We start from the raw sequence: 57,772 nt of genomic DNA, 5'->3' as shown, positions 1-57,772 counted from the left end.
CTAATACGTCGATACCAGTCTGTAGGTGATCTATTCGATTGATTTCAGCTGGATGAAGTGAAAGCATCTGCAAGACTAACCTCTGTAAGGTATTTTGTATAAATGTCTTGTATAAATGTATGTTGAATATAACTCAATATCCAGCGTGGTATAAGCCTGAGAAATAGTGGTTTTCCGATTTACATTTACCAGAACCTACTGTAAAGGCAAGTTGGGTGAGTGAATATTTCAAGATTTTATTTCGAAATATATATTTTCTTCTATATATGGAGTGATTCTCGTAAGTCTCGAGGAGTATCGTCTAAAAAAAGTCGGCTGTATCCGTTTGGGCCACCCTGTAAATAAGAGTAGGCGCTTTCTTGGCATTCGGTGGCAGATGTGGAGGAATCTTCCATTTACGATGGGTGTTTCCACACGTGTGTGCGCGTATTTGCACACACGTGGCCGCCGAGGAAGAGGGTGGAGAGGTGCAGCCTTTTTTCGGTATTGTTTAATGCGGCCATTGCCCATGTGTATTAGGATGGGCATTAGAGGGCATTATGCAAGATAACTGACCCCTTTCGCCGGTAATTGAGGACCGCCAGCGCTATTTAGACTCTGATGTACGGGGTGATTCGACAACAATGAATAGGTGTCTCGGAAACTCCTCCGATTACAACAAAAGCGCATCTAATTTATGATGCATCATTTCCTTTTTAGGGCAGTAACAATACCATTAATATGTTCTTTTTCACTTGCTAATATCGAATATATTGGAATAAGTAAAAATCAGGATCAAAGAAAATGTTAGTCATATGGAATACCCTGCACTGGACAATTATTTTCACTGAACAATTTACAAAACTGTAACATGAATTGCATTATATAATATCAGTTGTGTTTATTTCAACAACACATCAACATAAATTAGCAGCATGATTCATAGACCTATTTGTGTCCCGATGTCCGCAGGGATTTCCAATAACGAACTGAATTTGATTAACAATCATTTTAGGTACACTCAATGAGAAATATACAATATAATTCTAATGTTCATAATTACATCTTAAATATCAATATGAAATTTAGTGACTAGATTTATTTCGAAATTTCTGTAGCAAAATATACTCCGGTTTGATGTCAAGGAGGAGGGTTATAAAAAAAACTGAATTGATGAAACAAATTGCAGCAAATAACTTCAACCAGAACATGACTCATCAGACCATTAACAAAAATTATTCAAACAGGCCATAAACCAAGGTTAGGTTAGGTTACTAAGTGGAATATTACTTGCCACTAAGATTTAGCCAAAGCCTCGGTAGATAATAACATTATCCTGAGGTGGATTGAAGGGCACGACAGGAGTGAAGGTAATCGGATTGCTAACTTTTTAGCCAAGGGAGCGGCTGGACTAAGAATTTTAGGACTCAGTGGCACCTTCAGCCCGACGATTTCGACAATTGCGGAATCAGCCAAATGTTACACCCATGCTCAATCCCTAAAGAGGTGGAATGGAATCAAAGGATGCAATTTTGCCAGGATCACCCTGGGCGACTTCGGGAAGCTGGCGCCGAAGAAATATCTGGCGATGACCAGGAAAAATCTACGCTCAACAGTAGGATTTCTGACTGGCCACTGTCAACTAAGGAAACACCTCCATTATATGGGGCTAGTGGACTTACCTCTATGCAGGATGTATGAACAGGAAGATGAGACTGTCCTATGCGAGTGTCCGGAGTTATCGTCAATAAGAGAGTGTGTGTTCGGCGAGTCTTGGCCTACACCTGCCGATATAAAGGAGATGTCTTCCAGTGACCTGTCCACCTTCCTGGAAATCACAGGATGGACGATGACCTAGGAGGACAACTCCTCGGGAGGATGTACAATGAGTCACATGTGGCCTAAGTGCTGTGGGCCTAGACTCACCCTGTACAGATACAGATATCTTGTCATAGAAGCAGGCTGTATGGGTAGATAGGTCCAAAGTGAGTGGGTCTATTCGACCCTCCACCGCAACCCATAAGGGTTTATTGTGGCTCACACCTATTCACACTCGGACAAATAAACCCAGCTTCTTAACGAAGCCGATTAGTTTGTATGGTGAGTGGTCTTTCAGATCAGATGGGGAGAGTACGGATCTGCCGAATTCAAAGAACCTGATTCGGTTCCCAGCGGGGCAGGCACAAAGTATATGCTCTGCAATTTCATTGTTGATGAGATAGTCGGATAGTCAAGGTGTCAAGGCTGTATGAGTAGCAAACCTTCTATACTTCAAGGGTTATTATATTTCAAGGGTTATTATCAAAGTGCACTAAGTTTGATCCGTTGAAACATGTGCAAATCCATAATTCTCGAAATTTTACTGAGTAAATGACTAAAATGTATAATAATTTGTTAAACTCCCGAGATCGTGAATTGAGGTATTCCATCTCAAATCTTAATTCATGAAATCATTTGTTTTTTTTTGCATTATGCGATTATACACATTTTGATCGACTGAGCTTGGTGTAGTAGATTATTTCCTCAAGTAAAAAAAACAAATTGCAACTTGTAGGATTTGTTTGAAATATGAGCAATGACTTTCATTTCAATTGGTTACACATAAATAAATAATATCATAGAAAACATTTTGGTAAGCACTGGTTTTTACATGAAGCAAACCCAGCAAAGAATTACAGGTAAATACAGAACAGATGTGTACATTCGGGCCAACAGTAGCGCACCTTTCACATTAAAATATATGAAATATTACCCTCATCGGGAATGGACAAGGTGCTATTTTCGAAAATCACACTTCAAAATATCGACGATTATCATTATAGGTAGGTACCTACCGGAGAAATCAGAAATTGATGTATAGTGAAAAATATCTGCTTTGGATAGATACTTTATCAAGAAAGTGCAGTCTGTTTCAATCAAAAAAGAATGAAACAATATAATTGGATCTAGTAAGTACTAGAGAATTCCTGCAACTGTGATGAACACAAAATAATGAAAAATACTAGAATCAATTAGAGAGAATAAAATCCGGGCTGGTACTGGTACTATTACTACATGGGCTGAGAAGTCTCGGGCGTAACACATAGATGGGGCTAGTATGATTGCATTCACCGCTTTTTCAGTTAGTACTAAACTTCAAAAGAAAGCTGTTGAAATTTCATGATATTATACTCATAATTTATTGTGCTAAGAGTGATACTACTTCTGTTATTTTCAAAACAATGGATCAAAAGTAATTTCGGAGAACTTTATACAGGCGTAGGAAAGGTAAACTTTTGTTCTTTCCGATAAGTTACTGCGCCAATTCAATATATTTTTCTCAAGAAAAGTGTTTTATTTATCAGTAACTGGTCGTATTTAATATTTTGCCCAAAAAAAGATCTTAGAATTTTCTAGAGCCTGTCTTCAGCAATAAAAATCAGCTATATTTCACAGTTCTCCTGTGAAAAATTTGATTGAAATTGATTTGCCTTCTCACAGAGACGGCAAATCAATTTCAATCTAATTGTAACTACAAACATTTTTATCAATAGTTTGAATATTATTGTGATGGAAATAGTTTGATTATCATCACAACTATTTTTTCTTCATTACGTTGACAAACTATCCATTATTCAGATACATATAAAGACGATTTCAGAACTGAAAAAAATATTTTCCCACAAAACGAAGAACTACTAAAATCGCAAGACTATTTTGTTAGTTCTTTAGAAATCCGATTTATTGTAAAATTTTTATTGTACAGGATCTCGAAATAATAATAATGTTTTTATTATAGTTTTATTCAATGGAATACCAGTACAAATATCAAACTGTTATCGCAACAGACAAAAAATACATTAGTAAAACTTTAGATTTCTTTAATTCAGAAACCTACGATATTCTGAAAGATAATCCTACAACTCTGTACCAGATAGGCCTGAAGGAAGTCAATAGAGATGGTTATGGATGGAAGTTTCAAACGCACGGCGGTGATCATGAACCACAACCACCCAAACTCTATTCCCTCATTGAAATAGATAAAACCAATTTCTCAATTACACCTATAGCATCCATTACTCTCCCAGATAACGCTAAATTTATATTGTTTGCTATCCAAAATGTATTTCCCAGTGTCTCGACAATTAAAACAAATAAGCTGGCCGAGCCCATCCTAGACAGAAACCATGTTAATCATGTGAAGCAAGAAATTCTGGAATGGTCATGCATAATTCTTCGACACACCCCTATTAGCAAAAAGTGGCAGCATTCAGTAGTATCCTTCATATTCTATTAATCCACTGTCAGTGATTTTCAGTCGAACAAATTGTTATTAACAACGGTAACAAGCTAGATACTATTGAATCAATTTTCTTAAAAAAAAACTAAGCATACAATCATTTACAGATGTATTCCACTTCAGGAAACGACGATAATCGTTATAGAACATAGAACAACTTGAGTTTTGGATAGATCATGAGTATATAAGTATATATGAGTATGATGGTTCTTGCCCAAAACTTTATATTGGCCAAACGGGAAGGACCTTTTCCCGAAGAATAAAGGATCATGAGAGTAGTTTTTTGAATGTGATGACCCGTTCCACATTTACAAACCATCTTTTGGCAGAGGAGCATGAGTTCAAAGACTAATATGATGTATTACATTTTGAGGAAAAAGGTAAGAAAGGCAGCCTTTTGGAATGCTCAGAAATTGATAGAACTGAGACTCCAGAAAACTTACTTAATGACCAAGTAGAATTGAATTATTCGCCTCTGTTGAATCTGGTTTTCAATGTGGAAATTAATCAGTTTATTACATGCTCATTTAATGAGTTGGTAAAATTTCTTTACTGATGTTTAAATTTGTGATTAGTTTATACCTGAATATTATTGGAGTTTTATTCCAACACCAATCCGTTATTTCAACACCTCGACACGTGTTTCGATCACCAATTGATCGTTAACTTTTTAAATAGTTTATATTGGTCAATATTTTTCATTATTTAGATGTAAGGTATATGATTCAAATTGATACATTATATAATTGGGAAGATTTCAGTAAAGTGTTACAAGTATTGCGAGGTCAAGTCGGAGAACAGTTTATTTTTATTGTCTTTATGAATATAAACTGAACTTTTTTTATTTCCCTGTAATAAAAATGTTATTGTATAAACTTTACTATTAGCTTACTATTGAAGATAATTAAGACGAATTATTATTATTATTATCATTATTATTATTAGTTCTCCAAGTTTATTTGCTTAAAATGTGTGCAAATCAAACATTTTCGAAATTTTGCTAAGACGTTTGGGGGGGGATTTTATCTTAAATTATTATAAAGGAAAACGTTCGTTAGAAGCAAAATTTTTTTGTCGGCAGTTCAAAATGATAGAACCAATTAAGCAAATATAATATAAAAAATGATAATTAGTAGTTTTTTCTATAATTTTTCAAGTTTTTTAATTTACTGAAGTTGATAAAGAAATATATTTTTGTAAAAAGGTAAAAAACTTGACATTTCTGCATCTGCATAAATGTTTACTTTTTTTCACTGTGAAAAAAGTATTTTTTTCAGGAAATTTTTCATATGTTTCCTCTAATACTGAATTGGATTTGGCCGGTAACATATTAGAATACGATTTTACTGAAAACATTAAATAATATTCTCAAGACAACAGTCGTTTTAAAAGCGATAACTTATCGGGTTAAAAAAAACACGTCAAGATGTATTGAAAGTATTTATTTTTAATATATTCCAAACGATGTTCACATCCACGGTTTACTGAAAATTTTATACTTCGCGTATAAAATTCGTTTTTTTATGGCACATGTGCCAGTAAAAAAGGTCCAAAAAAGGTGCAATGTATAAAAATATAAATATAAACTCCCTTACGATGAAAATTATCAATTTTAGCCAAGCAAAATGTACATAAATAGATTTGCAATATTTTTATTTACTAAATTTCGTACAAGTGAAAGTGACTAAACTGTTTCAGTAGATATAGGTCCAGATGAAATGAAAATTACTTATTTCAGTTAAGCTAAATGGTAATTAAAACATAATTGAGAGTAAACTTTATAATTACATGACATTCTTGGTTGAAGAGTGGTTGGATGACAGTTACTTTTGTAATGATTGTATTTATTCATTATTATAATCTTAGTTTTTGTCATACGGATTGTACTCGTACATTTTGTATAGATTTCAGAGAAATCTCTAATTATCATTTTTGAAAAAGTGTTGCTTGGCAACACCTTACGGTATCAGGTACCGCAATGTTCGATTTTCCGGACACAAATGAGTAAAGGATGACTTGATTTACTGGACAGAATGAAATAAATGATCCGTACGTGTCAAAAATATTGCTGTTAACACTTGGCACAAAGACCGACTTATTTATGTTCATTTGAATCGGTTGAGAATAGTTGTTCCACGAAAAATATTTTTATCAAACTGACAAAGGAGCCGAAAAAAACATCAAACAGTGCTTTACGTCAGACTTTAGAAGATAAAGTCAGTTGTCATCAGTGTATTGACATTAAACCCCAAATCAAGCAGTGTCATTTATATATGACCTTTCGATAAAACATTGTTTGATATAGGTAAGTTTTCATTTTCAAATAATTCGATGACGTTTCTTCATCGTTATCGTGTTTAAATTGGATCTGCTTCGGTTTGCTGTAGCGTCTGGAGAAGATAGGGAGAAAGCCATATTGGGGATGGCACTTATAAATAGATAATTCTCTCTCTAAATATAGATAAGCGCGAGGGTAGGCAAGTGTGCGACGAGATAACCTTCTTGAGGACTCGCGGTGGATGGATATCGGTGTTCGATATTGTTTATTTTGGTGAATCACTAATGTCTTTACCACAGGGTGTTTACTAAAAAAAAAACTCTAAACACAACTGATATTTTTGTATTTTGAACGAACGAAAAATACTAGTATTTTTCGTTCGTTATTGTTTTAAGCTTATTTAAAAAAATATTTTTAACTTTTCAGTTCGATGTTCTTTAAAAGCGTGTTTTTTAGTTTTTCAAACTATATTCATTTCAATATTGTTTTAATTCTCCAAGTAACATGAGTAACGAAATCTGGGATCTTGAGTAGTAGCTCAAACATAGATTTTTTTCCTCGTTTTTTGAATTTTCATTTCTGTTTGTTTTTGTGTTTCTTTTTTTTGTTTTATGCATTTTCGTTTCCTTAATTTATTTATTTTTTTGTTATTCTTTTATGGTTTCATATGGATTTTTTCCTTTTTCAATTCATCTGTACATAATATGATTCAATTTCCGTTTACATTTGGTATATTGTTAATAGTACTATAACTATATTTACAATCAATCATTCATACTTTAATTTTGCATGTTATTAGATAATTGTATAATAATTTGTATATATTTCTGTTGTTTAAGGTTAACATACAGTTTAAGTTTATTGGAAAAGAGATATTATAAAATTTCACTTCAAAGTAAAAATTATTTATACTGTGGATGTGGAGCGAACACTCCAATATGATGTGATTGAGATCGCCATACCGTCCACATGAGCATAGAGGATTATCTGGTAATCCAATTTTAAAAACATTATTTTCAACTTCTTAGTTCGATATTCTTCAAAAGCGTGTTTTTTAGTTTTTTAAACAATATTTATTTAAAACTTAATACCTGAATAGAATTTGAAGATGTATTTTTTGAGCTGGATAAATTTGGTTTTCAGTCTCCGGAAGTTTAAACTTCAGAGAAATTGGAAGGAATTGAAAATATTCATCCTTATATCAAATGGAATGAATCATGTCTGGAGGTATCACTGAATTTTTTAATATTTTATTCAATGTTACAAAGTATATCTAAGTTTTAGCATTTTAATTTTTCTAACGACGATGAGTCGTATTTAAATCCAAGTGTATTACTCCTAAATAATACACTACAATTCTTCATTGTTTTTTATTATTGAAAGAAAGCTCTTTTTTGTGGAGGAACTCGTGTAGTGAAAGGTGAAAATACCCCAAAAAAGGTTGTTTTTCATTATTATTCGCAGTTGCAATACATATCAATTTGAAATCTAAAAAAGTTTATATCAGTGCAATTTCTTGTACCTACTTGTAAAATCTTTCCCTGAAGTAACTGTATAATTTTTTATTTCCTCTGAAAGGAAGTAAAACATCGAAAGGTGCGATATCGGTGTAAATGCCGTCCGAGAATAAACTTCTATTATTTGTTCTTAATAGACAGATGTATTGATTCCTGACAGCTGTTCAAGGAATCCATAGGTGAAACGTAAACTCGGGAACATAGCTCCCTTTCAATTCGAATCGATTCTTGCTAGAAGCCATTACAGGTGTCTATTTACACAATATTGTTACAGAGAATTTTGTTATTTCTTTTTCGTATCGTGACACCTGAATTTTCAGACGGCGTTCTGTTGCAATTCCCGAAAACGTCGCATTAAATTATTTTGTTCTGTCGAACGTAATAAAACAACACCTCAAAGTTTTATCGATATTTTTTTGTATTTTCAATGAAAATTTTGTTGTTTAACAATAACATAAGATCAACCGGCATGGTATAACAAAAAGCCCGTAGAACGAGTGGTTGTATATATTGTTAGTTGTTGGATTAGTTATGCTCAAAAATAGCATAGTTTGAGTTTGAATAAAATGGACATTTATCTGAGAAAATTTTCAGGGCGAATGGTATTCGTAAAGATTATTTCATGAACTATTCTCAGCCGAATGCATTGATATACAATTATTGAAGACACAATGTTCAAATATATGAAAAAGTTAGGTTAGATTAAGTCCAAAGTGAGTGGGTATATTCGATTCTCCACCGCAACCCGCTAGAGTTTATTGTGGCTCACACCTATTCACACTCGACCAAATAAACCCAGCTTCTTAACGAAGCCGATTACTTTGTATGGTAAGTGGTCTTTCAGGTCAGATGGTAAGAGTACGGCTCTGCCGAACTCTAAAAACCTCAGGCACAAAGTATGTGCTCTGCTGTTTCATTATTTTCCAAACAGAGGCGACACACACTGACTTTCGACAGTCCGAGTCTCTGTATATAATGATTCAAAGGACAGTGACCTGTAAGAAGGTAGTTCATCCCTACTGTAGTCCAACAACTGTTTGGTATCAAGCTTCGAAGGGTGAATAAACGCCTTGGAGTGAGCCAATCCTGTAAAATTCTGCCAGAAGTCCATGAATCTTCTTGCTATCCAGGTGTTCAATTTTTGTTTGGTACAGACCAAAGCGATGACAATGACAGGTTCTGGACTGATGAAGCTGCTTGCAGCACCCTCCTTTGCAAAGGAATCAGCAGCTTCATTCCCTTACAGGCCAGTATGGCCAGGAATACAGACCAGATACAATCTGTTAAGTCTTTCTATCGAGGAAAGTCGTTTCTGACAATTCGCTACCAATTTAGACGTTGCTCGGTAGGAACCAAGAACTTCCAACGCCGCTTGAGTGTCCGAGAATATTTTCACTGACTTGTGTATGAAGTTGGATTCTTCCAATGTCTCCGCACACACAATCCAATAGCTTAAATTTCCCCTTGAAATACAGTCGCATAGGTTCCCAGGCAGGTTGATATCTCTGTCCTGGGTCTGCGACTGAAAATACATACACCGGAACCGGAAGGTGTTTTTGATCCATCTGTGAACCAACAACTATCTACTCTTGATATTTCTTTCTCCCGGAGCATCCAGTCCTCTCTACTCGGGAACAGTACTTTATAAGGCAATTCGTAGTTGACAGTTGGAAGCATAAAGTCAGAGGTCATTTCCAGAATGATGTGACTTCCAGTGTCAACCAACAGTCTGTTGCACTCTGCATTCAATTGATTTGTGCAATTGACAATCAATGTACACAAGTCTATATGCAGTCCATCTAGCTTTTCTCTCCAGAAAAATGTGGAGAGGAGATAGATCTAAAAGGATCTCAATGACCGCTGACGGTGTGGTACTGATGGCACCACTGGTGGCCAGACAAGCCTGTCTCTGTAAGCCAGATAGCTTCGCCTTGGACGTTTTCTGTAAAGCCTTCGGCCATCAGGCAATTGCACCATAAGTGATCATTGGTCTAACAATCATCACATAAATCCAATGGATTGAAAAGAGTACTTGAATGACGTATTTTTCAACAAAAGTATTTCATCTACCGTGTCTTGACCGCAAAGCCGGCACCCGAGTCGCCCGACTTTCTCAACGCCGCTAGATGTATTGACTGTACGTCGCGTATACTTTTCGATATCAAGAAATAACTACTATTCAGAACAATGGTATTCAAGGCGAATTTGACCGATGGCATAGTTATGTTGGCTTTGAGGACCGCTGTGGCTTATGGCTCATTCGCATACACCTGCGACTTGAGAAAACCCCATAATGAAAAGTCTAACGGGATCAAATCGCACGATGTCGGTGGCCAGTTCACATCACCTCCACGTGACATGACCATGCCCCCAAATCGCTCCTACAGATTATACAATGTCGCATGAGCTATGTGGCACGTAGCGTCGTCCTGTTGAAACCAAATGTCGTTGGTGTTTAATTCATCCAATTCAGGCCATAATCCAATTCAGGACACATAAAGTTAGTAATCATCGATCTATAGTGCTCGCCATTGATAGTGACGGGCTGGCCAACGTCGTTTTCGGGATGCATTGGACGCTCTTGGATCTCATGTGGATTAGTATCGTCCCAAAGTCGACAATTTTGTTTGTTCACGTATCCATTCATACAGAAATGAATCATCGATGAAGATGATTGTTTGAAGAAAATTAGGGTCAGTTGCCAACTGCTCCAGAGCCAGTTCAGCGAACACATGTCGTTGTCTATGGTCTTTTACCTTCAGTTCCTGAGTCAGTTGAAATTTTGTACGGGTGCAGCCCCAAGTCACGATGCAAAACTCGCCAATTTGTGGTCTGCGAAAGGCCGAGTTCCTGTGAGCGATGCGAAATCGACTGCCTCGGATTCTCCTGCACATTCTCACAGACAGCGGCGATGTTTTCGGCATATCTTGCCTTTCGTCGACATATGACTGTTAGTCGATCGTTTACAGGACGATTATGGCGATCGTAAAATTAACGTAGCTCGCGGTACATTGCTCGAACAAAACGCCCATTTTGATAAAACAATTTTTTTATTTGCACGTGTTGTTGACTGCTATATGCGTTCATGGTGATTTGTCAAAATAGACTAAATAAATGACAACTAATTTGAGACATGTAGCTTCAACAAGATGGCTATCATCAATTGTTGAGAAGCCCCTGTTGGAAGACTCATTAGTTGTTATGAGAGAACTTTTTTTGAATGAAAGGGTTCATCATGTCTGGGAAGAGTGTTTTTAAATTCAATTGCTTTTTTCCTTCCTTTGGAAGTTTTTTTACAATTCTTATATAAATATGGAGTAGAAAGCCAAAAAGGTGTTTCCCCAAAAACAAATATCTCCTAAAAAATATAACCCCTCGATTATATAAAATAATCTTCAAAGAAATATACGAAATGAATAATTCATTATAACATTAAAATCAACAGTTCAAAAATAACTTTTCAGAACGCTCAAAGGTGCGAACTCGTTTCATCCTTTTCATAAAAGAGGATGTATGCATCTCCACTCACAAGCGATTTTGATGAAATTGATGACACGTGTGAATCATTGTATTCGTGCCACGTGCCAGTATAGGGATTTCTGCAGAATGTTGTATAACGGCCGCTGTAGGTAGACCCACTGTGATTCGAAAGTGCATATGGATTATAACGACAAGGAGTCGCATTGTCTGCTGCATAATTGTTCATATCTAATTCATCTAGAGAAAATTCGATGGTAATATCATTTAACTTGCATCTAAATATTTCTGTTAGAGACAATCTTTTAAAATGAATTACTAAAATACGGGGAAACTTATGGATCGATAGAGACTTTGTGCATTTTCTTCTTTCCTTGCAACTAGAACACGACTATTTTACATATCCATCCAAAGTTTCCTCACTTGTGGAGAAATCCAAACATTGTGATAAACTCAATTGGCCAGTTTTTTGTGGTATGGGGAGTGACAGACTCCAGAAAGGATCGAAAGTTACAGATGAGTGTCCACAGTGTGTGCACTCCATCCTGGATTTCAATTGACCAACGAAATTATCTACAATCTTACAGTTATATGAACTCAAATAAATCAGCCATGACTCTTGTGCTTTTCCGCTGTCGCTCAATTTTTCGTTAATCTCCGTTAAGGTCGGTTTAGGTTTCTCAATAATTCTATTAACGTCATCATGTAAACCTTCTAAAAGATAACGAAGGAACTCCTGGGCGTCTTGATGCGCATGACCCATGAATCGAGGGACAAAACTCTAAAATCTGACCTTTTAAGGAGACTGTGTTCACTGCTGTATCAGATGAATCTTCTGACCACAATTTTTTGATAACTTCTGCGAAAGATTTTATTAAAGCACCCTCCGTACTAGAAATATTAGTATTGATATCTTTCATGTACTCAACCTTTTTCAAATATTCCAGTAACCATCTCGTATTTGATAAACATTGAATTACACTGTTCATGAAACAGCCCATTAAGCCCAAGGGTTTTGACTGAGGAGTGTATCACTGATCTAATTGTGTTGTAGCTGGTGGTGATACGTTCGCCACCGCTGTTTTCTTTCCAGTAATCACGGATGCGATGATTCTCCCCATCATTGGACCAACGGAATGGGGAATCTGAAGTTAAATTGCTTGAAACTGGATTAGATATATTCATGGTGGTTTTTTGAATTTGTGAGAGAAGGATAATTCCAGAACTTGTTTATTTACCTCTGCATCTTCTGAGATAATTGGGAAATGGTCAATCTGCTTACTCCATTTTGCGTTGTTCATAGGAAATTTTGATTTAATTTGTGGGTTCAGGAATATTTCATCAAATTTTTGAGTGGACGGAAGAGTACCCAATATCGATGTGGCATTACCCCTTTGAATGGCGATTATATTGTATTGTATTATTTTTTAGATTTTTATATTTGGTTCTTCATTTTTCTATGTGATGTGTATGACTTAGCACGAATTTATTTCACAATTGGTCGGGAATGAAGAACTGACTTTAAAAAAACGTAGTTTTTGTCGGTAACAGTCCCCACAGTAATATTTATCTCAAAGAATCACTTGTTAGCTGTAACAGTTTTAAGGTTTCTAGGAAGGCACTCTCAAATGACCACCATAAGACTATCGGCATCCTGACGAGGGAAAATGGCGACAAAGCCGCCAACCTCCAGGAGAGTGCTGAGATTCTTATGGAAACTCACTTCCCAGCTTCTATCTTTCCTGGAACGGCGAACTGGACGGATGTACCAATAACACCCTCACAATATGACTGGCAATATGCTAGTACAGTAATTGATGAGGACAAAATAAGATGGACTATATCGGGCTTTTCCCTTCAAGTCACCAGGGCCTGACGGTATAAGACCAGCCCTACTTCAGTGGGGACTGGACACTCTTATGCCACACCTGGTTGGAATATTCAGAGCCTCTCTAGCTCTGAGGTATATTTCCAGTAAGTGGAGAGAAGTAAGAGTAGTATTTATACCCAAACCAGGTAGGATGGACTACACCCTACCAAAAGCATTCCGACCAATTAGTCTCACATCGTTTTTCTTAAAAACCATGAAGAGGCTATGTGAGTGGTATATAAGAGATGAAGTACTTGTTAACAACCCACTTCATCCAAATCAGCATGCATATACCCCGGGAAGGTCTACTGATTCGGCCCTTCAGCATGTGGTTGGCAGAATCGAGAGATCATTGGATAACAAAGAATCCACCCTAGGTATATTCATAGATATTGAGGGAGCGTTTGATAAAACAACCTTTCCAACAATTACCCAGCAACTACACTTCAGGAATGTACCTCTGGTAGTAGGAGAATGGATACTCCAGATGCTCTCTAGCAGAGCAATAAGTATTAATGTAGAAGACATCACAGTAAAAGGACTGGTCATGAGGGGATGTCCACAGGGATGTTCTGGATACCCTAATTAATCACCTTAACAAAAATGGATTCTACACAATTGCATACGCAGATGACATAGTTATCTTTGCATCCGGCAAATTTGTAAACACACTGTGCGATAGAGCGCAGGATGGGCTCAAATTGATAGAAACATGGTGTAAGGAACACTCACTGTCGATCAATCCCAAGAAGACTGAGATGGTCCTTTTCCCCAGGAAAAGAAGTTTAACGGGCTTAAAACCTCCCGAAATCTTCAAAAGCCAACTAAACTTCTCTGAAGAGGTGAAATACCTTGGTATTATCCTCGACAAGAAGCTAACATGAGTAGTTGTCTAAGGCCGCTTGAGGACCTCCCCCCACCATTTGACCTTGTCCTTGAATGACGTCATATGACCTTCAGTTACGTGTCAGATGATATGACCTTGATCATAGGTGTCGACCTTGAGATTTGAGTCTGTTCCTCGATATGTGACCTTGAAGTTTGGTCTTGAAAGATACCTCATGATCTTGCATTATGCACGTTCAATATGACCATGCGATTCGACCTTGAGATTTATCCTTGCTCAATACGTGACCTCGATGTTAAACCTTGTCACATCATATGATCTTCATTTTATCCATTATATCTGCAATACATGACTCTGAACTTGTGCTTTACCTTCAAGATCAACCTTGAGCTATGTGTATGCTATATAACTTCGAACATGAAATTTTAACTTGAGAATTCAAGCTATTCCTAATATGTGACCTTGAGGTTCAACCTTGGAGAGCATCTTACAACCTTGATATATATGCATGTCATATAACCTTGAACATGTAGTGGTGGGGGGGAATACTTTTAACGGGAGTGCGATGTGAATGTTTCACTCAGTTCGAATTCTCCTCCTAATCTTGTGGTTCATATAATTTCATACAAAATGTATATGTGCAACGAATGTGGGAAAAATTTCACACGCAGTGACAACCTGCGTCGTCATCAGCGCGATTCATGTACGTTGATGAGTTATGGAGGACCATCAACTGAGAATGATGGAGAAGCATCAACTCCGAAGAGGATGAGGTTAAACCCCCCAGCACCTCCGGTAATGCAGACATGCCAGTGCTGCAATTTGACAATTTCAAGTGATCAGATGAATGTACATCGTAGAACTTTGCACCATAGAACGAATGCATGTGTGCATTATGGGGAAGGTGTTAAAATTGTAGGCACAGCGTTCAAGTGTAGAATTGTGAGCTATAGGGTGGATAGTCAAAATCACCATATGGATTACAACACATTCTTCAATGAATTGAAGCAGAAAGTGTTGAAACTACTGGAAGAAGTGTTGGTCATTCATAAAATTGTGAAAGTGAATATGGAGGTGTTTGGGCGCTACAATCTACAAACTAAAGAGTACTGTGATGTTAAAGCATTCAATAGTTCCAATCAAGTTATTGATCAATCGAATGATTTGAATGTGGTATATAACAATTTTGCTGATAGTTTGACTGCCCAAGCGATGGAATTTCAACATCGAGATTCAGGTATGTGATCTATTCTAAACATCATCAATTGAGTGTGTCGAAAAATAATCTCTGTTTTCAGGTTGGACAATTGAGAAAATTTTGTATTTGGAGGTGAATGTTAATAAGTTTAGCCCCCTTGGTGGATCTTCTTACATCAAACTTCCCAAATTCATCGAGTCCAAGAAAAGTGTGGTGAATGTTGTGAATCAGGACCATTACTGCTTTGCATGGGCTGTGACTTCAGCTTTATATCCTGCCAGTGCGAGAGTGTGTGAACTTTCGTCATACCCGCACTTTTCAACCGTATTGAATGTAGCAGGTATGGAATTTCCAGTTAAGTTGAAAGATATCCCTAAATTTGAGGTTATGAATAATTGCTCTATCAATGTTTATGGGTTGGAGAACACTTTCAAAAATGGCAAAATCGAATATGAAGTTGTAGGCCCATTACATTATTCAAAATCTAGGCTTAACAGTCACGTGAATCTATTGAATATCACAGACGAATCTGGTAATAGTCATTATTGTTGGATAAAGGATTTATCGAGACTAGTATCATCCCAAATATCTGCACACCACCACAAAAAATATTTTTGTGATGGTTGTTTATTGTACTTTAGCGATGAGCGGGCTTTATTGCGACACCAGTTAAATGATTGTAATCACATATCAACAACAACACCGAACACTAATTTAAGAATTGACAAATTTGGTAAATGTGTACCTGAAAATATTTTGAAATTTGAAAATTTCGAAAAACAATTGAAAGTTCCATTCGTTGTGTATGCTGATTTTGAATCTATTTTGAAACCAGTGCACACAAATGAACCAAATCCTGCACACTCTTTCACAAATAAAACTTATCTTCATGAACCATATGCTTTCTCATATATCATAAAGTGTTCTTTCGATGATTCAATCTCCAAATTTGTATTATACAGAGGTGCTGATGCAGCTAAAGTATTTGTTTCAAACTTGGAGGCTGACGTAACCAATATTTATCACAAATATTTGAAAAATGTGGTTCCGATGAGTCCTTTGACTGCTGAGGAAGAGCATGACTTCAATATTGCCACCACATGTGGGATATGTGGAAATAAATTTGAAGAGGGTGATATTAAAGTACGTGATCATTGCCATCTAACGGGGAAAAAAAGAAATGGAGCTACTCATTCCATTTGTAATCTCAATTTCAAATTGCCCGAATTCATTCCAATCATTTTCCATAATCTCAGCGGGTATGACTGCCACTTATTCATAAAGGAGTTATGTACCGATAAAAATAAAGTTGATGTCATCGCTCAAACTAAAGAGAAATATGTTTCTTTCACGAAACATCTATTCATGGAAAATACATTGTATCGAAATGGTCAAATAAAAAAAAAATATTTGAAATTGAGATTTGTGGACAGCTTCAAATTTTTGGCTGCATCTCTACAAGAGTTGGGTGATAATTTGGATGAAAAACATTTTGTTGAAACTAAAAAATATTTTCCAGAAAATGATAAATTTCAGCTAATGAGGCAGAAAGGTGTTTTTCCTTATAACTTTATCGATTGTTTGGATAAATTGAATTATTCAAGTATACCATCGAAGTTGGACTTTTATGATAAACTGAATGAGAAGCATATTTCTGATGAGGATTATGATAGAGTGAAACAGGTATGGGGCATGTTCAATTGTCGGGATTTAGGTGAATATTCTGACATTTACTTGAAATCTGATGTTCTGTTGTTGTGTGATATTTTTGAAAATTTCAGAAATATGAGTTTGGGTACATACAAATTGGATCCTGCTCATTATTTCACATCTCCAGGTCTATCTTGGGATGCTATGTTGAAGTTTACAGGGGTCGAGTTAGAATTACTAACTGATATCGATATGGTGCATTTTTTCCAAAATGGTATACGCGGCGGTGTTAGCCAATGTTCGGAAAGGAAGCATATTGCAAATAATCAATTTCTTCCGAATTATAATCCCAACGAACCTTCATCCTTCATAATGTATTTGGATGCAACCAATCTATATGGCCATAGTATGTGTCAATCACTACCTGTTGACGGATTCACTTGGTTGACCGCCGATGAAATAAGTCAGCTAGATATCAATAGCATCCCAGATGATGGCTGTCAAGGATACATTCTTGAAGTAGATGTGCACTATCCTATAGAATTGCACGATTTACATTCAGATTTGCCATTTTTGGTGGAGAGCATTATACCACCTGGTTCAAAGTCTAAAATACCCAAACTCATACCGAATTTGAATGATAAAAAAAAATATATTGTTCACTATAGAAATTTGAAACAGGCGGTTCGTAATGGTTTGATGGTGATGAGAACTCATAGAATTCTCAGATTCAATCAATCACCATGGTTGAAGAAATATATTGATTTGAATACAACCCTAAGAAATAATGCCAAGAATAAGTTTGAGAAGAACTATTTCAAACTAAACGTGAATTCCATATATGGTAAAACAATGGAGAATGTTAATAATAGAAGAGACATTCGCATTGTTACACATTGGGAATCTATAAGAAGAGGTATGGGTGCCAACGCTCTTATAGCTCGTCCCAATTTCAAAACATTATCTATATTTTCGGAAGACTTTGTCGCCATTCATATGGGTAGAGTTAAGGTTTGCTACAATAAACCATTATATCTGGGATTTTGCATATTGGATATGTCGAAAACTGTTATCTACGACTTTTTCTATGACGTCATCAAAAAGCATTACGGATCTCAAGCTTCTCTTCTATATACCGATACGGATTCTTTGATATTGAAAATAATGACTGATAATTTCTATGATTTCATGAGTGAGAACATTGATAAATTTGACACTTCCAACTATGTGATGAATAATAAATTCAATGTGCCAGTAACGAAATCGATACTTGGAAAGATGAAGGATGAACTCCCGAGTGATCCCATCATTAGTTTCCACGGCACAGGTGCCAAAGCTTATCACGTTCAAAGTGTATCAGATGAAATAAAGAAGGCAAAAGGTATCAAAAAATCCGTTATAAGAAATCAAATATCAGTTGATGATTACATAAAGATTGTTGAAACAGGTGGTACAATATTGCGAAAGATGAATATATTTCGAAGTGATTTACATGAAGTATATACATTGATGTGCAATAAAGTTGCTCTATCACATAAGGATGATAAAAGGTTCATAATACCTAATACCACCAAGACATTACCTTGGGGACATAACGACATTGAGTTTTATCAAACATCCCCCAATCAGAATTTCAGAATTTTTTTGGAAGTGTTGAAAGATGAAAGCAATGTCGGCAATGGAAAATTAGATCTACTCATTAAATTATTGGAAGAGCAATTGACTAATTGAATATTAAAAATATATATACCTATTTTTTTAATGTTCAACAATAATTGGAAAATTCATACCAATTGAATATAGTTAATGAATGTTATCGTTCTCTCCCACTTCACCCCCACCACAACCCCCACACAGTGCACAACTGATGGTGGGGTTGTAGAGAGGGAAGTGGGTGGAGCTTATTCTTTTAAAATGCGAGAGGAGGCCAGAGTAAATCATTCGCTTGCAGTAGTCCTTCGAGTGAACTTACCTCCAGTGCCCAGTCGAGCCAACCTGCTTCCAGTGGAAATTTTTTCGATTCAATGTAAGTTCATAATTTCAATAACTATATATATATATTGTATTGACTTATATTTTATTTTTTTCAGAAGCATGTCTTTCTTACGAGCTGCCCTGATGGATGGAACCATTCGTACTGAAGCCCAAGAGAGGGAGATCATGCGCAGGAAGGGGTTAATGGCTGGAACCCCGCTATCTGAAGCCCAGCTAGATGAAGCCATGCGCAGGAGGGTGGTTGTCCATCAGGACGTGGTGATCCAGCCACCTAGGACCCAGATGGCAACGATGGCTCCGACGACGACGACTTCCAATGTCAAGTCCCTCTTTCGTGATTTCAACCCAGACCAGGAAGCGGAATCAATGATGGACCTATCGATCGAGGCGGTACCGTCGTCTCAGAGTTTGGAAGGGTTGTTGGAGACGTTGAATCCAAACTTGGAGGAACCACTGCCAGATCTTCTAGATCTATCGGATGTGGAAGATGTGATGTTGGCACAGCTACCTGGTGTGTTATCCCAGATCGACTCCGAGGATGAGTTTGAAAACCCGAAGAAGCGGATACGGGCCAACAACAAGGTGGTGAAGTCTGAAGAGCGGAGTTCCAAGAAGACGAAACCACCATCCGCGAAGTCGAAGTCGAAGCCATCAATCCGGAGGAAGGGCGATAAACTGAGCGTCTTCAGAAAAAGGTGTGAAAGAAACACGGCCATTAGAGCTTGGCCGGAAGCAACCCGTTCTTCGGAAATATCTAAAGCTGGACCATCCTCCCTTGTAGCACCCGTCCACCAGGTGCAAGTGGTTGTAGATGTCCATCGGGAAGCTAGCCCGTCTCCTTTACATCAGGATGGGAGATCAACCTCACCAGCCCTCCCTGAGGAAAACATTCCTTCGCCCACACGAGAGGTCGCTGCGGAAGTTCCTCTGTCACAGAGCACATGTGAGGACCAGAAAGTTGTTAATTCTTTCTCATACATGCGATCTGTGATGGATGAATTGAGCAAGAAGCGACAGCGTCGAGGTGAGTGCGATTCCCGCCGCCGAGCCATGAGTGCAAAAATTGAAGGCATTCAGGCTCAGAAGCGGGAATTAGATAAGCAGCTGTCTCGCATTGAAGCGGATCTTCGCAAAGAAGATCAACTTGAAGGCGAGCTAGTGGCTTACATTGAGAAGTACGAGCCTCGGGTGCGGCGATGGAAGGACATGATTGCCGGCTTACCGATGGATTTGTAAATATATGTATATATGTAGTGCATGTTAATTTTAAGATATATTTAAGTTGTTTATAAAATATTTTTTGCATGTTAATTTTAAGGTTGTAATTTTTTTCATGATGAAATTAAATAAAAAATAAACAAGGAATTGAAAGGAGTGCATATACTTTGGTTGTTGCACACAGAATACTGCGAGGTTGGGGCAGTATTTATTCCTTTAATCTAGTCATGTTCTAGCCATATTTAGCATGTAGAAATTAACCATAGAAATAGTACAATCTATGTTAGTAATTATTTGCAATATGAGTTAGTGCAAAATAAGATCTAGGAGAAATAAACTTTGTATGGTAAAACTAATGAGTTTGATTAATAATAAAGAAGCTAAAAACCTTGCCCCATCCCTCAGCATCATTCAATTCGAATGTGACGTTTCCATATATAAATAATGAAAGAAATTATTCATTAGAGTAGTTCAACAAATAGACGTTACATCATTAGTCATTAGCTCACACAAGTTGCGACTTCTGATGGTTGTCGTTTATAAGGGTGTGGCAGCTAGCTAATGAAAAAAAAACAGGAAAGAATAGATGAATAATGGAAGTAACTATCATTTAGTGTGTTCGAATAAGTAGATGTGAATATAAATGATTGCATACAGTTGGTTAGGTTAGGTCAGTTTAGGTGAAATTTTTCTCCTGAGCGGATTGCAAAAAGAACCAATTGATGATGATCCATAGAGAAAATAGTGTATTTTATTTCATATATATGTGATGTTTTACTTAATATATACATGTGATGTACGATATCTGGGAATAAACTACATATTCTCAACTCCTAAGGTATTGTTAACTGTGCGGTTGACCCGCAGGGTCAAAAAATTTTTCGACCCGCGAATTAAATTAATTCGCGGCCGCGAATTAAAATTATCCGCGGATAAAGTCGCGGATCCGCGGCCGCGGCCGCGGATCCGCGGATAATCCGCCGATAAAACCGCGGGTCCGCGGCCAAGGCCGCGGACCCGCGGTTTTATCGGCGGGCTATCCGCGGATCCGTGGCCGTGACCGCAAATTCGCGAATCCGCAGAATAATTTCAACGGCGATCGCGAATTAATTCAATTGGCGGGTCGAAAAATTTTCTAAGCGGAGCGGAGCGAAGCGGAGCGAAGCTGACCACATCTGTTTTTCATTTTCATCCCTCATATTATGATTCATTTAACAAATACTTCTACTCCCTCCATCACCCCCTCCATCACCCCCTCCACTCTCCCTCCTTCTACAAATCATATATAAAAGGTTGCATTCTCAATAACTCATAGACTTGTTCACTCATCATGAATCGAGTAACTCCAATTGTGCAGGAAGCTGATTCCTCAAGTGAGCCTCATGTCGATTCTCCCGAGAGTTCGTCCTATGGAGATATCCAAGTGCAAGATATCACTTCAACGTGTCCGGACGACTTCGATGGGTATTCAGATACCACCATTGATTTGAATGAGGAACGACGTTATTTCGAATATGAAGCTGATGAGTATGGCCAATTTGATGACCCAATGGATCCAGATGCCGACTTTGGGGTGATGAACGAGTTTTTTCTGATAGTTCGGGAAGAATCACCCAGCCCCGACATTATGGAGCCGTATTTGGATGATCAAGTCGGAGAACAAAATCAATTCGATGACCCCCTCGAGATACCCGACTCTCCGGATCCTGACATAATCATTATAGATGACGATTAAAATGGTTGGGTTAGGTTAGTTTTCTCGGAGTGCACATAATCTGGTTGGTGCACACGGAATACTGCGTGGTTTGGGGCAGTGTTCAACCTAACCCAATATTTTTTTTAAAGCTAATTACCCATATGTATCACTCATATCTGATAGAAAAAAAATAGAGAAGTCCAATACATTCAACGAATCATTGGAAGATATATTCAAAATCAACTAGTAACAGTTTGGATATCTAACCATACACTTCAGTTCATCCACTATTTGTGTCAATAATTTTTTTTTGAGAAGGATTTGTTTTTTTTCCATCAAAAGGTTTAGTGTTAAACAAAAAAAAAACAACAACAATAAAAAATATATAATATTTATTAAAACAAATCATTGTGAGGGTACATGGTTACAAATTATGCAAACATCCAATCGACGAAAGTTCGTCAGTGGCCTGTCACAAGCTTCGCAAAAAGTTTGCGTCATCCCCATCATCGAAATAGTGTAATGGATATCAATATGTTGATACTCACCCCCATTATTATTTCGATGGGAATAAAACCTAAAACAGCACCAACATAACATGTAGATGGTATCATCAATGGTTCGTATACGAACATGAGAGTCCGTTACACAATATAAATCTAAATTATTTTCCACCGTATCACTGACATTCAACCAACGACTTCCTATAATGATGTTCCCATTGTCAGTCGCCGGGTCATCGTCGATACCCTCATCTACCATGGCTACACCGTCTTCTTCTACATCGATACCCTCATCTACCATGGCTACACCGTCTTCTTCTACGTCGATGTCATCTACGATGTCGATTATGTAATCCCCTCCTTCGACGATATCATCCTCTTCTTCAATAACGTCGATGGGAAGTTCATCCTCTTCATCAATAATGTCGTTGGGGGGAAGTTCATCATCTTCATCAGAAAACCGATTATTTTCGTCTTCGAGAGACAATCTCATCAAAACTTCATTGATTTTTTTAGCGTTCATTTTTTTTAATTTTTCGATAAGTTTCGTCAAAGGTACTACTAGCACTAGTGAATAGTAATTGGAGTTTAGAGTTGCGAGTCGATTTTTATATGTTTTTTTTCTTGTAGAGGTGGTAACCCCACCACTACACCACCCCTCCTCTTTTCACTCTATGTGTATAATAGGAAGAGAAGTTCATGAGAGTACATTTGAATTCATCAGTTGAATATTTCGACATCCAATAGTGAATACTAATATGCCTTTTCCAAAAGAGTGGGATTCAAAACCGAAAGTACGCGGTCATCCAATCAAAGTCAATCAAGTTATAATGTGTAGTAATTGTCAAGGTTATTGGCTTGAAGCATATATTATTCCATGTACCGGTCTGTGTCGTAGATGTGTATTGAAAAATCCAACCCAAGTTCCGAGTCCAATTAAAGTTTCGAAGGCGACAAATAATTCAACTCTAGAAGTATGCCCCCACCATCAGTGCTGCAAATGTTCCATAGGAATCGTGTGTGACAATATGGGAATTTATAGAAATATTTGTGTGAACTGTGCAGCAAATTGTGAGTTACTACTTCAACGTTGCCTACGTTGTGATAACTATAAAGTAGATTGTTGGAACAATTTATGTACCGTATGCAGAAGTGGATTGATATTATGTGAAAATGTTGGTGATTTCTATCCCGATGAGAACATTCACTTCCGGGATTGTTGGTGTTTGAACAGTGAAGATCAGGTGAAAAGACGAGAAATATATGGTAACGCTATTCGGACATATATTCCATTGGTTACAGTGCCACCCATCACAGCTAATGTCAATATTCAATACATGTGAAATTATATGTTGAATAAATAAATTGCTTTAATATTCAATAATAAAAATTCAATTTCATCATATTGTCTTTATTTATCCATTTACTACAATAATATTTCAATTAAACTAATGAACTTTCATCGATCCAAGAGTTATGATCTCCAGAGAATCCCAACCACTTCACAAATAGGCGACGTCCTTTCCTTTTCAAAACTCGCTCAACCAAATATGTATTGGGATCTCTCGCTTTATTCAATTCCATTTTATAAAAGCAACCTTTTATCGGATCTCCATTCACATCTTCTAGCTCATAAGTTATAGGCTCTGTACTATTAATGTTCACAACTTTAAAAAGTTCAGTAGTGAAATTTGCTGTATAACCTTTGGCGAATGCATTTTTAAACTTACTGATTCGCACCATATCTCCAATTTTGAATTCTTTTTTTTCACGTTTTCCATGCTGCTTCTTTGATCTTGCATAAACTGTCATTTTTGTGGATGGTTTTACGTCTACGGGCTTCATACCAATGGTACGATGAACTTTGTTGTTATATTGACTGGTAATTTTAGGAAGAATATTTAACCAACTGTAATGGCCTTGAAGTGAAAATTGCCTATAAAGCCAACTTTTCAACGTCCTGATGACTCTTTCCGCAATTGCAGCCTTTTTTGTGCTGAATGTTGAGTAATGATTAATACGGTGCTCTCTCATTAGCGATGAAAATTTTGAATTATAAAACTCGGTACCGTGATCAGATTGTAAGTTCCTTGGGACATGCTTCGCATCTTTCAACACACTCGCCATAGCTGCAGTAACTGAATCAGCTGTTTTATTTCTCAGTGGTCTTGACCATACATACTTTGAATAACAGTTGATAACTATGAGGATGTACCTATAACCATTATTTTCTTTAGCATATGGTTGCATTTCCATCAGATCCATCTGCCACAAGTCATAAAATCCCTTTATTAGTGTCTTTCGACGGGGAAAATTTCGACGCGCCGGCTTATGTATTTCCTTCACAACCTGCCATTTTGCATCACTCATATTACTGCTATATGACTTCTTCGAAGTGATGAAGTCGAGAATTCAGTTCGCTACTGTTCACGTGCAGGTTTAACAACTGACTGTTCAACTTCAATAACTCGCTCAGTAAAAGTATCAACCAACTCGGTTACAACACCAATTCGCTTTTCCATATTAGTCAATCGATCAGCTAATGCTGAAGTGATGAGTGCATTTTTGTCAATGATGATTCGCAGTTCGGTATTTTTTGAATCAATGTTTTTTTTGACGTATCGTAGCGCTGGCGCAATGAATTCTTCGAAATAGTTCAGGGTTGATTCCTTGGTTTCTTTAATATGATTATCAACGTATCTTTTAGTTACAGAGTCTTCACCGTCTACAGGTTCACCAATATTCTGCAATCGCTTATTCTGAATGTCATAATCACCATGTGGTGTAAGAATGAATCCAACACCCGATCTTCCAACAAGTGGTTTACCAACACCACCCCTTCTACGACCAAATTTATCAATTGTGGTATGCATAGTTAGATCATCTGTGAGTAACTGAGTCAGCTTCATACATTGTGTTCATTATATTACGCTCAATAGACTAATCCTTCTTCACGTAATTCCTCAATTATGGCCAATATTTCATTATCGTGCCCGGTATGTCCAGCCATTCGTGAACTCCAAAGCAATTGAAGGCGATCAACCAATTCTTCGAGTTTATTCCAATAAACATAATCTATATGCTTATTTCTGATATATTTTTTTTGAGTGGGTATTTTGATTATACCGGTACCTTCTCTACTGGGATTCTGCAGTGGGTTTCCATTAGATAATAGTGGTACGATTATTTCTCGATATTTCTTCCAATTATTTGATAGTAGACCCTGTTTTCTTTCATTGTATTTATATGCTGCCTTCGTTAATTTGAGTATATCACCATAAGTGGTCATATCGGAAGAGGGGATATTTCCCGATGGTACTTTCATGAATATCAATTTATATAGTTTTGGGGTACCCTGATAAGTGGCAATAGTTTTACCATTTTTCTTGAACACAATTTTCTCATCGATGAACTCCACATCAGCTACACCCATTTGTAAATTTCCCGTTTCAGTGTTCATGTGTACTCCAAAGACGGTATCGTATGAGGGATTTCCTGATATTAACTTTTGTATGTGCTTTTGTACCTCATCACCATTATCAAGCACATTAGATGATTCTAAATCTGAAGTTGTCGATGAAGAAGCTTGAAGATCCTTCGAAAAAGCCTCTTCAAATTTCGTTTTTAGCTCACTTTTAATTATATTTTTGGCGGTGAGTGGTGTAGCACTCTTTGTTGTCTGCATCACCTGATTTATTTGAGATGCTCCTCCAGTATTGGCAGATATTGCTTTCAAAGGTGTTATTATTGGCTCATAGATTCTTTCGAGTGCTGATTGATCACCTAAGCGACTATTCTTGATATAATTGAATTTCTTCCGAACGGCATCTGTTGCTTCAATTAACTTTCTTTTCAAACACATTTCATCATCATTTTTTCCCTCCATAATGTATTCACTTCAAGAATGTGTACAATGAAGCGTCGTCCACACTATCTAGCACTCGAATGATTCAATTGTTTCAAGAACGTCAAGGATATATGAAAGCATCAAATCCTTTTCGATAACGTCCATCTTGCACTTCTCGATCCTTATCAATTACTAAAAATCCATATTTATCCACCCAACATCTCGCACACATATCTTTAAATTGCTTGTATGTCACATCTGGTGACACGTGGTCAGAAAAAATATGATTGAGATTCATATCATCTTGTTTGAACAGCACAATAAAATTTGCATTATCTCGAATCAATTGTTTCGGGACTCGTGAATATGTTTGGGCTAGATAGAAGCAATCCACATTTTTATGACGACCCATACTGAAATATGATCGTATAACATCCTGTTTCTCACACATCACATCATCGAAAATGAATATTGAATCGGTTCTGGCATCTGAAGGCTCTACTATTTCAGCTGCATTATTGGTGAAAGTGTAAAATCCCAACCCTTCAATTGGAGCTAATACTTCACGTAAATACTCATATTTGGGTTGATAAAGGGACTTTGAATAAAGATAAACATTTGCAAATCGTAATCCTAGAGGGTGAGTCAGTAGAGAAATCATAACATTTGTCTTGCCGCAATTGGAAGGTCCGATAATCAGACCGCGAATGGATAGTGGAAGTAAGGATCCATGACGCTGTTTCACACCGCTTTCCGATCCACCACCCACTTTTTCATCGAAATTATCGATGGAAAATTGGAGCTTCTGCTTCAGTATGCGCATTGTATGACAGTTGGAGACTATATAAGCAGGTCTCCATATCGATTCCTTTATTTAAATGGGGGTTATGAGCCGATGTAGATCTCCTGAGTGGCATTCAAATAAAGCTGGTAGGGGATTGGTCAATTCCCTCATCAATAATCTACCTTTCGAATTACACTTACCTGGCTATCAGTATTGCGGCCCTGGCACCAAATTGCAGAAAAGATTGGCGAGAGGTGATCCGGGTGTCAATCAACTGGATTCTGAATGTCGAAAACACGATATTGCATATTCACAAAATCCTAACAATCTTTCAGCTAGACACAGAGCAGATCGGGAGCTTGCAGAAAGTGCTTGGAATCGATTCAAGGCAAAAGACGCATCTATTGGAGAGAAAGGAGCCGCTTGGCTGATTACGAATATAATGAAGGGGAAACGGCGATTTGGTATGGGTTGCGAGTCACCATCCAAACAGTCACGAATACAGAAAAAAAAAGGTCCTACCAAGAAAAAAAAATCAAAAAAACTATTGAAAGACTCTAAGGTGATAGCTTTTGGTTCTGGAATCGTTAAGAAAGTGCGTGATGTTCTACACAAAGCGGGCGGAAGTGAATTTGTTGTCAAAAATTCTAAAAGAGCAGCTGAAATTGCACTGAAAGCAGCACGCAAATATACGCGGGCTGCGGGTGGGAAAAAGAAAATTCGCACACCGCGAATCATACCAATTCCTAAAATTGGTGGAATACTACCACTCATTCCAATTTTTGCTGGTTTATCGGCGCTAGGTAGTTTAGCCGGTGCTACAGCTGGCATAACAAAAGCAGTACAAGCAGCGAAAGCGAGTAGGGAGCAATTGAGTGAGGCAAATCGACATAATAAAAACATGGAGGCAATCGCTCTAGGTAAACGAGGAAGCGGTATCTACTTGAAGCCTTACCGTAAAGGATTAGGGGTCTATTTGAAACCTCAAATTTCAAAAAACTCATAGATTTGCTACCTCAAAGAGCTCTCTCCAACATCGACCTCAACTATCATGCTGAGAAAATGATGATTCCATATTTTCGGGGGGTATATATGCGTGACGATTTGCCAAAATCGGGACCACTCCGATATGAATCTGCCATAGTAAATTTGGATAGTCGACATGGTCAAGGGACACATTGGGTAGCATACAGAAAATGTGACACTTCAGTGAAATATTTTGATAGTTTCGGTGATTTACCCCCTCCAAAAGAATTGATTCACTATTTTTATAGGGGTTCAAATCCTATCAATATTATCACATATAACTATGAGCGTAAACAACAATTCAACACAGTATGGTGTGGTCATTTGTGTTTGGAATTTCTACAGAGCAAGACATGGAGATAACACCAGCGCAGGATAGGGAAAGTATCAAGAGGATGAGTCATTCATTGATCGCATATTCCAGAGTACGCACTTTACGAAAAATGAGTAAAGAACAACTCGCTGATATGCCGAAAGAGGTGTTGATTGGGTGTGCATCGCATGAAATTGCATCTGTATGGGATAAGTTACCACAAAATCTACAAAATGATATTGATGTCTTGAAGTATCAGTACTGCGAAGACCATCAGAATAATTCCAGCGGTAGCAGCAATAATTCTGATGTGAATGATGGACCACCTACAAGAAAAATTTTCTGTTGTTATTGTAAAGTGAATGATGTGAATGTAGTCACACATAATGGGATGGATCATCTGGACAGACCACCTAAAAAACGACGATTACTCCACAATTTCTGCTGTCAGCAATAAAAAGACATGAGTCAATGAAAATTCATCAGTCATGTCACGCACGTTTTCATTGTCGGGGCACTCTAGCGAGTTGAGCGCCAACTTCTACCCACCCATCGAATTGGATAGTGGCGCTAATTATGGTCTGGGCTTACACGGTTTCTATTCCTACAACTCCATATTCAATGTGGATGTGAAAAATAATGTTATCGCCTATTCTAAAGAAGCTAACTCAGCTCCTATCATTATAAAAATTCCACCTGGAGCATATGAAATTGATGAAATCAATAAGGTGATTCAAAAATTCATCAAATCCAAAGAAATGCAATTGGAGAATGGAGCTGAGGAGAATATCGATGGAGTATTTCTCCTACACGCAAACAACAACACTCTGAAATGTGAAATGAGGTCGAAATATTACATCCATCTCAAACATGAAAACACTATTGCCGAACTTTTAGGGTTCGAAGCCGATGTGTTTGGCATCGATGAAACTCATGAATCAACATTGCCCGTAAATATCAATAAGGTGAGAATTATTCGTGTGGATTGTAATGTCACAGCTGGAGCATATTCAAATGGTGATGAAATCCATAGCATCTTTGAATTTGATATTGATGTAGAGCCCGGTTACAAACTCACCAAGGAACCGCAAAATATTATTTATATGCCAATACAGCCTGGCGGTCGTAAGTACCTCGACAATATCACTTTACGCATATTGGATGATAATGGTAATCTAATCAATTTCAATGGTGAAAAAATAATAGTTAAATTGGAATTGATTAGGCTATAACGATCATCATTTCTCATATGTTGATTCACAACATCGACGACCGTCATAAGTGTATCACAAAAATGAGTGGAGCAAGCATCGACAAGTTTGGTCGCAGAAGTAAGGCAGTTTCAAATAATGTTTTGCGAGGAAAACCTGGAGTTGGTTTTAAATTGACTTCCGATGGAAACTTTGATATGGAAAATAAACGATTGAAAAATATAGCCGAGCCTAAAGAGAGTACGGATTGTGTTAATCGGGAATATGTTGGTTTTTACATCTCGAAGATCAGAGGAGAATTAGATTCTGATATTGATGAAATCAATTTGAGATTAGATGGAGTAGAAAAATATTCCGCATCAGTCAGGGAAGATCTCATTACGCTTGGGCTGAAATTAGTGGAAATTGTAAAAAAATGTGAACATATGGAAAAGGATATCAAATCGATGCAATCTGATATAATAAAACAACCCTCGATAAGCATTCAAACAATTGAGCAAAAAAGATGGTGAGCGATGATAATCTGTGAAAAAATCAGTATAAAGCAGGAGTTGACTAAATTTTAACTCATTATTTATCATTTCCTAACGCTGAGCAGATGTCAATAATTGATAAAGCTATAGATTTCACCATAATTGTTTCTAAAAAATGGGGTTGTGCTTCAATATCCAGCGATTGCAGCAGCGGCAGCAGTTGAATCAGCGTAATGCATTTGGTGGAGACTATAATCATGTACATTTAAAGAAGAAAAAATCTAAAAGTCGATTCATTCCACGTATGCCCGCCGAACGATCAAGATATAGGCTGAGCGCTAGTAGTTTAAACTTCCTCAAATCTATTGGCTTGAAGGTGCGATATAAAAAATAGTAATAACATGGCGACCATTACCACAAGCGATAAACTGGAGGTGTTCGAAGAGCCCCTGTTCGACCATTCCCTCATTAGCCTTCATGAGCATACATATAAGCCGTATGGTTCACCATATTACAAAAATTCAGATGAAATAAGAATTCCAATCAATTTTCAAGATCTTATACTCGATATTGCAGATAGTTACATATATATCGAGGGGAAGTTCACACCATCTGATGCCACGAAGCAGTGCTACCTATCTAATAACGCCCTCGCCTTCCTCTTCGACGAAATTCGCTATGAAATGGGTGGAGAGCAAGTGGCCGTTGTTCGAAAACCCGGCATAACTACCACAATGAAAACGATGATATCATTTGGACAAACACATGCAAATTCGCTACTACCGATAGGATGGGGTCTTGATGTGAATAAACGTGAAGACGACCAACAGTCTTGAAAGACCTCGATACATCATCATCGGCTTTCAAAACACCGACCATTCCGAAAATATATCAAAAGATGTAACGAAATTCATACATGTGAATATTAATAATATTCGACTATCTCTGAACTCTGAAGTATACCCATATGAGCGTTGGAATCTGGATTTCGACAAGAAGTTAGACTCATCAGCCTATTATGCATATGAAAACTTCCAACGCAGCTACTATGATAAAGCTATGAGTGAACCGATGATGGATATTGGCAGCTTTCGCAACAACCCACTATTCATCATCGACTGCTCCCATCAACCTGAAGCTATGAAGTCATCCACTGTCGACATCAAAATTGAATTCGAAACACGCAAGGTGAAGTTTCCAGCGAACACCAAAGTATATGCACTAATTCTCCACGATGCTGTTTTATCTTATAATGCTCTTAATGGTTCTGTTCAGACTGGATTGTAATAAGATTGACATGTAATTCACCATGAAATATTCGATATTAAAACACTCAATAATTATTTCCTGCCTTTTATTCATCAAACAATTATATATAGATGGATATAAATTGAAACATAATTTGATTATCACATATACAACACATTTAAAATATTCTAAACACCATCATGTAAGGATTCTTCCAGTTGTGGGTTGGGACTCCGTGGTTCCAATTGATATTTCTCTATGATATTCTGCGGTAGGTAGGTGCATATATCGTAAAGGAATTGTTTTAAGTCTGCTTCAATTATCAGCTCACAGAACTCGTCCAAATTTCTGCTTCCATACGAATATTTATGACACAATGCCACACCGAGTTCATACTTCTCACTAAGCTCCAGAAGTTTTCGCACCTCCTCAGCATCATAACATACACTCAAATCATAATTTGATGAATGTAGAGCGTCAAAACTTAGATCAGCCAATTCCCAAGCCATTTTTCTTATGGCAGAATCCAAATCCACTGCTTCTGGCCACTCTTGCGCTGAATATTGCATCCACATATTTATAGGATGGAGAGCTCTGAAAATACAACAATTGCATTCATTAGTTTGGTAATTATATTGTGAAAAAATTAAAATACTCACGTGAAATTCGACTATGTCTATGAAATGAGCAAGTTGATACATATTTTATATTATTCTACCATATTTTCACTATTTACAAAAAAAAAGATTGTAGTTATACTCTCAAAACTTTCAATCCAAAACATTGAATTTCATCAATGATCGGGTTTTAGCACCAGGATAGTCCTGTGAACTTTGACCCATATAAGTAAGTGTGAATTTGGCTTTGGATGAATTCACTTCACGAATGAAGTCTTCTGTGAATTGCTCTGTGACACGTTTTGGAAGCCATGCTTTAAAAGGAGTATTACTTTCCTCATCCAATAGAACTACTTGAATGGATTTACCATATCGTGTGGAATACATTGACATTTTTTCTATTTTATATTCTCTATCAATAACCAGGGCGGTTATAGGTTTTTGCTCTAAAGCTTCACTTTGTTGAATTATAGCAAAATTGATTTTTTCAATGTCAAATTTCAAATTATCCATATTCATAAATATAGTGAAATTACGGTTCAAAAATATAAACTATGTTCACCTTTGTGATGATGATGTTCACTTTTTGGATTGGTAAATACTAGCTGCTGTCGTCAACACAACTCAACAAATACTCACTAACTATTCAATTACGTTAGGCAGTCTGAACTGAGTGAGAATATATGATACACTAAGCTTATATAGAAAATCATCCTCGAAAAGAGGGAGGGGTTCAAGGTTATGCATCGATGACAGTTATATCTCAAGGTCAAAGCACAAGTCCAGGGCCATGCCTCGAGGACCTATGATGTGACATCATACAAGGTCAAACATCGAGGTCACGTATTGAGCAAGAATAAATCTCAAGGTCGAACCGCATGGTCATATTGAACGTGCATAATGCAAGATCATGAGGTATCTTTCAAGACCAAACTTCAAGGTCACATATTGAGGAACAGACTCAAATCTCAAGGTCGACACCCATGATCAAGGTCATATCATCTGACACGTAACTGAAGGTCATATGACGTCATTCAAGGACAAGGTCAAATGGTGGGGGGAGGTCCTCAAGCGGCCTTAGACAACTACTAACATGGAACTCTCATCTACAGAGTAGAGCAAAAAGAGCATACGTGGCTTATGAGCAATGTCGGAGGACAGTGGGACGCGCATGGGGTCTTTCACCCCGTGTAGTCGCCTGGATCTACACTGCAATAATAAGACCTATGTTAACGTATGGAGCCATTGCATGGGGACCAAAAGTTCTACAAGCAACGGCCATCCGGCCACTGATAGCAGACAAGCACTATTAGCCTTGAACAGACACCGTGTTACTTCAGGGCTAGCACTAGAGTGCCACCAAGATTTAGCCAAAGCCTCGGTAGATAATAACATTATCCTGAGGTGGGTTAAAGGACACGACAGGAGTAAAGGTAATCGCATTGCCGACTCTTTAGCCAAGGAAGCGGCTGGACTAAGAATTTTAGGACCAAGTGGCACCCACGGCCTGATGACTTCGACAATTGCGGAACTAGTCAAATGTTACACCCATGCTCAATCTTTAAAGAGATGGGATGAAATCAAAGGATGTAATCTTGCCAGGATCACCTTGGGCGACCCTGGGAAGCTGGCGCCGAAGAAATATCTGGCGATGACCAGGAAAAATCTACGTCTTACAGTAGGATTTCTGACTGGCCACTGTCAACTAAGGAAACACCTCCATAATATGGGGCTAGTGGACACACCTCTATGCAGGATGTGTGAACAGGAAGATGAGACTGTCAGGCATGTCCTGTGCGAGTGCCCGGAGTTATCGTCAATAAGAGAGTGTTCGGCGAGTCTTGGCCTACACCTGCCGATATAAAGGAGATGTCTCCCAGCGACCTGTCCACCTTCCTGGAAAGGACAGGATGAACGACGACCTAGGAGGACAACTCCTCGGGAGGATGTACAATGGGTCACATGTGGCCTAAGTGCGTGGGCTTACACTCACCCTCCCTACTCTACAGATACAGATACAGAAGGTTTCTAGGACATATTTCATTGCTACACAATACATCTATAGCTTTAAATAGCTCTGAAACGATGTATCACAAGGCTCCTTTCAATTTTGAAAATGAAGTTGGTATCTTTTCTGCGCGACAAGTGATACAACACTTGAATTTTGAATTCGCCCTGTATAAGAAGCAAAAGTATATAAAAACACGTGTAGCGGTTTTGTATACTGTTCAGTGAAAAAATTTCAATAAAGTGTTTCCTTCATACGTGAATACGGAGTATGTTAAACTCTCAAATCATGTAACCACTTACCCAGCACACTACTCGAACCAATTATAAATACAGCCCCTTCTCGAATTCGATCTGATTCGGATGGATAAACGTTTCTGGCTTCTTTCAATGTGAAACACATGTTCGCAGCTTTGCAAGCATACAAAATCAGTGCAGATGAGGCGGCATGAATAAAATTGATCCTAACGGTTTCCACCACCTGCCACGGATTTCGAATCTGCGAAGGGTGTGTTACAGAAAAGTTTACGGGATCTTCAAAATCCGAGAAAGGCAGTTTTTAACGGTTCATGTTCGTGATTGTGGCTGATATGGGGTGTTTTGTGTCATTTTTTAGGGGTTTTGAGGAATTCAGTTTCAATGGAACTTATACTTCTTTGGCAGTTGAAGACTGTTGGGAATAAAAATAGATAAGGGTAGCTTATCCCTGTATAAATGTATTCACATCTGTGAAATGTGAAATTCAAACCAGTGAAAAATTTGCCTACGTTTACATTTTCAATTTTTCCAAACCGAGGATTCCGATAGCTTTCACTATCAGTTATACTTTCTAAATCAAACCCCCCCAAATAGCTCATAGTATTTATTTGAATATGTTGAATATTTCCTGATCAATGTACATATATTTCAATTAACGATATTGTCATTATTCAAAGAACTCTTCAATGTAAGATTTCCACTGGACCGTTTACAAAACCGCAACACGTGTTTTGCTATACAATAGCTTCCTTAAACGTTTTCAATATGAAAACGCTTGAAGAAGCTTTTGTATAACGAAAAGCGTGTTATGGTTTTGTAAACTGTGAAGTGTTACTTGAATAAGTTATTTTTTTTCATCAAGTATCTGCCAATAATTCCATGGACAAAAATAATCCATGTCTATGCATCTTCGTCGACCTGGCCGAAGCCTTCGACACGGTCAACCATCAGAAACTCCTTCAAACTCTTGAACCCATGGATTTCCGGGGAACACCACTCAACTTGATGGAGAGCTACCTTAGTGAAAGAAAGCAAGTGGTTAATACAGATGACACGATAAGCTCAGAAAAAACTACGGCGTATCTCAAGGTACTGCGTTGGGCCCTATTCTATTTAATCTATACATCAACGAATGTTTTAAAACAACAACACAAGGCTCCATTATCAGCTTTGCTGATGATACTGCGATCTTCTATGAAGACTAATCCTGGCAATCTCTGAAAACCAAAGCTGAAAAAGACTTTACAAAGGTGATAAACTTCTTTCAAACTCGACTCCTCACCATCAATTTCCAAAAAACATTTATTCTTCCTTTCACATGCTACAGCGATAATCTCCCAACATATAGTCAACTTGAATTCAACAACGGCCTCTCAAAGTTCCCTTCAGCTTCCCACATTAAATATTTCGGAACTACGATAGACTGTCACCTCATACGGAACTGCCACGCAGACTATGTTTCAAAAAAATTGAAGAGTATGGCCAACAGGTTCAAAGTCTACAAAGAAATTAAATACATGTCAATTCTATATAACACACTAATTCAGACAGATATAACATACGGTATAAAGGTTTGGGGTGGTATCGCAGACACCTACTCGAAACCATTAGAGATATCACAGAAATGTATCTTGAAGATCATACTCCGTAAAAACTATAGATACCCAACGAAAACATTATTCACAGAAGTAAAAGCTCTGGATGCCTGTCAACTTTACTACCAGTTTTCCACAACTATAAAAACAAGCACAAATACGAGCCTATACAGCACAAACATGAAACACGCTTCAGAGCCAAAACAACAACCATTCCAAGAATTAATACACGAAAATGTCAAAGTTACTTTACTCACCTGTGTCCAGTCTTATATGCTGATATACCAGATGATCTCCGCTGAATACGATCATTCGGCTTGCTAAAAAAAAACTAAAGAATTGGCTTCATAGCTATCCAAGAGAAAATATACACCGATCAATTGACAGGAAAATTTGAAGTGAGATACACTATGTCTTTCCTACTTGTTTATACGCAAATTTGTATAATATATCTGTATTGTACATGAACAAACCTATATTTATATACTTTCTTGTTTGTAATACTTATGTTATGTTTTTTGTTATTTATATCTATCTACCTTCTTGTAATATCTATGTATATATTGTATATTCGATAAACTACAAATCTATAAACTACTCAAGAACTTAACCTTCCCAAGAAGGGAAACCTTCTTTTAAGCGGTTCGTATTTATTTACCACCATTTACTGTTAACAAACTAACCTGAATTATTATTTATTTTAAACAAATAGTTTTTGAGAAAAAATAGTTGCAATACACTACCTAATTGATCAATAATGAATATTTCTAGGTAAACAGATACATTTCAAGAATAAATGATTCTGGTAAAAATTTTATGAAAATAAATTCAAGGAGGGTAAATGATTACCTTCTTGCCAGTCATTTATAAGGGAAGTTGATAATGATTTTCTTAAGTTCAAAATTACTTTTGTATTCTGAAATTCTTCTTTTCAAATTTTCGGATATTTTATGCAAACTTTGATCGCATATCAATTTACATCATCAAATTATTTTTTCATCATGTTCAAAGTATAGCTTCAAGAAAAAATCCAGGCCTCAATTTTAAAAATTATCAATATTTTGCTGCAAACCTTCATTCGTCAATATTCATATTCAATGGTTATGAATATTTTTTGTTGAAGTGACTAAATGGAGCTTAGCTTAAGCGAGACGAATAACCAGTTTTTACACGTATTTTCATCGCTCAATTGAAACTATCAGATTGGCACTGAAGTTTCTGGAGGCACACATTTTTTGATAAATTTTCTGCTATTCAAGGTTTTTTTTCAATTTATGAATATCCGCAATAGTTTTTGAGATATTCGCAAAAAACGAACCCTCTCTTTTTTTTATTCAACCAAGATGTATAAAACTTAAAAACTATTTGTTGGTGCAGCTTCAGACAAATCGTGAAATAATCTGTATGAAATTACGACTCGAATGGCACAGCAATCATAATTTTTGATGCGGACAAACTCGAATTATGTGTAATGGCACTTGTGAAATACCCGCCAAACTCAACTAAAAGACAGGTAACTCGCAAATCTCGCAAAAATCAATGAACTACCCCTGTGCCACCGTCCCCCGCCCCTCCCGAAAAGAATGACATTCCATCGCTACTTCCTAGAAGTGCGTAGTAAATTTAGGTGCGTGAATGGCAAGAGGGTGGTGGCAGACCTGGCGGAGCACACCTGCGGGTGGTTTACTGGATCGGGGATTGCAGCCACGCGTCACTCGATTACCACCAGTCTGATGCTGGCAGCACCTCCTTCCCTCCCTCCCACGCAGCTGGCGCACATGTGCCTTCAGAGAGACGGGGATGTGCGCTTTTTTCGAGGGTAGCGAAAGATGAGATTGTCGATTTCGGATTCTAGAATAGATATTAGAAATTAAACAAAAGTGTACATTTCGAAATACACCCAAATGGCACACAATATTTTCAAGAAATCCCAATTCTAAAATGCATTTGGCGGTCGGTAGCCAGGCGGTTCGACGTGGGTGCTTTGTTCACTCACTCGAATTGACTGCCGTGTTAATCGGTGGTTCAAGCCCTAGTCTGAACGATCGATTTTCACTTGCTATCGTCCAACACGTGTTAGGAATCACTCGATAAAAGGTAAGACCTCGCTAATCCTTAGCTCGCACAATTTTCGACTTCTGAGGGTTGTCGTTCATAGGGGTGCTACAGCTGGTTAACGGATAAACATATTTTTTTAAACCTCAGGAATTCTTGTAAACAATCCCATGTCCACAGGATACTATAATAAAGCTTTCGAGTTCCGCAGAAAATCCAGGATTACTGCACCCTACCACATTCTGAGGATCATTTTAGCCTCTCTCCATTATAAGCTGATATCCAGATAAAATCCGAAGGATATTCCAATTCCATTACAGGTTATTAAAAATACAAAACTCTAACCTAACCTAACATATATTGAAGTGAGTAAGTACTTTTGGAAGCCACTTTCATGGTCAGCTTTTCAAGATTTCGGTCATCGAACAGTTGATAGAATAAAAACTAATGATTACAGATCAATTACACATATTGCAAACTATAAAGAGTAGGTATTATCTGACAAGTATCAAAAGCTTTCAGAAAAATATCCGGTTTCATAGAAAAAAATGCTGTTTCAAATGAAAACAAAACATACTTTCATGAACATATGGAGAAGTAAAAAGTCAAAACGTTTCTTTTCCATCAGGGCCGTCGCTATGGGGGAGGATGGGGGGAGCCTCCTCGCCCCCTGCTTTTTCGACTTGGGAAAAGTTGGTAAATTTTGGGCCATGAAGATAAAAAAAAATAATAGTAAAAAAATTAATAAAAATAAAAAAAATAAAAAAGAGAAAAGAAGAGGAGAGGTAATAAGAAAAGGGAAAGAACCAGAAGAAGGTTGGGATTGTTGTTTGAAATCTTCAAAAAAGTTCAATTTCTCCCAAGTAATAAAACAGTCCTGAACAGTCCACAAATTTTGAAGTGACAATTTTTCAAAATTCCCAACTTTTCGCTGTTTTTTCGACTTGGAAAAGTTGGTAAATTTCGGGCCGTGAAGATAGAAAAAATAATAGTAGAAAACAATAAGCACAATATTATTTAAGTGTTGTTTCCTTTCATTTGTACTGAATATTCCTATACAGGATATGGTGGAAGACCAAGGACCTTGGTCCAAAGTAGAATAATTCCCATTATTATTTTTATAATCACCAAACATTTTTTTGTTTGTGCATACCCTAACGGGCATAAGCATTCAGCCAATCTTTGGATAGCTAAGTAAAAAAATGTATATATTATAGTAGTAACTAATACCTCGGCTTTCATTTCTTCGAAAGTTGGGAAATTTTGCTGGTGGGGTTGGGAAAATTTGGATTCTCTCCCCCCTGGTTTTTCTTTTCGCTACGGCCCTGTTTCTCATACTTATACTTATTTGTAGACCTTCGCAAAATGAGCCATCGTCTGCTAAAAATATTTGACAAATGTCAGTCTGCTTATTGCAGCTTGATCACTTGAAAAAAACTTAGTATGAACCCACATGTTCAGATTAGATACTTTACTAAAGACACGTTTCGCTACACAGTAGCTTCCTCAGTCGCACTGGAGAAGCAGTTTGACTGAGGAAGCTACTGTATCTGCGACTTCAGTAAAGTTATCAGTGCTGAATTGTTTTATTTTTTCTATGATTTGAAAGTCAAGCTGAAAGCGTATTTGAAATCTTTAGAAATTATACAGAAAAGATTCCTTGGAGCTAATGTTAGCAAAGAGTGGGTGAAAACTGTATTTCTTCAAAATCAATTTGAAAAATTACTTTACATGAAATCAATTAAAACTGTTCAGTCACTCAAAAATGTTATCATATTGTGCCTGACATGTGTAAATCGTTTGATCAAAGGTTCCTGTATTACATTATTCCTGAAGTTCATACTCCCCAGGAAAAATAATAACCTTCGAATCAATGATTTATTGATGATAATACACCCCAGAGCATTCTATTACAAACGTATTCGCTATCAAGCTATTGTTTCATTTTCTATACATACCACTGCCACATTCTGCTTTTCTCAGGTTTTTGAATATTCTTATCTCCAAAGACTCATGAACTTTGCATTAAGTCATAGCGTCTTCTCAGATAACCAACATGGTTTCCTGCCAGGACGCTCAACTTTGAGTGCGGTGTTGTCATTTTATGAAAAATTGATCAAGGCAATGGAATCAGGTGATTGCCCCGTTGGGATCTTCTGTGATCTCAGCAGGGATTTGACTGCGTTCAGCATGAGGTACTCTTGTCTAAATTGCACGAATATGGTACCTATTCGTGGAATTTCACTCGACTGGATACGGAGTTTCTTGACCCACATAAAACAGTTTGTTAATATATATCTCTATGGGCGTTCCCCAAGGCTCTGTTTTGGGGCCAATTTTATTTGTATTCTCTCTATTTCAATAGTAATAAGACAAATAGAATTCGATTCTACGACTACCAAAAACAATGCGAAACTAACAATAAAAACTGATGAAATCTTGATTGAGCCTACTTTATTAGTGAAATTTCTTGGAATTGCTATAGATGCCGGTTTAAACTGAAGAGTACATTGTACCAACTTGATCTCAAAATTGAACTCATTATGTTTTCTGTTCCGAAATAAGTTTTGATGCGCAAGGAGCCTCCCGATTACGATATGTCATATGTTTCTAGGGTGTTTCCACTCGAGCACCAGACGTATTTATTGCACAAAAACGCATTTTGAAGATTATTTGCGATACCGATACCAATTTGTAAAGAATCAAAAATGTTAACAATGACAAGTATTTTAATTTTAGAAATGTGTGTATACATATTTACTCGACAATGCTTTTTATACATTGGATGAATTTTTTATTCTTTAGATTAAAAGTGATTATTCCTAAATGTTTTATCATCTTTGGGCAAATAAATGTATTATGTATCATTATTATGTATTACCATACGAGAAAATGTTGACTAAATTATTTCACCACCTTTTTTTTTTTAGAAAATAACATCGGCGGGATTTTCTGTTTGAAAAAAAGAAAGTGATTTAACTTTTTTCGGTTCAATGAATACCTAGACTAGATTTTTATCTAACTGTTGTTACAGCAAGGACCTTTCAGATTATTCGGACTCCCATTGTGTTGATTTGTACGTAAGCGGCATACCTTTCAACAATAATTCGAAACAACCGTGAACTGAGAATCATTGTTGAAATTGAATTGCTTCGATCAATGAAATGCGAATATCCAAATATGGAAGTTAGAAGGTCAGCTAAACTGAGTAAATTCCAGCCGGCTCTTAGAATGGTCCTTGAAATTCCTTCTGTCATGAACTGGTTGACTTAGACATTATCAAGCTCTGATATGAAAATCATGAAGGTTGAATAAATGTATTGAAACGACTTGTTACAGCTATACTCATTTGCAGACATAAAACTCTTTCAAAATGCATAATAATAAATCAGTTTTCTGGCTATAAACTCAATATTGTTTTAAACATTGAAATAGGGTTTTTGCAATGAAGTCACATTTAAATTTAGTAAGAAAGTGAAATATTTTGACAATCATCAATCAAATGATTGTTTTTTTGCGTTATAATGCGTTTTAAGACTCAGATATCACATTTCTTGTGATATCTGAGCTTCGTTACCTATAACGCGTAACGGTGCCAGTTTGTCTGGCTTTCCTTTCTCTCGTGCATACGTCTGCGAAAGGCAGGCTTCTCCTCTCTCGTCGGGCAGACACTCAATGTTTAGTGTGCGTTAAACATATACTGTTGACAGTATTATGGAAATCTAACCAGCAAGCACGTAATATTCTCTTATTAAGTGAAACGTGTTTCAAAAATCATGATTATATTATCATATTGATAAACATAAAATTTTAGTAATAACCTAAGTTTCTCTCAAGTTTAACAATTTCAATAATAAATAGTTCAACTTAGATTAAAGTTATCACTTCTGTCGGAACTCCCTAAACGCACAGGTTTTTTTTTATTTTTAAAGGTCTTTTCAAAAAGTAATAGGCAACTGTTACGCTTATTGGATCTGTCAAATAACTGGCACTCTTTTAGATGAGCGACTTCACAAGGTAGAGTTGATGTACAAAATATTCAAATAGGCAAACCGCAAATACGTACTTTTTATATACATATAATCATTTCAAAGCAGATGACATTTTTCCGCATTCACCGTTTCTTCTATTTTCATCTAGAATCACGAAAAATATCAGCCCATTTATATTACTAGCATATTATTAGAAATTTGGTTGATTGTAATCACTCCTACCTAACTATGTTCAATTTCAATTAGCAACCTATTGAACGATATTCAGATTGATTTCACTATTTGTTTATATTTCATGTATTATAATCGATCACTTTTATAACAAAACTGAATGCAATACTTACCATTTCCAATTGTGATTTTCAATATTAACATTCGTTCAGACTTTTTCAATCATATTTCAACAAAGCTATAAGATGTGATTTCGTAATCAGCTTTCTGAGTTTTACAAAATTCCGAAGAATGCAGACAATTTTCCACCTGATCATACTATTGTTGGACCATGAATGGCAACATTCAGCTCGTCTGAAATTTCTTTATTCTCGAATAATCCTTTTGGGTCTAGTTCTTAGATTGCTCTTTTTGTCCGAAATAATGCAATTAAATTAAAATCTGTGCTATAGAATTTTTATAGTCATCCGATTATTCAGTTTTTATAGCTTCCGAAAAAAAACTACCCGGGACACAAAAGTCCAAAAAGCTTGCTGGGCTTTGTGCATCTATTATTTTAGATCCCGACATTTCCATGGAATTATTTCTGCTTGCTGGTCCCAATATGTGCGTGCAGATTCAGATCAGCTGGCTCGAGATAGGGGTAAGAGGGGCTAGTAATATATAAAAGGACACGAATATATAAATTTTAATTGGTATAATGCCAGCGATATGTGAATATCTTCAATACTTGAATTTTACTGAAAGCATCACTATTAAAATCTACTCAATTTGGCTCCTTTATGAAATATTGAATCAAATATTTCATAGAAACATTCTTCAAAAAAATAAACGTCAGGAGTTTCAGGTATCTGTTGTTACTCAAGCAACGGAAAAAAATTGAAGCTGAATCTTTTGATATTTAATCTACCAGTAATAAGTAGTAATTTATTCTCACTACATCTAGGGCCTCAGATTTTCGTCAGTTTCGATATTGGAACCCCTGCAATTAAGTTTCGTCAGTCTTACAACAAATGAATTTTACCACAAACTGGAGTTGTGAAAATTCAGTTTTGTTTTTTGTCATTGACTGGTTATCAGTTCACTGACAAATGAATAGTCATATAATCAAATGTAAAATGTACTTATCAAAATAGTAATAACTCAAAAAAATCTTGTTTGCAGCAATACTCTTGAAAAAACGAATTTTGAGGAAATAAGTTAGTTGATAAGTTAAATTCGTCATCGTGTATGAATCATGTTGTTGATATGTGTGATATTCCTGGTATCAATTTTCAGGAATAAATTGTATGAAAAATGAATGATATTCAATTACATAAAAGTTTTACCTCTTCTCGATTTCAAGTGGAATGTCAGTTATAGGAATAACCTCGGACACTATTTAAAGTGGATATTCTGGATGTCCTGGTAGTAATAATTCATCTACTTGCATTCAGAAAGATAAAATACTTTTTTTGTGATTTTTCAACTGGGAAGTCATACAGCAACTGGTGTGATTACTCCTTGTAACTAATATAATTCAAGCTACATGTATTTATTAAAAAATCATCAATATTATCCTAACCCCAATTTTGATGTCATTAATTGAAATCATATATTTCACTTTGAAAATGATAGTTGATTTCCAACTCAAATTTTCCTGAACATCCCTACTTTCCTACTAACATTATAAATTCGAATGTAAATTTGTTTGTTACGGTTTCACGCGAAAACTACTCAACCTATCATCATGAAATTTTGTACACATGTTCTTAAAAGTATTAGAAGTATCATAAGATACTTTTTATCGAAAATATATTTTTTATGTAATATAAAAAAATTGACACTTATTTAATGGCATAAATGCGAGCGAAACCACGGGTTAAAGCTAGTATTGAATATTATTGAAAAATATCTAAAATATATATAGATTGCAATAATTTCCTCTACACAATCAACTAAAAATATTTTCAAACTTTTAAAGTTCATGACTTTGAAAGTCCTTTCGGTTAATACCAATATTTTTTGGGTTTTTGACTGATATTGTATTCCTTTTTCATTTGTGAACTCTTTTACTAAATTTTTATTTGTTAGATTGTAAGTAACATCTTCTGCTTCATTTTGGCGACTTTGAGATGCGGTTCAATTGTTTCTCAGGCCAACTTGATTGTCCACATTGACCCACTTCCCCCCTCATTTCTCCATGTATAGAAACCCTGCGGCAAAAAGCCAAGTAAAAAGAAATACCTGTCCATTCACTAGTACAAAAAGCAACTACAATGCCTGGCATTCATTGAAAAGAATGAACTTTTGCCCATAGGTATACCTGTCGTTCTGATTTGCCAAGTCGAAAATATATTTCACCTCAGTAATCATTGTCAAGCATTGAGAAAAGATGGAGTATTGTTCGAAATCGGTTCCATTCATTTTTCTAGATAGCGAAAAGATAAAGTGTTTTTGGATTTCACTTTTTTCGTCTTTTTCTCTGATGAGATCAGGTTATGCATCGGTTTAGTGAAATGGGCGATGTCCTGCTCAGTTTCATATTGAAAGGTGAAAATGATTTAATCTCATTTCGCTTGTCGAATTTATCATCTTTTCCGTCAACACCATTTTTTATACCTTCTGCACGCTATTGTATGTTTTGGGTAGGCTTGAATAAGGATATACGGCGGATTTGGAAGGTTTTTATGTATTCGTCATCAGCACGGAAGAATAAAGTGAATAGAAAAATATACGTATGGCTCAATATTTCCCACTATATCTCATATCTTTGTTTCAGAGAATTGCTAACATAATTTGTATAAAGTCATCACAGAAACTGTTTTCAAACTTATTTGAATTCCCACAACTAATGAAAAATAAAACTGTAACAACTAACGTAGAATAAATTCAAAATCAAACACTTTTCCCGACACCAGAACTTCAATTCTATTGTGATGCACTGTTTTGAACCTTTGGTGAACTAATTAATATCACTGGAGTTGCTTCTCGACATCTTCAAGAGGAAGATCTTCCTCTTGAAGATAATCAGTTGGTGATCGAAACACGTGTCGAGGTGTTAAAATAACGGTTTGGTGTTGGGAAAAAACTCCAGTAATATTCTTCAATTCTATTGTTGACGCGTATTTCACCAATCAAGTGAGCGTCTCCAGGATATGATTGGGAAGTGTGCTTGTTTATGGATTCTCTCAATTATAAATTTGGATAACTTCAACATAAACTGCATGAAATGACTATTAATTGTTTCAGAAAAGTTATAGGAGGGTGCCTTAGTTTCTCTTATAGAGTTTCCTCTCTGTATGACCGAGGATTTCGTCAAAATATATCTTACATTTCAAACGATGGAGTATATTTTGAAAATGAAATGAAAATGGTTGTACAAGACAGCATTTCGTTGTATGATGATCAAATTTCGACCACAAACCAATATGAATTTCCAGAGAACCATCTAAACTGCACATAGTTTTCCTTCAAAACCATTTCTCAATTGACTGCCTAAACTCCATCAAACTGATTCATCAATATTTGTCTGATTTATCGGGTATGGATGCATGCATATTTATTTTTTATTGAGGCGACATTCCAATGCATATCAACAAAAAACTGTATTCTAAAGAAGGAGAAAATTAACACCGTTTTCAAACCAACAAAGAAAATACGTATCGGAGTATCTGAGATCAGCAAAAGACAGCAGAGACCCACTCAAATAAACGGGAGTTTACAGGATTACATGTATCTGTGGTAGAGCCTACATCGGTCAGACGGAAAGAAACCGCCTAGTCGAGCACAAGCGGAGTTGCCGATTGGAACAGTCTGCAGTCGCTGAACATGCACTGTACGATGAGGAACACAAGAACCTGTTCCAAAATACCGAGAGGCTAGCAACATCAATTCATTATTCAACAAGAATATATTCAGAAGCTATAAATGACACGGCAGAAATGTGATCTTCAATTTAAGTTTACATGTCAAGATTACTTCGACCATGCCACTGAAGATGACTGACGCGGTGGAAATTGAAACGTTTGGAGATTATAACCAAAGAAGATCACGGCAAAATCCGGAAGCCAATCAATACATTGACACCAGCCGTGAAAGCCTACATTTTTTTAAAAAGCTGTAAAGTAATGTTAAGAAAATGTGTGATAGATGAATCCACAACCTATATACCATCTAGTAATTTCAAGTAAAAGATATAGTGCAACTTACCTTCCAACAGCTCCCCTTTAATAATATAGTTAGGGAGCTAACTAATTTAGTTATTCAATAATCATTTCTGATTATATAAGAATCACTATAACTATATAATACACATATAATAATATATATAATAAATATTTCATTTATATAAGTGAGTGGGAAAGTAGGGATTCAAATAACAGGGTGAAATACTTCTGAATACTACTCACTCACATATATTTACAATCGATCGTTTCAAAAACACTTCACTAACTTTCTTCGAAAGCATCCATACTCTCTGTTTCACTTTCACTCTCTTCATTTGAATCAATAATGAATTTATTTCCACCATTAATATGGAAGTGTCCAATCTCCATATATAGTCGTTTATAACTAAAAATAATTTTTATATCCTTTTCTGCCAGTCTTCTTCGGTAATATTAGATACTTCTTTGATTATCTCTATTACCTTCTTATCAAATTTTGGAAAATTATTTTTACACCTGATGATTTGCTTCAATTTTCCCCAAATCGACTCGATGGTATTGAAAACACAAGAATAGGGGGGAAGTCTCAGTATGGTGTGTCCATACTTTTCAGCAATACTCTCAAAGGAATACACTTTTTCAAATGTTGTCTGTAAAATTTCAAGTAGTTGGTTTTTGGTATAGTAATCTTCAAAATACAAAATTGTTATCCCTCATAAAACTTTGTATTTAATTTTTTCTCGAATTTTTATTCGGTACTTTGATGAGCTGTCGCGAATGATGTGAAGCGTTGTCAAGAACTATTATACTGCTCACATCCAAATTTGGGATCAATGTGTTTTCAAACCATTCTTCGAAAATATTAGCTTCCATGTTCTTATGATAGTCATCATTGCAGTATCCAAGTTTTTTTCCTGATAATTTCAAAGAATTCGGAACCTATCCTTTACTTCCTCCGCAATGTACAATGATTAGCCACGATCCTCCGTTTGCAGGCATGTGAGGGGCACACATTCTCGAACCATCAGCCCACCCTTTCGTAACTGTGTCGTGAGTGTCATACCAAGTTTCGTCCAAATAGAAAATTTGCTGTTGTTCTTGTCTATATTTAGTTATTTGTTCCAAGTATTTGTTACGCAATTCCGTTATTCCTCTGAATTCCATAACTGCTTGATGTTTGTTTATTATTTAAAATATAAATCCTAGTTTCTTTTTCCAATTCTGAAGAGTTTTGTCACAGCAGCTCACGTTATGGCCGGAAATAATTAATTTCTTCCTTATGATTTCAGTTGTAGGAATCTCATTGCTTTTATAAGTCGTATATTGTTTTTTTCAATGATTTTATTAGATGAACATCTGAAGGTTTTGGTAATCCTATATCACATCGCGTCCTGCGTTCATAAGATTTTTTTTGACTATTTTACATATAGTTGAGAAAAAAATTTCGGTCAAATCTGATGTTGCTTATAATAGTTTGTTTCCCTCGTAACCAAACTTGAGATGTAGATTATTATATACATTGAAACATATTCTGTGTGTTTCAATATTAAAATGCATCCTAATGTTATTCACTGAAATCACTTTTTCACATTGTTCACCATCGCTATTGGAATCACTACACAGGAAAATGTCTGCGTTATTACTATCAGTACTTGTCCAAGGACGCCACATTTGAAACAAATATAAAAAAATTTAAGTAATTATAACTGCACCAGTATCGGATTTCAACACTCAAATCGCGATCAGTTCCTGAACAGAGCACGACGGCGATGACCATCCCCGCATTCCCGATTTCGATTCATCACTGTAACATGACTTCAAATTTAATTTTATGACTCTTCAGCCAATCATAAAACTCGGTTAGTAAAAATTATCCAATACGAACCGCCAAGTCTACAGTCCACGTGGACTAGTTTTCCGCCGGTTCATCTCTATGTATTGGTTTTTTTGCCTTTGAGAGTGCCGCCAACATTAAGAGTGCACAATATCGTTTACTTCCGACTATATCTTGCAGAAAAAAACGACAAAGAACGAATCTATTTCGGAGATCAATGTCGAAATTTGGCTTTGCAACGGGTAGCCTTGGTGAGGATTGAGTTTTCTGGCATCTCGTAAGGGAGATGTCATCGCTTTAATGTGTCAATTTTCAAATCATTTTTCAATTTTCCATAATTTATAGGGTAGATACCGATGGCTTAATATACTATACTGTTTATTTAGTTTTTTATTACCTATCTAATTTAATAGTGGCATTGATGTTAATTAGTCGTAAAATGTTACAACTGATGAAGTGGAATATCGTCGATCACGGCAGTTTGTGATTTTATAAAATGAAATCCGAGGTAGTAAAGTAGCCAGGTTCAAGTTATTTGCTCAACTATATGATATAAATCTATCATGTAAAATAAATGTAATGAGGACCCTTGTAATTTCAATAATATAATATGTAATTTCAAATTTGTTATAGCTTTTTCTTTTATCATGCAGTATTTTACCCTTTTCAAATGCTATTTCTTTCGAAGTGTAGCTTATGTTTCACTTGGTCGACACAAACCATATTCAACTTACTGTCCCTAATCACTAACTGAAGTGAGTTATGCTTACATATTTTTTTCAATGGACAGATTCACATCATATATATAACCGGGTATTCATTTTGGTAAATATTGGTTTTCACAAGATAAACTATTTAAATACACAAGCATTTATTCACTAGGTCACCATTACACCTTATTCCTCCTTCCTTGACACTTTTCACTTCGACAATCAACATTTTTCCAATACAAACGTTAAAAAATGTACGGAGCTGCTTTTTGGTTATATATCTGTGTATTTTACGTTTTTAAAGTGAATGGTATAGTTGGTACGACTGATGCTATCAATAGGGTGTGGAATAAATCAGAAGTATGCTATGAACAGTACAATTTTTTCCAATTCCAATTTACTTTCAAAGAAGGTTCCCATTCTAGCACTTTTTTTTTAAATTACAACAAATGTACTGAGCGTTTTTCTTCGGTATTTTGATTTTCCGTTTTTTGTTACATCTATGGAGTGAGGTGTCATAATTCAATTTGCACTCTTCATTGCAATTGGTACAACGTATTGTTGCTGCAAACACTCCTACTTGAACTAAATAAGGAATTAAATTTTGTCTTACTTTCACTAAAGAATGAATTTCGTTCAAATTCATTTTGTGGTTTTCTAATCACTCACGTCAAACTGAAAATCCAAATCTACGAATTTGAAATAGTAGGCGGCGGCAAATACCAAACGCTTTTTTCTGAAATGTCACTAGTAACTAACCTAGAAATAAAAGAATGTCACAAGAAGAAGCATTCGTTTTTACATTAAGTTTTTTATAAGAAAAATGTTGATTGTTGAATTGAAAAGTGTCAATTAAGGAAGAATAAGGTGTAAAGGTGACCTAGTGAATAAATGCTTGTGTTTTTAAATAGTTTATCTTGTGAAAAAGACGACTGAAAAGTTGTCCTTTTCTGAACTTTGAAGTGCCGTAACTTTGTAAATAAGAGAGACCGCCGCTTTCTTTCGGATTCGTAATCTACGCATCAAAATACGTAAGTACAGTCAAAAATTTTTTTCAAAATCGCTGGGGGGCCTCAAAACGAAAATTTACCAGAGTATAGACACTTTAGTTATCATGCATTTGATATATCTGTATATATTTTCACCGTTGTATTTATGTATTTTGAAGCCTTGGATCGTCTATCTGCGTTGGTGGTGAACTTGAGTAGTTTCATCTGTCATCAGAAAATAAAAGGTTTGTTCTGGTTCAACGAAATTCAGGTTCTAGGACGTCAAGATCATGCGCAGTTGGTGTAGAGCGTTCTGGTTTATTGAGGATAATTTCGAACTGATTTCGTTCTGGTTTCGACTGCGAAATGGTCCTGAACTGTTTTGAACCGTCCCGAATCGTTTTTGCTCTCGAGGCTGAACAGCTAAACTGCTGAGAACTGTTCCCGTTGCTCATGCGCAATCATGTGGAAATTTGTTTGGGCTATTTGCTAGGATGGTTTTTTATTTATTTGAGATGAATAGTTGATGATTGAGGTTAGATAACATTTGAACTGACTATAAGGATACGCTACATAACAAAATGGACATGATCAATAGTATTTTCTCGTCTTCATTTCTTCATATATACGATAGGTAGCACGGCAGTCTCCTCAAAAGCGTTCTGGTTCAAACAAGTGTCCGGGACTATTTCGGACTTTCGCATCATGTCTTGTGCTGTTTCCAAACAGTTTTGGATGTTAGAACCAGAACAAACCTAAACAATCGGATGTCGACCTTCAACTTCCAATCATATGAAGGATATTTTCCTTTCATATTCCGTGAGCAGGTCTCTTAGTGTGTGTTGTTCATCACTCTACACTCGGTGCGTTCGTTTTTACTCGACACTATGAAACGTGAACTCCTAGGCATGCCATCTGGCGGGTTGAAACAACTACTCTATTTCTCTAGTAGTCCTTTAGACATTAGGTATACTTTCTTGGCACTCAGGTTTTGATTTTGGTGATTATTTTACATCTGTTGGAAACAAGTTTACCCTCTGAACCCGAGAGGTATGTAATTTCAGTATTTAAATCTTGTAAGCAGGGCCGTCACCATGGGGGGATGGGGGGAGCCTCCCCCTGTTTTTTCGACTTGGGAAAATGAGAGAAAATAAAGGGAGAGGTAAGAAGAAAAAGGAAAGAACCGGGAGAAGGTTTGGATTTCTCAATATGCATAACTTGGAGATCTCATACTTTGTTGTTTGAAAACTTCAAAAAAGTTTATTTTCTCCCAAGCAAGAGAACAGTCCTGAGCTATCAAAACATTTTGAAGTAACAATTTTACAAAATTCCCACTTTTCGCTGTTTCTTCGACTTGGAAAAGTTGGGAAATTTCGGGCCGTGAAGATAGAAAAAATAATAGTAGAAAACAATAGGCACAATATTATTTAAGTGTTGTTTCCTTTCGTTTGTATTGAATGTTTCTATACATGGTGGATATGGTGGAAGACCAAGGATCTTGGTCCAAAGAAGAAAAAATCCCATTATTATTTTTATAATTACCAAAATTTATTTTTGTTCGTGCATACTCTAACGGGCATAAGCATTCAGCCAATTGAATAGCTAAGTAAGAAAATTATAGTAGTAACTATAATCCCTCGGCTTTCATTTTTTCGAAAGTTGGGAAGTTTTGCTGGTGGGGTTGGGAAAATTTAGATTCTTTCCCCCCCTGGTATTTTTTCTCGCTACGGCCTTGCTTGTAAGCTTTATTTCGAGTTTTTTTTGTATATCGAAATTGGTTGTAACTAAACCTATTTCACAGTGTTTTTGTAAAACCCTTTAGAGTGAAAATCATACAATAAACTGTAGGTATTAATAGTTGCAATACGGATTTTCATAAAGTATTGGCCAGTTCTATTCAAGTTCATTATTTGTACCTGTTATTGAATGTTATATCCGTCCATTGTGATTTGGCAAAACAGACTGAATAAATGACAACTAATTCGTCAGATGTAGCTTCAACAAGATGGCCGTTGGAAGGCCTGTTACAATACATCGCTTATCGCCAAGAGAGCACTACCAACTTTTTTCAAATAGAAATGTGGGGGGAGTTTTTGATTTTTTTTTTTTTCGATATTCTGAGTAATGAATTAATGAACAGTTTTATACTTGTTTTAAGTATCTGCAACCGATAAATATCGTAATTTCTAAAATAATATGTATTTGGAACTCATTCCAGTTACTCTCGATGAATATGCTTAAATAGTCAACTATTCACTTCCTTACAATAATTCAGTTTGTTTACAAATTCATTTTTTACATTACAGAATGTTTCTGATGTGTTGTGTGTTTTTTGTGAATTTTGTATTATGTTTCGTGTGTATTACATATTGGTGTTTTGTGTACTGTGTGTTTTCTCTTTTTGATTGTGTGTTGTGTGTCGTATATTGTGTTTTGTGTTGTGTAATGTGTGTCATGTACCGTTTGTTCTTCTGTATTGTGTTTTACGTTGTGTTGTGTAATGTATCGTTTGTGTGTTTTTGTTTTGTATTTTATGTGGTTTTTGTTGCGGTTTATGTTTTGGTTTTTGGATTAAAATTTTGTGTTTCATTATGTATTCGTGTTGAGCGTGAGTTATATTTTATGTATTGTCAATGTTGGTAAAAATTACTGTTCCATCTATCAATAAATAATTGTTTACTGTGCCTTTCAAGCATTATTGTAATGGCACTTATTTATTTGTGAATTTCTGAAAAGTGGCGAAGGCGCATCAAAAATTAGCGAAGTTCTCCGTGTTTTCATATGGTTTGACGCACTTGGATCAATTATAAATATTCCACTACATTAATCCGCCATATCCCCCATACCCGTTGATGCGATTCCGGTCGTTTCCAACAGGAAGTGGATAAGAGAACGAGCGTTCGCTAAATGTTTGCTGTCTGTTAGTAATTTGAGACACGTTCCCATCGCTTGTTTAGCCGGGGCGCACTCGAGAGACTCTCAAAAAGAATTGAATAAATTTGCGGCCCTTCACGCTCAGCGTTTCCGTGTTTTTGGACTAGCACGTGCCGAAAGGAGCATTTCCGGAGGATGGAGCAGAGTCAATAGATAGATGGTTTTTCGGTTGTGATGACGAAACTTTTGTCGAGGGTGTAAACAATGAATGTACGGTTTTAGATGTTTTCTTAAATATATATTCTAGAAACAGACATGAAACACCATCGGGAAGACTTCTCACAAAATTAGTTTTAATTTTATCGTAACGTGATGTTGAAAATACATCAAGTCAATGTTTTCAGTCATCACTACCTACTTGTGAAAATCAAATTTCAAATAATATAAAAAACAAAGCAGATTGCCCTATTGAAAACGCTTTTTCCTCGCTAGAACAAAAATAGTGTCTCTTGACGTCTCGAACCAAGTTAGCATCATCAGGAGATAATTAAGTCTTAATCATCTGCTAACGATACCAACTTGGTTAGCGAAAGGCATGTCAAGAGACAGTATTTGTGTTCTGGTGAGGGAAAGATATTTGTTTACATACATTTTACGGTAGAGGTTCTACTTATAAAGTATATGGCACTGATAACATTATTATTATAATAATTGATGTGTTGATTATAATTATTCTAGTATTGATGGGTGTTCATCCAGAAGTTACTTTCCTTATTCTTAGAAATCTACTAGAGTCATTCCTCTTTCCTAGAAAAACAATCCTGAAAATTTCAATAATCTCAGATGAATTATTATTCTCTACTGACTTTCAATAGCGATTTAAAAAATATGGAAATGGAGGTTTGGTGACGTTGGCAAATAAAATAGTCAAAAATAATAACCTCGTTTTCAATCCTAACATTTTACCAAACTCTTTTGTCTTGAGCATAACTGTCTTAAGCCTAAACGCTTTAATCTGTGATCTTAAAAACAAAAAGGCGGTAGAAAAACACGAAATTTCAGCAGAACTGCTAAAATCAATATCACATTATACACTAGATCCTTTAGTTTTTATTATTAATAAATGTATATCACTTGGTGTGTGGCCCGACTCATTCAAAACTGCAGTAGTGACTGAAATCATAAACTATAGACCAATCTCGCTTATCACCCATCTATCAAAAATCTTCGAAAAATTGTCAAAGGAAAGAATAAACTCAATTATAACCAAATACGAATCGATTTCAGATTGACAATTTGGCTTCAAAGAAAAATCCTCAACTGAAGACGTGAATCTTGAACTGACAGAATTGATACATAAATCCTTGGAGAAAGGAAAAACTTCTTTATGTCTATTTATAGACCTAACGAAGGCTTTCGATACTGTCGATCATCAACTACTCCTACAAACTTTTGATAATAATGGTATCAAAGGGAAATACCAAACGCTTTTTGAAAGCTATCTTCGAAATAGAATGCCAGTTGTGCGAATTACAGATACAATTAGCAATCAAAAACAAATAGAATGTGGAGTCCCACAAGGTACGGTACTGGGTCCTCTGCTTTTTAATTTATATCTAAACGATCGTTTCAATTTGGACAGAGTTGGAAAAATAATCAAATCCCCGAGAGAAATCAAATACTCATGCGTCTACATAGAAAGAAACTTAAGGTGGGACTCTCATATAAAATATATAATGAAAAAACTGCAATCATGCTTCACAATTTCCATTCCTTGAAAAATTACTTATCTCACAAAGAACTTAAGCAATTATATAGTTCCCTAGTGGAGAGTCACTTGAGATATGGTATAACAGCATCGGGATCAGCTCTGCGTATACACCTCAATCCCTTAGAGAGAGCATGAAGTTGATCATCGATATGAGACAATTATATTAGTATTATACAAACGTTGAAGTATCACGTGAAGCAAAAATAAAGCATCATCACGATATTATGACTATAACATACGACATCGCGACTATCTAACCTATCCTACTGTTAAAAAGTCCAATTTCACAAAAAGCATATTCTTTCATGGCAACTAAATTATATAATATACTGTACCTTACAAAATAAAAAATTCTTATTCCAAACCAATATTCAAAAAACAAATAAGAAAATACATTCTCGAAAAAGATAGACAATTTTTGAGTGAAATAAGTTAGTCTTAGTCGAATGTATCCCAAAGTTCTGTCATACTGTATTGTAAGTAGCATAATCTCATCCATATTACCTAAGATTTTATCTATTTATACATTAATATTTTATCCTTAGAGAATGTGTAATATTTGTTTTATCTATTTTTCTTATTTTTTGTTTGTTTAGTATTTAATCGGCCTATTTTATCTCAAGCTGAAATATAATTAGTTTAACTATAACACCAAATTCACAAAATTTAATAAAATGTTTTGTAGTTTCTACTTCATGAAGGCCATACTCACTTTCATACAAATATTTATATGCTTACATATTCTTTATAACTTATTGCGAAACAAGAGCTCTGCTCTTATCGCCAACCACTTTGTTCACACATTTTGTTTTAATTGTACTCTAATCTGTATACGTTCTGAATAAAGTTATTATTATCATTACTATTATTATTATAAGGTTTTGGGTTTCTACATTTTCCATCTCTATACAAAAAATGTAAGAAACTTCCAAAGGAAGGAAGAAATCAATTGATTTCAAAATAAACTCCTTACAAAGATGGTGTAGATCATTATTATTACAAGAAATAGGGAAAACTTTCTAAAATTTCGTAAGAACATTGAATTATACAAAAACACTTTTTCCTATGTAGTTTGTGCCCGAAAAATTCGTTATAGAATAAAATTAGACACCATAAACAGGATTGCTCACAATACTAGATTATAGCAAAACGTTCAAGACAATTAACCATAATATACTATACAGAAAGCTATTACACAATGGATTTGCTGATGATGCTGCCAAACTGATTGAAGAGTGCTACACATCACGTACCCAGTCAGTTATAATTGAAACTTCTATATCTGAAGCTGGGCCAGTAACTTATGGAGTCCCACAAGGTTCGATTCTCGGACCCCAACTATTCTCACTGTATATAGCAGATTTTCACCAACGTGGGAAAACTTGTGCTATCCACTACTATGCTGACGACACGCAAATATATATAGCTTTTTCATCTGAAAATATCACTCAGGCCCTCAGTAACATCGAAAGAGATATTAAATCTCTATTCAATATCTCTGCAGCGAATAACCTCAAACTCAATCCATCGAAATTAGTTTCAATGCTTTTTGGCGTGCAAATATGCGATAAACTGCGCTCAAAGTCGTTGAAGTCTGTGAAAATTTGAGATTATGGGTCGATTCCAACCAACAAGGTTTACTAAACATATAATGTACTACGACAGCTATACCCCAATCGGAATATCCTACCCACCAAACTTAAGCTGGAACTATGTGTTACTCTGGTGACGTCTAGAATATCATATTGCGATAGTAACTATATATGGTCCTGCATTACTTCAGGCTGATTCGTTCGTAACGAATTATTTTTTTCGATTTGCGTATGGAATTAAAAAATTTGATCACATTAGTGGTAAATTTGCAAATTCCGGATGGCTCAACCTCGAAAAAAATGCGTAAACTCTATCTCCCCCCTCACAAAGTTTTCACTACTGGGCATCCCATGAATCTACTCGAAAGGCCAATAACAGTGCGTAGCCTGAATCAAGTGAATACCAGAAAATGCAATCTATTACTTGTACCTATATACTCTACTGATCTATTTACACGAAGTTTCTCTTACGTCTCTTCAAAAGAATACAACTCTTTTTCTGATGAATGGGATCACTGTCGTAGAATTTCGTAGAAATTTCGTAGAAAAAAATGTTTATTCACTTAATATAGATAAAAGATAAACATAATTCTCAAATATAAAAAATAGTAAATAAACAACGGCATCACAGAAGGAGTATCGCCGAAGAGGTAGTACATATGAGGGAAGTTGAAATTCATCATAAAAAAAAGTATAAAATTAATGTTAGAAATTATTAAAATAAGTCTGAATTATAAAATAGTGCTAACTATCGGGCTAATATTTACAGTAGTTCGGCGACAATAGTTATTGCCGGTTGAACGCAAAATACTTTTTTTATGTGATAAAACGCCCAATGTTTAGAAAAACAGTGTTAACTAATATGAAATAAGATAAAATAGTACAGAATGATAATAACAATAGCTTAAGTACAGTAATTATGTTACATGGAAGGTTCTGAAAATAGCCGCTATGTCATTAAAATTAGTTTGTTTCGTGTGTTTTTTGTTTTTTTTTCTTTTTTTTTTCTCTGGGGGTTAGAGTTTATAGGCGGACAATTTTTTTATATATATTTTTTAATTATTTTGATTAACCAGTTTATGGAAAAATTATCTTTCGGTGAGCAATATACATTTTTAAAAATTTTTTCTTGAAACTTTTATTATTATGATTGTCCTTGATTACATCGGGTATTATCTGATAAATTCGTGGTCCCAAGTAACATGAATTTCTCTTTTCAATCGTTTTCTCACAACGAGGGGCGATCACAGAATTATCCCTGTTTCTTGTGTAGTAAGAGTGTTCAGCTAGGGTTATCTGAATATTTCTTTTTTGAATATTATTCAGAATACTTATACAGAATAATTGCCTCGTGTCAGGGACCTCTGTGTCTCTGAAAACACTGTCACTTGGGTATGTTCGGCCTTTGTGAAATATTATTTTTAAAATCCACTTTTGAATTGTATCAAGATTCACCAAATAACAATCTTTAACTCCTCCCTATCCAATTATCCCGTAAGACAATTGAGACTGAACAAGTGCAGAATATAGGGTTTTCAAGTGTTTTATGTCTAGAAAGTTTCTGAGTTACCCTTAGATATCTGATTGAGTTACTTTCAGTTATATAGTAGTTACTGTTGATATTGAGTTGTCCAATATCAGGCAATCTATTGGAGTATGACGTGAATGGTAAATAATTCGTGAGATTGTTCTGTCGAAACTAACTTTCGATTGCTAGAAAATCTTCTTCTACACTTAACTTGAGTTGTTC

At 36.1% G+C, this 57,772-nt stretch overlaps 2 protein-coding genes across 2 annotated transcripts; both read left to right on the top strand.

Annotated features, from left to right (window-relative positions):
- The first annotated feature begins 14,877 nt into the window (after positions 1-14,877).
- Positions 14,878-19,055, top strand: LOC141486322 (uncharacterized). The gene is made up of 2 exons (XM_074184041.1): positions 14,878-15,484; positions 15,546-19,055. Exons 1-2 carry the CDS (start codon positions 14,878-14,880, stop codon positions 18,824-18,826), a joined length of 3,888 nt encoding a protein of 1,295 aa, XP_074040142.1. The 3' UTR covers positions 18,827-19,055.
- LOC141486323 (uncharacterized) lies at positions 19,053-20,533 on the top strand. The gene is made up of 2 exons (XM_074184042.1): positions 19,053-19,121; positions 19,186-20,533. Exon 2 carries the CDS (start codon positions 19,190-19,192, stop codon positions 20,324-20,326), a length of 1,137 nt encoding a protein of 378 aa, XP_074040143.1. The 5' UTR covers positions 19,053-19,121; positions 19,186-19,189; the 3' UTR covers positions 20,327-20,533.
- Positions 20,534-57,772: the final 37,239 nt, after the last annotated feature.

Source organism: Leptinotarsa decemlineata, unplaced genomic scaffold (assembly GCF_025532065.1).
Source record: "Leptinotarsa decemlineata unplaced genomic scaffold, Ldec_3_MD MMD2_tig00026354_RagTag_RagTag, whole genome shotgun sequence".
Classification (NCBI taxonomy): domain Eukaryota; kingdom Metazoa; phylum Arthropoda; class Insecta; order Coleoptera; family Chrysomelidae; genus Leptinotarsa; species Leptinotarsa decemlineata.
This window is presented reverse-complemented; position numbering and strand designations above follow the sequence as displayed.

What these genes read in the sequence shown, in the direction of transcription:
- LOC141486323 (XM_074184042.1), top strand. Translation starts at nt 19,190, where the DNA reads ATGTCTTTCTTACGAGCTGCCCTGATGGATGGAACCATTCGTACTGAA.
- LOC141486322 (XM_074184041.1), top strand. Translation starts at nt 14,878, where the DNA reads ATGTATATGTGCAACGAATGTGGGAAAAATTTCACACGCAGTGACAAC. An exon ending in ATTTCAACATCGAGATTCAG is followed by an intron (nt 15,485 to 15,545) that starts GTATGTGATCTA and finishes CTCTGTTTTCAG; the next exon opens with GTTGGACAATTGAGAAAATT.